At 42.3% G+C, this 60,948-nt stretch overlaps 3 protein-coding genes across 6 annotated transcripts; 2 read left to right on the top strand and 1 right to left on the bottom strand.

Moving 5' to 3' along the window:
* Positions 1-256: 256 nt before the first annotated feature.
* Positions 257-33,220, top strand: Mtrf1 (mitochondrial translation release factor 1). Of its 3 annotated transcripts, XM_052732654.1 has the most exons (11): positions 257-570; positions 1,899-2,010; positions 3,732-4,157; positions 5,665-5,756; positions 7,542-7,623; positions 7,806-7,913; positions 11,033-11,205; positions 12,422-12,539; positions 15,946-16,082; positions 19,045-19,143; positions 28,607-31,893. In XM_052732654.1, exons 3-11 carry the CDS (start codon positions 3,740-3,742, stop codon positions 28,718-28,720), a joined length of 1,341 nt encoding a protein of 446 aa, XP_052588614.1. In that variant the 5' UTR covers positions 257-570; positions 1,899-2,010; positions 3,732-3,739; the 3' UTR covers positions 28,721-31,893. The 3 variants fall into 3 exon arrangements, with proteins under 3 accessions (XP_052588614.1, XP_052588615.1, XP_052588613.1); XM_052732655.1 differs by lacking the exons at positions 1,899-2,010; positions 28,607-31,893 and adding an exon at positions 33,108-33,220; XM_052732653.1 differs by lacking the exon at positions 1,899-2,010 and having other exon boundaries at positions 28,607-31,892.
* LOC128107126 (40S ribosomal protein S27-like) lies at positions 19,150-26,827 on the bottom strand. 2 transcript variants are annotated; one of them, XR_008216972.1, is made up of 2 exons: positions 23,549-26,827; positions 19,150-19,928 (listed from the first exon to the last, which is right to left on the bottom strand). XR_008216972.1 is itself a non-coding variant. In XM_052732656.1 (1 exon), exon 1 carries the CDS (start codon positions 24,365-24,367, stop codon positions 24,206-24,208), a length of 162 nt encoding a protein of 53 aa, XP_052588616.1. In that variant the 5' UTR covers positions 24,368-26,827; the 3' UTR covers positions 20,030-24,205. The 2 variants fall into 2 exon arrangements, 1 of the variants encoding a protein (XP_052588616.1); XM_052732656.1 differs by lacking the exon at positions 19,150-19,928 and having other exon boundaries at positions 20,030-26,827.
* Positions 33,221-33,258: 38 nt separating the features above from the next.
* Positions 33,259-37,750, top strand: LOC128107124 (kelch repeat and BTB domain-containing protein 7). The gene has a single exon (XM_052732652.1). It carries the CDS (start codon positions 33,540-33,542, stop codon positions 35,616-35,618), a length of 2,079 nt encoding a protein of 692 aa, XP_052588612.1. The 5' UTR covers positions 33,259-33,539; the 3' UTR covers positions 35,619-37,750.
* Positions 37,751-60,948: the final 23,198 nt, after the last annotated feature.

Below are 60,948 nucleotides of genomic sequence, written 5' to 3'. Positions count from 1 at the left end.
ACGTAAATAAATTCCCGTGATCTCATCTATGATATATTGTAGAATTTATTGTTTACATTAGGATAAAGTCTCGCTTCTAGGTTTGCAAGTAACTGCTTATAGTGGAGGATGGAGCAAGGGGCTTGGGTGGGATCAAGGGGCCCTGGGGAAGTATAAACTACAACTCCCAGGATTCAAGGGGCTTGGGTGGGATCAAGGGGCCCTGGGGAAGTATAAACTACAACTCCCAGGATTCCTTGGTTAGGGAACAGGAGAGGGTGATCTGCTCCCTTCGCTCCTTCTGGCCATCACACCTCCTGGGCTACAGCTCCAAGTAAGTTCGGCGCGTGGGCTTTCCACAAGAATCTCCTTCTCGCTTCATCATTTCATTCTTGTTTACTGATACGGACACCTAAGAGCGACTATTCTGCAAGAAGCGTCAAAATGGAGGAGGAGCCAAGTACAAACGTAACCCGGAAGCAGTAGCCTGGAAATGAGCGTGTTTGCAGTACCTTGAGCTGAAATGTTGCGGACACAGAAGGTTCAATTATCAGTAAGAAACGAGAACGTCGTTTTTCTTCTTCTACTTAGGTATTCACAATTCTTCTTTAGCCTTAAGAGGACTTTATTCTTTTCCCACTGCCCACTGGGGCTACTTCCGTGTAGAATCGCTCCATAATACTGACGTATACAATATGATTTTCCCATCCCGCTCCTGGCTCCCGTCTAGTGTCACTTTTAACATGCCAGAAACGATGAGTATTATTGTGTTGTGTTGTGGGGATGATGTCGAAGCCTTGCTCTTTCTAGGTTTAGGTAACCTTAGAAAGTAACATTAAGGCTTCTGACCTTGACAGTTACTCATTCCATGGCTGCTCCCAAAGTGGAATTTTTTGTTTTGTTTTGTTTTGTTTTTCGAGACAGGGTTTCTCTGTGTAGCTTTGGGCCTTTCCTGGAACTCGCTTTGTAGACCAGGCTGGCCTCGAACTCACAGAGATCTGCCTGCCTCTGCCTCCCGAGTGCTGGGATTAAAGGCGTGCGCCACCACCGCCCGGCCTCCAAAGTGGAAATTTTAACCAGAACTGTTATTACAAAAATCTGCCATCCCTTTCTTCTTCTCACCGTCCAATGGACACTCCTGATGTATTCACCAGTTCCCGCTGTGACTAACTAATAATTTGTTAAATTTATTAGTAAAACCCAGCAAACGCTGAATATTCTGAATATTTAATTTTTTAAATGATAATGATGTTGGATTTAGTGAGATCAGGGGGGCTTATAAATAAATGGGTAGCCCAGCACAGCAACAACACTTGTAGTAAAGGCTGCTTATGGTAATTTTTTTTGTGCATGTTAGGCAAGTGGTCTACCACTGAACTACAGCCCCAGGCCATTCGGCTACGTTTCAGCCCTTATTTTCAGTTTTAATTTCAGGAGGCAAAACATTTTTCTTAGAAAACTTTGTGTCCCATCTCTTGCTCGATAAAGTCTTAGTATTCTTCTGTTAGCTCCTGATTATCTGAAGGAAGAGCACATAATTTATTGTACATAGCCAATTTCACCTAACCTGTCATTTAGAATAAAATATTTTTGTCTGTTTGAGTACCAGCATGTATGTATGTGCACCACATGCATGCTTGGTGCCCAGGCAGAAGCAAGAAGAGGGTGTCAGTCAGATCAATCTCCTGGAATAGGAGTTACAGGCAGTTGTGAGCCACTGTGCAGGTGCTGACCTTGGTCCTGTGCAAGAGGACAATTTTTTAATTGTCAAAAATCTCTCCAGCTTGGTAGTCTTATGTAACGCTTAAAATTATGAAAATACTGTGTACTGTGTAAAAGACTTGGGAAAGTAGGAAAACTTAAAAGGTACCTGTAAACCACAACCTGGCCTTTTAATATTTAAGGATCTCTTCCTTTAGGTTCTCAGCTAAAAGAGAAGCATCCTCAAGAAGCAATCGCAGGGTTGAGAATGAAAAACCCTGATCTTGGAATAAACAGCCTATGTTATAACACAGGCTCTGCTTCTGTCCAGTGAGTGAAGAGTTGTGATTAAGTTACCTGACTTTCTTTCCCATCTGAATGCCCTGAAATTAAACAGTTAAAACAAAGTGCTTGCCTAGCATGTGGAAGGTCCTGGGGCCCGTCATTATCTCTCTCCCTCCCTCCCCCTCCTCATTCATACACACACACACTTTCTATGATAAAAATAATAATAATAAATCAATTAATCGGTACAGTAAAATTGCCCATTTAAGTTTATCCAGACATGTTGATCTGCATTTGTGATCCAGCATTTGGGAAGCTGAAGCAGGAGGCCCCCAGTTTGAAGCCAGCCTGAGCAATATAGCAAAACCCTTTTATAAACAATTAAACTAGATAATAGTTGACATGTTAATATATTCCTCAAACTTGAGAAATCTATGACTATGAACCACCTAAAGACTGCATCATTATTTTATAACTTTTGTTTTGTTTTTTGAGACAGGGTTTCTCTGTGTAACCTTGGCTGTCCTGGAACTCACTCTGTAGACCAGACTGGCCTTGAACTCAAGTGCTGGCCTCTGCCTCCCAAGTGCTGGAATTTTTTTTTTTTTTTTTTAAGATTTATTTTATTTATCATGTATACGGTGTTTTGTCTGCATGTCAGAAGAGGGCACCAGATCTCATTATAGATGGTTGAGAGCCACCATGTGGTTGCTGGGAATTGACCTCTGGAAGAACAATCAATGTTCTTAACCTCTGAGACATCTCTCCAGTCCCCCAAGTGCCAAGATTAAAGACATGTGCCGCCACCGCCCAGCTATTTTATAGCTTTTATTTTTTATTATTTATTTATTTATTTATTTGGTTTTTCAAGACAGGGTTTCTCTGTATAGTTTTGTGCCTTCCCTGGATCTTGCTCTGTAGACCAGGCTGGCCTCGAACTCACAAAGATCCGCCTGGCTCTGCCTCTGAGTGCTGGGATTAAAGGCGTGCACCGCCGCCGCTGCCGCCGCCACCACCACCCGGCTATTTTATCGCTTTTAAATGTTTGTTTATATACTCATTTAAAGTTAAAACTGCCCTCACCCATTGTGGTGATGTGTTTGTTAGTTATATCCCTACTCGCTTGTCCTAGTGGATTGCATATGTAAGGTTACTCTTTTTGTGTGCATGTGCGCATGTGTGGGGTGTGCATGCCACAGCACAGGTATGCAGGTCAGCAACTTTCAGTAGTCAGGTCCCTCTCTCTGTCGTGTGTGTCCCAGGGATTGAATTCCGAGGCTGTCAGAATTGGCTCTCGGTACTATTCTTCTCTGGGCTATCTTACCATCCCTTCACTTGTTTTAACGTACTGTTATTTAGAGGTTTCAAGAGTTTTCTTTGTAGACTCAGCCTGGTGGCATTTCCCTTTAATCCCACCATTTGGGAGGCAGAGGCAGGCAGATCTCTGAGTTCAAGGCCAGTTTGGTCTACGGAGTGAGTTCTAGGGCAGCCAGAGCTACATAGTGAGACTCATTCTCAAAATGAATAAATAAATAAATAAGTAAAAAAATTTAAAACTATATATATTTATATACATATATACACACACGTACATTTATGCGTGCGTGCGTGTGTGTGTGTGTGTGTGTGTGTCTATCTTTCTGAGTTATTGACTGTCTTTGGAGCTAAATGAGGCCATGAACTAAAGGTTTCTCTGAAACTCCAAGTTTTATTATAGCATATATCTTTGGAGTTGCTCTTTTCAAACTGTACATCTTACATTACAGCTGCTGAGATGAGTCGTCACCTGTGTATGTGGCTTTTGCGGCATCCATCTCTTAATGTTTGCCCCCAGAGACGCATCTTCCTCTGTTGTCAGCCGTTTAGACAGGTCAGTCTTGATACAAGGCTGTGGAATTTCAGACAAAACAAGAGTCACGTTCTCCATCAGCTATTAAATAAGAGTTGGCCCAGGGGCTTCTGTCATCAAGATACAAAGATGCTTTGGAAACATAAAGCCCTACAGAAGTATATGGAAGACCTGAATAAAGAGTACCAAACCCTTGACCAGCGTTTGCAGGAGATCCCTGAGAGTGAAGGAGACCGAAGGGCGTTGCACAGAAGGCATGCTGAGTTGGCGCCACTGGCTGCTGTTTATCAAGAAATTCAGGAGGCCAAACAAGCCATTGAAGAGTTAGAGTCGATGTGTAAAAGTAGGTAAATGATGTCTGTGTGTGTAGAAGTGTGTAACTGAACTTTGAACTCTGTCTTTTAAAAAGCCTGCAGAGAATAAGCTCAAGACTTGGCAAGAGAAGGACTGTATCCTCACTCGGTGTTTGACACATTTCAGTTGCTCAGGATCTGGTAAGAGTCCAGGTTCTTTATGGTACTTAGCAAGAGGTTTAGAGTATGAGAGACTTGGTATCATCATCGTAAGTTAATTTACTGAGCACTGTTCTTCATACAGGAATACAGAATGATAGTTCCTCTCTCATTCAGGGCTTGTATGGTGTGATATGAGAGAATACATGTTATTGATGATGTGATCCCTAGTCTACTAAAGAAATACACAGGGATAGATGGAAGCTGCCTGTTGACACTACATATTGTAAGAACCTCAAAGAAAGCTTTGTATTTAGTTGTAATATCTACTTTCTGTTTTGTTTGGATATTGTTAATAACATGGTGACCTTTGCTATACTTAGGGCCAGGCCTCACCCAAATCCCCCAGAATGTTTATGCCACAGTCTCCCTCCCTAGACCTTTATCTTTAACTTTGTTTCTCAGTCAATAGAACCCATGATTAGAGGAGATACCACATGTACTTTATAGCCTGCTAACTCCTACGTTATCTGCATGATCACGTGATCGAGACCCTTAAGCTATAGAACCCATGTTATTTTGTAAGATGTACTTATGCGTGTTTTGCAAAAAGAGTATTGATATAGTCATGCCTTAAGCTTTATTGTCCACATGGGATTGGGATAATTGTTACCAGGAAACTTTTTTCCCAGAATTGTACTGTAGCTAGTGTTTTCCTCTCTGGGCTCCACCAAGCCTTGGCAGTCCCATAGCCCACTTATAAAGTAAACATACAGACGTTTATATTATTTAAACTGCTCGGCCATTAGCTCAGGCCTACCATTGTCTAGCTCTTACTCTTATACTCAGCCCATTTCTATTAATCTATACTTTGCCACGTATTCTGTGGCTTTACCTGCTGTCTTTACATGATGCTTCCTGGAAGGCAGGCTGGCGTTTCCTCCTCTTTGCCTTCCTGTTCTCTCAATTCTCCTCTCTGCTAGTCCCGCCTATACTTCCTGCCTGGCTACTGGCCAATCAGTGTTTTATTTATCAACCAATCATCCATAGCATTGTACTGTACTTAAATATGACTAAAATAAACTGGCCTGGTACCAGACTCCAGAAGTTGAACCAGCCTGGCTAACTTAGTCAAGCTGAACCAGGTTTCCTTCTTGCTTCTCTCAGTTTGTTTCTCCATCAGCTGTAGTATTCACAGGGACACCCCCTCACCTCCCCCATAGGGTTTTAGGAGGCTGAGGCAAGAAGACAAGGAGGTCAAGGCCAGCCTGAACTACATAATGAGACTCTATCTCAAGACAAACAAAAAACTTTGTAGATATTGGTGAGGTAGTTATTTAATACTTTCTCTGTAAGAATTTTTAAAGAATTTACTATTCTCCTTGTTGCTGGTTTTAGGTCTAAATAAACAAGATGAAAAGCAGTTGCAAGAACTTGTATCAGAAGAAAGGCAAATCATTGATCAGAAGATCAACACACTGTATAGTGAGGTATGTTTCAGGCAGCATACTAATCCTAATAGAGCTAATATGAAGGAATAGTATTTTTTCTAGATTATGTTTTGATGCTCAAAATAACTTCCCCTAACAGTGTTCTTTTAACACAGTGGGTAATTAAGCTATACTTAGTACAGTTTGCTGAAGGATAATTGGAAGAGAAATTGAGGTGTTAGTGAATGGGGTCTTCTGTAGGGAGAGAAAATTCATAGCAGAGTCTATTGACTTGTTAGACAGGAAAACGTAATACTGTGGTAAGGAAATTTAGGAGACCAATGAGATGGCTCAGCAGATGGTCTGTGTACACCTGACCTAACAACCTGAGTTCTAATGTATCAGACAAGACGACAGGAGAGAACTAACTCCCTTGAGTTGTCTTCTGACATCCATATGGAATGGATTTATCCACACAGATAAAAATATAAATGGGTAAAATCTTAAAAATAAATGTAGTCACCATGGGGAGAAGTCAGATGGTTTTAAGTGTTGGAAGTGAATAGGTAGGTTCATGGTGACGGTCAGATTGAAAACTTGCATGCTGAATATGATGGAGTGAATCTAAGTGTAGCACCAGCTAGTTAGCACAGGTCTTTAGTGGGGACTGTGGCATGCTGGGGACTCTCAGGCTTCATGATACTGTATCCGCTGTAGCTGATACTCTAGATTTTATAAAAGGGAAAATTCTGCAAAGTAGCCTCTTTTCTTCTAGTTCAGCAGGTGGTTTGTTTTTTTTTTCTGAGACAGGGGTTCTCTCTGTAGCTTTGCGCCTTTCCTGGAACTCGCTTTGTAGACCAGGCTGGCCTCGAACTCACAGAGATCCTCCCGGCTCTGCTGGGATGAAAGGCGTGCGCCACCACCGCCAGGCGGTGGCTTGTTTTTAAAGACAATGAAGACATAGTGCCGTGTACCATGTTTCCCTCGGTGGTAGCCATCATCATTGTCCCTCCAACTTTCTTACTGTGGATCCAGTTTCTGGGGACTTAGAGGGGTGTCTAGAGAGATCACCTAGTGAACTACAGGCAAAACATGTCTAACATTCTCTCCCACAGACTGTCATTTCTAGCAGAGATGGAGTGTTTCAGAAGTTGGCAGTAGGGAGGAGAGTCATAACGTGTAGGTACTTTTTTAGTTTGATTTGAAAGAACTTTTAATAACCAGGAGGTTGTTTTCCTATTCTTCCTAAGAGGAAAACTCTTTACTAGGAGGAAGTCAGGACCCCACCCCACCCCCACCCTTTTTTTCTTGTTACATGTGAGAAACTATTTGAATCTTATCTTGAGTCCTCTTAACATAGTCTTTAAACAAAATGACCCCACCAAGAATGCAAGGTGTGGCATGGTGCTGACCAGCATTTATGACAGGGGAGACTATGTAATTACTTGTTAAAAGTCTTCATTTGGAGTAAATGAAGATTTCAAAGCCTTGCTTCATTCATCAGATGAAAGATGCTACTGTTTAGAACTAATTTAAGAGGCAAAATTTGAACAAAGTTGAATGGAACACTCTGAACTTTGATCTTAATTAACTTCATTTTAGAAAATTAGGATAATCTGATAACATTGCAGAAAATACTCAGACAAGTAACTTCATTGTTATGTGAATTGATTATCTAATCAGGTTATTTAAGATCTGGTTTTATGACTTACCTTCTTGGGATATTACATGGTTTTGTTAATTATTGACTTCTAAAATATACTTTGAGGGCTTTGATTTAACTTGAAGTGATAATATACCAGGGAAAATAAACACATTAGTGATTGCATTTCCCATCTTTTCCAGCTTCTGGAGCATCTAGTGCCAAAGGAGAAACACGACAGAAGTGACGTTATTTTAGAAGTGACATCTGGGAGAACTACTGGAGGTCAGTAACATCAGCTTATTGTAGATGCATTTTAAAAACAGAATTTTACTTGGTTTGACATCACTGTACTTGAAAAGCCCATTGCATGTGTTTAGTTTTGGAAATATTTCCTGAGTGCTTTTATCTAAGGATGCGCCCTTTAATATTTGTGCTTACTGAATATTTTGTGTATTTTCTTTTAGGTGATATCTGTCAACAGTTTACTAGAGAAATATTTGATATGTACCAGAATTATTCATACTACAAACACTGGAAATTTGAGCTGCTGAATTACACACCAGCAGATTATGGTAAGCATAAATTGAAGACTTTGTCTATTAGAAGTGCTAAAACTTATTTTACTTGTAATGCTGGGACTAAAGGTGTGCGCTACCACATCTGGCCTACAGTAAAGTTCTTAACTAAATCGAAGAGATCAGGAAGGGAACTGTGCTCCTAAGAAGGAATATGTAAATTAAAGAAAAAACTCCTGTGGAAACTAGATTATCTACCTCTCCTAAACTAAAGCAAAGAACCAGGCATGCTGGTCCACATCTTTAATTCCAGTACCCAGGAGACAGAGAAAGGCAAATCTCTGTGAGTTTGAGGCTAGCCTGGTCTACATATCAAATTCTAGGTGAGGCAGAGCTATATAGTAAGACCATGTCTCAATAAGTAAAAGATTAAAAAAATAAAAATAAAAACTTTAAAAACTATTAAAAAAAACACCTTTATAAAATACAATTGAGGGGCTGGAGAGATGGCTCAGTTGTTAAGAGCACTTACTACTCTATAAAATACAGTGTGGGTGATGCTGGAGAGATAGTTCAGTAGTTAAGAGCACTAGTTGTCTTTCAGAGGACGGGGTTCAATTCTCAGCACCCACATGGAGATTCACAATTTACAACCATCTGTAACTCCAGTCCCAGAGGATCGACACCTTCTTCTGGCTTCTAAGAGCACCAGGCATGCACATAATACACAGACAGACATAAAGACAAAATACACAGGTACATAAGATTTTTAAATTTTAAAAATAATAGTACTAATAAAATACAATTGGAAGATGACCTTTAGAAAAGGATTAATTAAGGTAAACAGCAGAGGGAAATGGAAATTAATATGCTGCATTAGTAAACTGTGATTGGTACAGATTGGGAAGTCCAGCAATGTACCTTCATTACCTTACTCTAGACCAGTGGTTCTCAACCTTCCTAATGCTGTGACCCTTTAATACGGTTCCTCATGTTGTGGTGACCCCAACCATAAAATTATTTTCATTGCTACTTCATAACTGCAATTTTGCTACTGTTAAGAATTGTAAATATCTGTGTTTTCCAATGGTCTTAGGCGAAACCCATGAAACAGTTGTTTGATCCCCAAATGGGTTGTGACCCACAGGTTGAGACCTACCACTGTAGGGTGTATCAACTTTTCAGCCACCTTTTGAAATTTATGTAGCAGGAATCTTGTTAGCCTTTTCTTCCAGAAGATGGCATATTAGTCCAGGAGAGCCAGTGGATGATCTGTTTCACAGCTAAATGTCAGCATTTATTTAATGCTCTAAATATGCTTCTGTTTTCCCCTGCAAAAATCTCTTGATAAGTAGATTGAACTAAAAAATATGTCATATGCCTACACATTCCTTAAGACCCCTCAATGCTCAGGTAATCAGTTGAATAAATAGTTCCTCTATCTGTATAGCGCCATAGATGTAGATGATGGTGGTGGTGGTGATGATGATGATGGTGATGATTTACAAATAAGGGAACCGGTCTGGAGAGATGGCTCAGCCATTAAAGGCTAGGCTCACAACCAAAAATACAAATAAGAGAGCCAAAGCTTGGACTAGTTATGTAAGCTAGCTGACTGCATATGGCTAGGAAGAAAGGAATTTAATTGAAACTCAGTCAGCCTGATACTGGCTCTATTCATTTATACAGGAAAAGTTGTAGGAGTCTCCAGTTACATAAATTCAAGTGTTTGATTTAGGATAAAGTACAGGGTAGCTAGGGAATGGTGCTACCCACCTTCAGGCCAGGTCTCCCTACATCAGTTAAGGCAATCAAGATAATCACCTACACATATGCCTACAGTCCAGTCTGATCTGCACAGTCCTTCATTGAGACTCTCTTCCTAGTGATTCTAGGTTGTGTCAAGTTGACACTTTAATCATCACAGTGAGTTACCCATGGTCACTTTCTACTTTCTTCAATTTACACACACTAGTGGACAGATGATATCATATAAAAACGTGAACATTCCCATTCAGTGTGTTAAGGTTGTACTGTAAAAGATACCCAGGAACTGAAACAGAGTGAAGCCATGACAAATTTAAATTTCCTATCTCAAATTCACACTCTTAAAATTATTTCCCTTGCGAGGCATGGCGGCACACACCTTTAATCCCAGCACTCAGCAGGCACGAGCAGGTGAATTTCTGAGTTTGAGACCAGCCTGGTCTACATAGTAAGTTCCAGGATAACCATGTCTATGTAGTGAGACCTAAAGAGAAAGAAAAAAAAAAAGATAAAAAGAAAGAAATGAAAAAAGAAAAAAAAAGTCTTCTTATATCATAAAAAAAAATTAAAAACTGTTAGATAAGAAGCTAAAGCCAAAGCACTAAGATGTTTTGTATGTGTGAGAATATTTCCACATCACAGGTAAGTATTAACTTTTTTTTTTTTTTTGGTTTTTCGAGACAGGGTTTCTCTGTGTAGCTTTGCGCCTTTCCTGGAACTCACTTGGTAGTCCAGGCTGGCCTCGAACTCACAGAGATCCGCCTGGCTCTGCCTCCCGAGTGCTGGGATTAAAGGCGTGCGCCGTGCGCCACCACCGCCCGGCCCAAGTATTAACTTTTAATTCTTGAAACTTAGAAGGGCTAAAGATATTCAATAGTATGAAATTATGTTATGGAGCGTTTTCTAATGTATGGCACATATTTGCCTAAAAATTTACAGGTAACTGAATGCAGAAAATGTCCCAGTAGTCCATTTTTCTTAATGGTATTTTTCTTAATATTATAAAAGTAAAAGTTGCTCTTTATAGAAAAGTTTGAATCCAAAAAGTACAAGCCAGATGTAATCCCAGCATTCCAGAGGCTGAAGCAGTATTGTGAGTTTAAGGCCAGCCTGGGCTACATAGCAAAACCCTATCTCAAAAAAAAAAAAAAAAAAAAAAAAAAAAGGTACAAAGAGTAAAATATAAAATGCACTATTTATTATTCACCTCCCCAGAGATAACCACAAGTAATATCTTTTATGTTTTGTTTTACATATTAATATATTCTACATTGGACAGTATAGCTGATATCTATTTCAGGTTCCCACTTCAGGTGCTATATGCACAGTCAGGCCTTAGATTACGGATAGCTACAAGCCCAGTCTCTTTCCAAGTAGACTGCACTAGTATTTATGAACCTTTTCTCTAGGTGGACTGCATCATGCAGCTGCCCGCATTTCCGGTGACAGTGTCTATAAGCATTTGAAGTATGAAGGTGGAATCCACAGAGTTCAGCGAATCCCAGAGGTGGGCCTGTCATCAAGGATGCAGCGTATTCACACAGGAACGATGTCAGTTATTGTCCTTCCTCAGCCCGATGAGGTAACTTCACCAGGGCCCAGGGAAACTGGCTCCGTGGGATGTATATTGTGCTGAGAAACCCTAGAAGGAAAGTCTGTTTTCTTGGTTGACAATTGAACTTAATAGTCTTTATTGAGAATCTTTAACTCGGGCTGGAGAGATGGCCCAGCCATTAAAGGCTAGGCTCACAACCAAAAATATAAGAGAATCTTTAACTCTTCCCCAGGTAAATCAGCCTTATTATCCCTATAACGTTTTGTTTATTTTCTTTCATTTAAAAAAGAAGTCACAGGGACTGTCGAGATAACTTACTAGCTAAAAGTACTTGTTGCCAAGCCTGATGACCTGAGTTTAATCCCTGGAATCCACATGGTGGAAGGAGAGAATTAACTCCCACAAGTTGTCCTCTGACTTCCACAAGTATGCCATGGCACACACATGCTGTTGTGCACACACACACACACACACACACACACACACACACATAAATATAATAAATAAATAAACAAAAACAGCAACAATTTACTTTCACAATCATAGAGGCGTATGGTCCAATATCAAGGTGACAGCATAATCTTAATCGCTCTGAAGGGATAGTATCCTTTGTGCTTCCAGCTTTAAGAAGCTCCTGGTGTTCTTTTGGTTTGAAGATGGACAGCTCTAGCCTCTACTTTGAATTCATGTGGTCTTCTCTACACAGGGAACTCTGGGTCTTGTCAGGACACTTAGGATTGTATTTAGAATCTATCCAGATAATCTAGTATGGTCTTTTAAAAAAAAGTTTTTATTTACATTTACATATTTGTGTGTCTGTATGTGAGTGAGCACATGTGTCCCATAGCTTGCATATGGAGGTCAGAGGACAACTCATGGAGTCGATTCTCTCCTACTATGTGGGTCCCAGGAGTGGAGTTCAAGTCTTCGGCCTCAGCAGCAAATGCCTTTATCTGCGGAACCATCTCACCAGCCCTGTACTCTTCTTCTGAACTCAGTTATGTCTTCTCAGATCTGCTTTTCAAATAAAGTTCAAGGAATTAAAATGTGGCCCACCAGTAAACACACTCAAACAAAGGGGAAGGGACACACAGAGAGAAATAGGTCATTTATGGTTCTTTCTTTGGTATCATTTCTTTTTCTTTATGTTTTTAATTAATGGTTTCATAAATATTTAGTTTACTTGAAAAATCTCAGAATAAATTATCTGTGGAATTTAATGATGCTATATATTTTGTCCTAGGTAGATGTGAAAGTGGATCCCAGGGACCTACGAATAGACACATTTCGATCCAAAGGAGCAGGAGGGCAGCATGTTAACACAACAGACAGTGCTGTGAGGCTTGTCCACATCCCCACAGGTGAGCAAGTCCTTTGCTTTTGTCTTAGTTACTTTCTATTGCTGTGATAGGACACCATGACCAAGGCAACTTATAAAAGAAAGTGTTTGATTTAGGCTCATGGCATCAGAGGGTCAGAGTCCATGACCATCATGGCTGGGAGCATGGCAGCAGGCAGCAGGCAGCAGGCATGGCACTGGAGCAGTAGCTGGGAGCTCGTGTCTTGATCCACAAGCACAAGGCAGAGAGCTAACTGAATGGTGTGGGCTTTGAAACCTTAAAACCCACCCAGTGACACCCCTGCCCAATCAGGCCACACCTCCTAATCCTTTCCAAACAGTTCCACCAACTGAGAACAAGTATTATATATTAGAATAGATTTACAGGTCTTTGCACAAAACTTTTAAGGATAGCAATGGCATTGTGGCTCTGTTTTCTCCTTCCGTTTGGAAACAGTTCCTCCCTTGAAGGATGCAGGCGCAAGCATATCTGTCCAGGAAAGTGCTTGGGTATGCTGGACAGCCGTGCTCCATGAGCTGTGCTCCATGAGCCGTGCTCAGTTCTGAAGGGAACAGATATAGCATGGACATGCCATTGCTGTGGATCCTGTCTCATCTTGTAGATGAATTGCTAGTGCCATGAGGCTCTGCTGCCCTCAATATTGGCCACTTGGTCACCTTGATAAATTGTACGCTTTCTTTTTAATTTGTTAAGGTGATTTTAAATACATTGGTTCACAATAGGGATACATTCTGAGAAATGCATCATTACACAGTTTTACCACTGGGTGAAATTATAAATGATCACAAACTAAGATAACTCTTGCTGGTAATAAGATTTTATAGGACAACTATTGTATGTGCAGACTGTCATTGGCCAAGTTGTTATGTAGTGTATAAGCATCATTTTTGGGACTAAAACAATTTTTCTTTTTAAATTTTCATTTCTTTTTAAGTTACTAATGAAAGTAATAATTGTGTGTGTGTCTGTGTCTGTGTCTGTGTATGCAGGTATGCATGTCTCTTCATGCATGAAGGCCAGAAGGAGTCTGTCTGATCCTAAAGAGCTGGAATTACAGGTGTTTGCGGGACACCTGGCTCGTTATATGGGTGCTAGGATCCAAACTCTGGTCCTAACGCTTGATGAGCAAGCACTGAAGCGGGATTCTAATTAGTCTTGACAAAAAACCCGGAGTCGGATAGTGAGGGTGAAAGCTGAAAGATCAGAGAAGCAGAGCAGTCCTGCTCTGAGCCCTTACCTCTAAGGAATCTCAGAAGGAATGGGAGGGTGAACCTGTCTCGTCTCTACGAATCCTCAAACAGCATGGGCACCAAGATCCTGTCTCCATTTGCCTTATACTCCTGTCTCTACCTCCCTAGTGCTGGGATCAGAGGCAGGAGTGTTGTGCCCAGATCGTGACCCACAGAGAGGCCACCAAAGACGAGCATGCCGGAATGCAAAAGCAAGGTTTAATTCTGGGATATCCAAAAGCAATACAAGCCTAGGCAGGGACTTTGTCCAATGCACCCAACGGAGTGGAGGCTGGAGGAAGCGCCCACCTATCTGCAAGCTCAGTTTTTAAAGGGAAAAATCACAAGGTTACATCGTTTAGGGGTGCTAGTACGGGTACAATTCTGATTGGCTCGCTTCTAGGGGCTTTCTAGAAATCATGGTGTAATCTTACTTCTAAGGGAGTGGTTGCCCGCCACCATTTCTCATTGGCTGCCCTCAGGTGGGGGCATTTTTATGGTCAGTTACCCTGAAAACCAGGGAGAGGACATTCCATAGTCCGGCAGGTATTACCTTGTGATCATCTTGTGACTCTGTACTTTTACACTTCCTGGTTTCTGGAATCTGAACTGACTGGTTTCAGTAACTAATGGCCTATTCCCAAAAGGAGAAATCTTAGGCCTTAATTTTAGGGTGAAAGCATTTTGGTCTTATTTCTAAGATGGCTCATTTTGGTCTCACAGAGATCCCTAGTGCTGGGATCAGAAGCAGGAGATCCCAAGTGCTGGGATCAGAGGCAGGAGATCCCAAGTGCTGGGATCAGAGGCAGGAGATCCCAAGTGCTGGGATCAGAGGCAGGAGATCCCAAGTGCTGGGATCAGAGGCAGGAGATCCTAAGTGCTGGGATTAAAGGGATGAGATCCCAAGTGCTGGGATCAGAGGTGTGAGCCACCAGCCCTGTTTCTCTTTTAGACTGGTTCAATCTCATATAGCCCAGGGTGGCCTTGAACTCCTGATCTTCCTGCTTCCTCCTCCCAAGTGCTGGAATTAAAGGTGTGTGCCACTGCCTGGCCTCTATGGTTAACTAGTGGCTAGCTCCGCCCTCTGATCTCCAGGCAAGCTTTATTTGTCAGAACACACACAATTGGAGAGAGCACAAACTGTTCTTGCAGAGGACTGGAGTGCAGTTCTCAGCACCTCCATCAGGGGTCTCACATCTGCCACATCTGTTTTTGTTGGGGGCAGAGAGTGCAGTGGTGGTAGCTACACTCAGGAGTGAACCCCAGGCTTCACCCGCACCTGGCAAATGCCCTGTCATTGAGCTACGTCCCCAGATTGCATAAAGGTGTGTTTTCCACATCAGCCCTCTTTCTGTGCGTCTGTGATTGAACGAGGAAAGGCCAAGTGCTTCCTGGATAGGACAGGGTGGACAGCAGTCCCTGGAGGATGGCAGAAGTTTACTTGTGGAAGAGCAAACAAGGAGAGGAAATGCTCAGAGAAGAAAAGTAAACACGGTGCCTGCTGCCTCAGCGCTCTCATCTGCAGATCTCAGTCACACCTTTTAGCACACCCTGTGATCCCGGTACTCTGTAAACACAGGGCTGATGTCTGCTCACCAGCTTAAGGCTGCCTGGACTTCAGGGAGACCTTGTTTTTTTTAAAAAAAGGCAGGTATCGCGTGATATACATCTTTACTCCCAGCACTTAGTTGGGAGGCAGAGGCAGGCGGATCTCTGTGAGTTCAAGGCCAGCTTGGTCTACAGAGCCAGGGCTATACACAGAGAAACTGTCTTTAAAAAACAAACAAAAACAAAAAACCCAAAACCACAAACAAACAAGATTACATAGTGAGTACCTGTCTTGAAAACAGAAAAGAAATAAGAAAAAGGTGAAATATGTCATTTAGATATCAGAATCTAAGCAGGCCCATACAGTTATTACCAACAATTTCCAAAGTGTGCTAAATCTAAACTGTTGTTTACCTTTCGTCATATTTCCTGATTGACCTTTCCCCTTACAGTGTTCCTCAGCCAGGTGTGGTGGTCCACACCTTTATTCCAGAACTCCTGAGGTAGAGCCGGGGCTGCTCAGTGAGACCCTGTCACCAATAACAATCAATAAGATGTTCCTCGTTTCCGCTTTATTTGACCTGTGGGAAGGACAAGTGATACTTTACCTGATTCCTGTTGTTTTTCAGGACTGGTAGTAGAGTGCCAGCAAGAACGATCACAGCTAAAAAACAAAGAAATAGCTTTGCGTGTGTTGAGAGCTAGACTCTACCAACGGAGAGCTGAGAGAGTCAAGTGTCAGCAGCAGAGCGCTAGAAAACTGCAGGTAAGACCCGGTAACAGCTGCAACACTGTAGCAAAGTCATCTCACGGGAAAAATGCACTGTGTGTCCTGACGTGAATGGACGGGTCTTAGAATGTGGGGAAGTGTGCTTGTTTGTAAATGAGGAAGAGCTTAAATCCTCTAAATGTAGCCTGAGGTGTTGGGATTGCATTTAGTCATGGCCAGTTTTCTTTCCAAAGGAGTAAATGAATGAAGTATTTCCTAATGGTGTTTATGTTGTAATTGTCTTAAAAGGAAATTGGTGGCTGGGCCGTGGTGGCACAGGGCTTTAATCTCAGTGCTTGGGAGGCAGAGACAGGTGGATCTCTGAGTTCCAGGACAGCCAGGGCTGTTACACAAAGAAACTGTCTTGAAAAACAGAAATAAAAACAAACAAACAAAAAAAGAAAATTGGTGTTTGTTTTTTGAGACAGGGTTTTTCTATGTAGCCTTGGCTGCCCTAGAACTAGCTCTCTAGACCAGGCTGTCCTCAAAATCAAAGAGATCCACCTGCCTCTGCCTCCCAAGTGCTGAACTTAAAGGCGTGCACCACCATTGCCCTGCGGAAATTGATTTTAAGACACAATAATTCTCTGGAAAGATTAGAAGATTTTAAGATACTTAAAGGCCTGTTTTTTTTGGTTTTGTTTTTTATTAGAACTTTGTATAAATCAAACATAAATGGTACTTCAAGAAACAAGGAAGGAAGATTACTGCTGGAGTCTGGGGATAAATAAAAGGAAGATTGACTTTTCATTTCATGCCCTTTGATACTTCTTGAATTTTGTTTAATATATATTTAAAGTATTAAATATACTTTGCAAAGCTGGGCATGGTGGCATATGTCTTTAATCCCAGCACTCAGGAGACCAAGGCAGGAGGATTCTATAGTCTACTTAGTGACACCCTATTTCAAAAAAATGTTACATACAGAATGTGTTACGTATAAATGTAAGTTATATATTACAAATATGTAACTCAGTATGTTCTAAGCAATAAATTCCACTGCTTTAAGTAAACAAAGTATAAATTAAAAACAGTAAAGTTCCTCTTTGAGAGAGGCTAGAAGGAAAAGTAGAACTCAGAAAGAAGTATGCATAGGATTGGGTATGTAGATCAGTGGTAGAGCAATCACCTAATGTGCAGGGGCCTAGCTTTGACCTCAGTACTGCAGGAAGGAAGAAGTTTAAAAGAAAGAGAGAGAGGAAGAGAGAAGGCAGGCGGAAAGAAATGTGCTTTGATGTGTTATTTACATATAGACATGCTACAATAAATCAAACTTGGAAGACTTCTGTGGCCTTTCAGGAAAATGAATTGCATGAATAATCATTCTGCTCATCGTGATATATCATGATATGACCCTTTCCTTGTTTGTCTGTCTGGCTTTCTTTGCCCACGTTCCAGCTTGTAGCAGAAGTGAAAGGAGAGACAGTGTATTAGGTCTCGTTTGAGTGGCCAGAAAGAACTCTCCACTACCTTGTGTACCCATGAGCTGTTTTAGTAGCAATTTCTACTGTTTAGAACTTTTTCTTCAACCATACAGTGGTCATATGCAGTGCCCAGTGCTCAATCCTGGTCCCTCATCACCCAGGAAGTTATGCAGATGTGTCACCCCCAGCCTCCCACCTCCACTCCCCAGGATTCTGATCTAACTGATCTAGACTGGAGTCCTAGTATTTGTTTTCCAAACCCAGCTTGGCAGAAGGAACAGCTGAGGGACTGTTTCAGAACACACAGTCCCTGGTTCTGTATGTTTATGAGTGAGTGTAGAAATCTAACTTTTCAAAAATCTCCTGATGAGAAGTTTCATTTCATATTGTTTGCCTCAGGCTTGAAGAAAATGAGTCAGTATTTGGGAGGCTGAGGCAAGAAGATTGCCAGTTCCAGATCAGCCTGTGCTGTACAGTGAGAGTCTGTCTGAAGAAAGGACAAGAGAGCTGGGGCAGTGGGAGAGAATGAAGGAAAGATACAGAAATGTGCTTCTTTAATCTTAAGAAGTGAAAGCAATTGATAGTGCTGTGGAGCAGCACAGGAGCAGACTGAGCATACAGGGAACCATTGCCTGGGGTGATCTGTGGAGATGCCAAGCTGTAAATTTAAGGAGTCAGGGAACATATTCCAGTTTCTGGGTGGGGTAGGAGGGGAGTGGTAGGGAAGGGCATCCCTTAACATGATGAGCTAGACAACACTGAATACGACATGATATAACAAGTGGCATTGGAAAGGTTCACGTGATTCTCAGAAATAATGTTGGGAAGCCTGTCCATGTTAAGAGGTATCTTGAATGCTGAGTTCAAGTGTGTGCTCTTAGCAGACAAAAAGGATCCACAGGGGGCTGGAGAGATGGCTCAGCGGTTAAGAGCACTGGCTGTTCTTCCAGAGGACCCAGGATCAATTCCCAGCACCCACATGGCAGCTTACAACTGTCTGTAACTCCAGTTGTAGGGTACCCGACACCCTCATACAGATATACATACATGCAGGCAAAACACCAATGCACTGAGGTAAAAATTAAAACAAAAAAATAGCTGGGGTCTTTTTCTGGGTAAGCATGCATTCTCCCACTCAGCTGCTTCCCCAGCCCCAAACCCACAGTCTTAAGATTTTCTTCTGTCTGTTCTATGAATATAGGGTTTTTTTTTTTTTCTTTTTTTCTTTCTTTTTTTTTTTTTTTTTTTTTGGTTTTTCGAGACAGGGTTTCTCTGTGTAGCTTTGCGCCTGTCCTGGAACTCACTTGGTAGCCCAGGCTGGCCTCGAACTCACAGAGATCCGCCTGGCTCTGCCTCCCGAGTGCTGGGATTAAAGGCGTGCGCCACCACCGCCCGGCCGAATATAGGGGTTTTTAGTAAATACTTAAGCCCTTCAAACAGGAAAGTCATGTATAAGGAATTTATTAAGATTTAATAAATACTGTAATTTTTAATTCTAAAATTAAAACTATGAATTTCTTTTTGTCACGGGACAGGTGGGAACAAGAGCACAGTCAGAGAGAATCCGGACATATAATTTCACCCAGGACAGAGTCACTGACCACAGGATAGCGTTTGAAGTTCGGGACATTAAGGTAATATTGCTGACTGTGCTTTATGTACTTTGCTTTGTTAGGAAGTATAATCAGGCTGGAGGCATGGCTCACTGGCTAAGAGCACATTCGCAGGATTCATGTGGAAGGTGAGAACCAACTCATGCAAATTATCCTTTGATCACTCATGCACAGTGACACACATACACGAAAAACAAAGAACCATAATAAATTCTAAATCCTTTGTTATGCCATCACATTGTATTATTATAAAACAGATATACACATTTACATTATTATTAGTAATTGCCACAAAGTTAGCAGCTTAAAACAAAACCTTTTGTTATGAAGTTTTTGTGATGCTACAAGTTGAACCCAGGGTCCCACACATGCTGGATAAATGCTCCACCACTTGGTGAGACCCCCACCCTGTCAGATTTCTGTAGGTCAGAAGTCCAGGCACAGCTGAGCTGTTCTCTGCTTGGAGTCTCACAAGGCTGGAACAAAGGCAGTGTGGCTATCTACTCACTTTTCTGAACTTCTTCCTCTTCCATTGTCCCAAGCTGCAGGACTGGCATGCTTCTGCTCACAGCCACACGTAAACTGCTTATAGCCCTTAATGTTGCTGTAAGTTGCTTCCCAAGTGGCTCCCTCCAAACACCCTCTGCTCATTTTTAATCCTTTCTTACAGGAATGGGCAGGCCTTTTTACGGGTACATCTGATGAGGTGAAACCCACTAGGGTGACATTGTCTTTTATTATCTCAAGGTTACCTTATTGATTACCTGGTCACAGAAGTACTATTTCTTTATTGTCACAGGTTCCATCTGTAAGAGAGAATTATATATGGTAAATACACTAGGAACACCACAGAGTTAGACCTACTACAGTGTGTGTGTGTGTGTGTGTGTGTGTGTGTGTGTGTGTGTGTGTGTGTATTGGTTGATTTTTTTTTATTTGCTCTTATTTTGACACCAGTCTCACTATGTAGCCCTGGCTGGCCTAGAACTCACTATGTAGACCAAGCTAAGCCTCAAACAGATCCATCTGCCTCTGCCTCCAGGTGCTGGGAATAAAGGCATGCACCGTCACACCCAACTAATACATATTCTTTTGATGTAGGAGGTATAGCCAAGATGTTGGAGAAAACATCCTGTCAACATTTCTTGAGCGCCATTAGCTAAAATCCTTCTAGCTAGGACTACTAACATTAATGCATTAATAAAGAAGTATAGTAATTCTTTTCCTGTGCTGCCACTGAAGCAAAAATGAACCAGTTTCCATAAAGGACTATGTGAAAAAGCCAAGACCCTTTTCCCTGGTTCATGGGGTACCTAGCTTATTAATCCTGATCTGTCCACTTTGTACCTGTCTGAGTTAGGGTTTCTATTGCTGTGAAGAGACACCAAGACCATGGCAACTGTTATGAGGAAAACATTTAACTGAGGTGGCAGCTTACAGTGTCAGAGGTTCTGTCCATTATCATCATGGTGGGGCATGGCAGCGTGCAGGCAGACATGGTGCTGGAGAGGTAGCTAAGAGTCCTACATCTTACAAGCAACAGAAAGTGGTCTGGGACACTGGGCGTGGCTTGAGCATAGATGAGACCTCAAAGCCCACCCCCACAGTGACACACTTCCTCCAACAAGGCCATACCTATTGCAACAAAGCCATACCTCCTAATAGTGTCATTCCCTATGAGCTTGTGGGAACCAATTACATTCAAACTACCACAGTCCCCAAAACTAAATTGCTGTGGGATGGTCTGTATGTCAAGTGTGTTGCTGATTGGTCAATAAATAAATCACTGATTGGCCAGTGGCCAGGCAGGAAGTATAGGTGGGACAAGGAGGAGAATAAAGCTGGGAAGTGGAAGGCTGAGTCAGAGAGACACTGCCAGCTGCCACGATGACAAACAGTATGTGAAGATGCTGGTAAGCCACGAGCCACGTGGCAAGGTATAGATTAATGGAAATGGATTAATTTAAGCTGTAAGAACAGTTAGCAAAGAAGCCTGGTATGGCCATACAGTTTGTAAGCAATATAAGTCTCTGTGTTTACTTGGTTGGGTCTGAGCGGCTGTGGGACTGGCGGGTGATAGAGATTTGTCCTGACTGTGGGCCAGGCAGGAAAACTCTAGCTACACTAAATTCTTGATTTTACTAGAGAGACATCTGTTTTTGATATTTTAGAGTTTGTGTATCTTAGGCCTCTTCCTCTGTTATCTTGTAGCACACAGCTATCTCGCATATGACCATGGAATGAGAAAAAGTTTTGACTGTTGTTGTTTGTTTTAGATAGGGTCTCACTCTGTAGCCCAGGCTGGCCTTAGACTTCTGATTCCTTGAATTACAAGAGTGAGACACCATACCTGGTAGAGGGAGAGAATGCTAACTTCTCTTTCCTTAGATGAAAGACATAATATAATATAAAAGTGAACATATTTGACAATATGTTCAATTATGCCAAACTTTTTTAGTTGTTTTTTTAGTACTTAGGAGGCTGTGGGAAGAGAATCACAGTTAATTTTGAGGCCAGCTTGATAGCAAGGCCTTTCTCAAAACCAAAAAGTGAAAACCACACTGCCACCAGGTCAGAAGGAAAGATAGCAAGTAGACTAACAGGGGTGAGGAACTTAGAAATGATATAGAAGAGGCTGGAAAAGGCGGAAGGACCTTGGCTGCAGGGCAGCAGCTGGTGGACAGAGTAGAAAGGGTAGAAAGGAGGAGACAGAGCATCTAGGGACTCTTCTGCCCAGCTTTCCACCCCTTTCAAGAACTCAGGCTTCTTCTGACTCCATCCTCAGAACTCGTGATGGAGCAGCTGTGCCTGGGCATGATCATGACCCCGACAATAATTGATTTGTTTGGCTCAGGCACCTAAACAAGCCCCAGCCACCAGTGAGTGCCTCCCAGGAATTCTAAACTAGGGATAAAGAGAGCTGTGCTCTCTTCTTGGTGGCTAAACCTGAAATATAAAAAGCTTAGAAGAGGTCAAAAGGCACATTTCCCAGCTTTGCAAGTAGAAGATGGAGGCAAGACTACAAATGAGAAGAATGTATCCTAATGACGTAAATGCCCACATTCATTTATTGTAGGCCCGGTCTCAGTCCAGGGAAGCAGCAGCAAGCCCAGGTGCTCCAGTTCCTGGGTTCTGTGAGAACACCTGGTAATCTTAGTGTTCCTTTGTAGGTGGCTCTTCTGCAGACAGTATCTCACTGTACAGACCAGGCTAGGCTTGGAGTTCCTGATCTCCTGCCTCTGCCTCTTGAGTAGTTGGAATTAAGTTTGTCACCACACTCAACTCAATTTTATGGAAATTTATTTATGTAACAGTCTAACATGGAATATTTAGTTCTTAACGTTCTGTAGATTAATACCAATCTTATCTCCTACTTTGTATTTCAGTCAGTTTGAATGTTGCCCTTGCCCTGAGCTCTAGCTGTACTTCATTTCTTTGTCTCTCTTCATTTGAAATGCCTGCTGCTTGGGGAAGACCTATTTATTTTAAAGAGTAATTGAAACGTCTCCTTCCTAATCAGTCCTTTCCAGCTGCCTTCCTGTTCAATTAACAGGTCCTTTGAGTCTCTTCCTGCCTAGGTATTGGCCATTTAGCTCTTTATTAAACCAATCAAAAGGTACCTTGACAAAGACCCATCTTCACAGTGTAAACAAATATTCCACAACATTTCCCCCTTTTCGCCTAAATTAAAAGGAGAGGTTTTAACTCAAACATAGTAAAACTATATACAATAAGAACAATTATCAGCCGGGTGGTGGTGGTGCACACCTTTAATCCCAGCACTCGGGAGGCAGAGGCAGGCGGATCTCTGTGAGTTCGAGGCCAGCCTGGGCTATAGAGTGAGTTCCAGGAAAGGTGCAAAGCTACACCGAGAAACCCTGTCTCGAAAAACAAACAAACAAAAAGGAACAATTATCAGGTAAGAATTACATTTACAATGTCCAGTCCATTTGTATTTCACATATTGGGAGAAAATACTCTAATATCTATTCTATCTTGATGAATCTAAAGTTTTATACCTAAACCATTGTTATCATAACTTATATTAGCATCCTAAAAATATCTTTGTAGACTTCAAAACATTTTCTTAGATAAACAACTTATGTTTTTATGTCTTTTAACTCTATACACTTTACACCTCTTTTGTGAGTTTCTTTTCTGAATTTGGTAACAAGGAAAACTGTAACTATAACTATCTAGTCTTCAACCCTATCAAAGACCGGAGAAGGATATAATATTACCTGAGTAAGCAGGAAGTACAGAGCAAGCAACTTCCAAAACTATAGAAATGCCAGAAACATCTGGCTGTCAGGACAGTCATCCAAGGTTCTTCTGCAGTGTTGGGGCATCCATCTTTGGAAGCCTACAGGCCTAGAATATCTGAGAGACTTCACAGTCAAGAAGGAATGTTGAAGGACTGTCCTACCTTGTCTTGGCAAAGTTCAGCAGTCAATTTCTTTTGTGTTCTCTTGTCCAATTTAGACAGCAGCTGTTAGCAGTCAAGGCAAGGGCAGTTTCTTGCCCAAACGGCTAGCTTTGCCACATTGAGAGCAAACTCCAAATGGAGGTTCTTTGATGCGCATCATCCTTTTTTGAAGTAAATTGGTGCTGTCAGGAGCAGACGTATCTTACTGTCATGAAAAGCCTTATGTTATTATAACATTTTAAATTTAATATATACTAATAAAAATATAAATTAATAAATCTTATAACATTTTAAATGCCATATTCTGTAGTCCTCTGAAGTGTTTAAAGACCATCTATTTAAAATATATTTGTTTGACCTTAAAAACATACCTGCTGGGCGGTGGTGGTGCAAGCCTTTATTCCCAGCACTCAGGAGGCAGAGGCAGGTGGATCTCTGTGAGTTCGAGGCCAGCCAGGTCTACAAAGCGAGTTCTAGGAAAGTCGCAAAGCTGCACAGAAAAACTTGGTCTCATAAAAAACAAAACAAAACAAACAAAAAAACCTAACATGACTACAAGTTTGATTTATTATAGATGACTACTAACCTGTATTTTTTTTTAATATATCCAAAATGTGTTTATTGGGATGGTTCCCACTCATCTTGAATCAGGTGTTTTCAGTGATGCTTCCTCCTGAAGGAGCATCCTTCTGTCAGCCATGCTTTTCCAAAACCTGTAGGCTGATGGAGGACAGTGGAGCAGCCAACACACAAGACTACCAATTGTGCATGGCTAAAGACTGTGGTGATTTTATAGCATCCTGGGCATTTCACATCCATGAAGTAGGAATTGGGGCTCTGTACCAGATGCTTTTTCTTATGTTTCCTCTTTTCCTCTTCTGGAGAGTATGGGAGACCAGCCCCCACACTTATTTACCCCAGGAACTCTTGAGGATTGAGGGATAAGAGACTTAGTTAGAAATAGAGAATGGAGAGAAACAGAGAGAAAACACAGGATAGACTCGAGTGGGCCTGGATCCTTATCCACCGGCCCAGAACTTTATTCCAAAGGTCTATTTATAACAATGCCAAGGGGTGGAGCAAAAGACCTCCCCCTTGGCTAGTTAGACCCTTACAAACACCTGGTACCCAGGCCCGTGGTCCAATCAACCCCCAATGCAGTCCTGCTGGGTACAGCCACTAGGAAACCTAGTTGGCTCCAACAGGAGAGGGATGAAGGAGATCCTTTGCAAGAGGCATGTTCTCAAAGGGAGTATAACAAAAAGAAACTTAAATTTGTATCAATATATAAAAATACCTTAAGAGTAGGAACATATATAGAGTATGTTCTAAACACCAGAAAGGCTAACCTGTATTTCTTAATTATACATTACTTTTTTAAATGAGCTGTAATACCTTAAAAAAGAGTAGAAACATATATATAGTATAACAAAAAGAAACTTAAATTTGTATCAATATATAAAAATACTTTAAGAGTAGAAATATAGAGAGTGTGTTCTAACAATAATAACCTTAAATTTGTATCAATATATAAAAATCTATACCAATGTAAAATATTTGAGACTAATAATTACTTTTTAACTTTAAAAGTAGATTCAATATTCTACCCTTTTCCATATCATTTCTTTACTATATCCCCCCTTTTTCCCTTCAGAAAGAGATCCCTGATTCTAATCTCCTTCATTCAGTTTTCTCCCTGACCATGACCAACAACAACTTGCAACCAACCCCCTTCCCAAATGATGATAAACATCCATAATCCATTGAATGACCAAAAACACCACCTGTTGGGAATGTGGGCATCATGTTCTCTAGACTGCTTCCTGTTGTCTGTGAGTGACAGCATCTCTAGGGGACCCTGGGAAAACCGGGACAATGGTAAGATTCTGGGAGAGCTAGCTCTATTGTTTTTATTTAGTGTCTGTGTGATGGGAAAGTGCAGAGCTTGTCTGAAGTCCTGGCTGGAGTAGTGCATCAGGCTGGACCATCTCGGCTTGCAGCTTTGAAGTTGTTCTGGATACAGATTTTTGAGGAAACTGCAATAGAGGCATTTTGAGAGGCTGGATCACCTGGGCTACTTGTTTTCATTGGTTTTGGGTCCTATTTTCTGAAAACACACAACATTTTAGAGATAACATATATATCTGCATTAACCAAACAGGGAATGTGGGGTGTACATATGTGGGCCATATGAAAGAATGGCATGTAATAATAAGTCATGAGGACTGTGTAGCCAACAAGATTTATCATGTCTCATCCAGTCTCAGGGATGTTCCCATGTTGAGGGATCAGCTTATGCACTTGTCTTCTAGTCTTTTTTGGTTTTTCTTTCATGTCTGCAGCCAAGATCCTCAGGAGGTCTCCTTCAATCAAATCTTGTCTCTATTAATTTTAAAGTAATCCATTTCTTTTTGTTTCCCAAAAACCTCTCCCTCAATGCAACATATTTTGTGACTTCCATTCTGAAGTTAAGGCATTCTTAAAATACATAGGTTGGTTTAACTTAGCATTTTTCATAATCCAGTGTCTCTCAGCAGCTATTGTTTTTGTTTATTAGCATTTAAAAAATGCAGAATCAACAAGGCACCATATAGGATCCAGATGCCATGTGTATTTCCCATCCTTATGTGGCTTTTTTAAAATATTACTTTAATCTCTCTTTAAAGACTTTATTTTTAAATTATTTTTTATGACTGCCTATACCCTTTTCTTTCTTTTGCATCTAAGCACATTTTAAAGCATTTGTATATTTTTAGAGGTTTTTTTGTGTCTGCACTTGGCTTTTTGCTCATCTGTAGTATTCCTTGTGAGCCAAACTTTAAACTGCTAGGCTACTGCCCTGTGGCTCTGAAGGCTGGTTCCACCCCCTTCTGTTCCCTGAGAGCCTCACCTCATGCCGGTGGGTACAGTCCTGGAGCTGCATTTACCCGCTCTAGCTCTGGGAATTTGTTGTGTCTGCCTGTGGCAGGTGTTTGTACCCAGTATGCTGCTCAGGTGCTCAGCTGCACAGCAGAGCCTCATAAAAGAGCTGTGCCTCTGTATGCCTATCCTACCTGTGGTTGCCAGGAAGCTGCATACTCTGTGTTCAAAAAAAATTTTTTTAAGCTTTCTCAGGCCTTATGTGGATATATGTGGCCAGACATTGGGTACCATTTACAGTCGGACTTTTCTTTGGCTCGCCAGCTTACAACAACATGTAGACTTATTAATTATGAAAGCTTAGCCTAAGCTTAGACTTTTTTCTTTTTCTTTCTTTCTTTCTTTTTTTTTTTTTTTTTTTTTTTTTTTGGTTTTTCGAGACAGGGTTTCTCTGTGTAGCTTTAGAGCCTGTCCTAAAACTCGCTGTGTTGACCAGGCTGGCCTCAAACTCACAGAGATCCACCTGCCTCTGCCTCCTGAGTGCTGGGATTAAAGGTGCACACCACCACCGCCCAGCAACTTAGGCTTTTTTTCTAACTAGTTCTTATAACTAAATTAACCTGTTTCTATTAATCTATGTTCTGTCAAAAGGCTTGGTTAACTTTCCTCTGTTCCATATGTCCAACCTGTTCCATCTCCCCTGGTGTCTTCCTCAGCCTAGATTGATCCCTCTGACTTCCTCTCTCTCTGCCCAGAAGTCCCGCCTATTCTCTTCCTGCCTGGATATTGGCCATTTAGATCTTTATTAAACCAGTCAGAAGGTACCGTAACAAAGACATAGCTTCACAATGTAAACAAATATCCCACAACAGGGAGACGCTTTCTCAGAGCCACATAGGGAGTATTTGGCAGGGAGCAGTGCACACTAATGCAGCCACAGATTCTGGAAGGCCTGCCATTGTGGAAATAGTATAATATGAATGAAAAGGGTTAGTTTTCAGAACAAGAATATGACTTTTTTTTTTTTTTTTTTTTTTTTTTACGATGAGCACACTCTTTTTAACTAGTAGAAGGATCACAGGGAATGTTTCCTCTCAAAGACAGTGTGCTAACGGAGGCTGGTGTCATAAAAACTCAGCAAAGGGTCTTTAAAGACAGGCAGTTTGTCAGTTTCAAAAGCTCATTCAGCTTTCTTTGTCTATCTCTAGAGTCACTGGAAAGATTGGAGTCACAGAATATTGATTTCAAAGTAAAATGCTAACTTAAGCAATTAAAGGAAGTAGAATTCTATTTGTTCTTTTAGATCCACTTTTTACTTAAGACAAAAAAAGCACTGAACCTGGGATTCTCCATCTATTAGCAGTCTATTCAGCGTTGTTGCTGTGTAAAGACTATAAAGAAATAGACGATACCTTTCTTTATTTTTGATTATCAGGTGTGTCTGCCAGCTTTCCATCAATGTAACGGTTACCTGAGAAAACCAACTTAAAAATAGAAGAGATGATTTTAGCTCACAGTTTTAGAGGTTTCAGTTCATGTGTCTTAGTTACTGTTCGATCGCTGTGAAGAGACACCATGATGAAGGCAACTTTAGAAAAGCATTTAGTTGTGGGCGTCCTTACAGTTCCCAAGGAGAAGCCCATGACCACAGTAGTGGGGAGCATGGCAGCAGGCAGGCATTAGCTAAGAGCTTACTTCTTACCTGAGAGGTGGAAGCAAAGAGTGAGAGACTGGGCCTGGCTTAGGCGTTTGAAACCTCAAAGCCCATCCCTAGTGACACGCCTCCTCCACCAAGGCCACACCTCCTAGTCTCAACCAGCCCCCAACTGGGAACCAAACATTCAAATGTGCAAGCCTGTGGGGGCTGTTGTCACTCATAGTACCACACCAGGACTCCCTGGCCCCTTGTTTGGGCCTGTGACAGCACACAGTCAGTACATCGAGGCAGGAGCAGGAGGCAGAGGAAGCCATTCGCCTCATGTCCTAGACGTAAAACGGAGAGAACAGATTGGCATCCTTCATTTCCATTCAGGGCACACCTTCCGTTAGGCCCACCTCTTTTAACTTTTTACCACTTTCCAATAGCAACAGGCTGAGGGCCTAGCATTTACCATATGGGCCTTTGGGAAACACCCGAGATTCACACTATATCATCAGATTTCATAATAACTCCATCTTTTTTTTTTTTTTTTTAATCAGGAATTTTTACGTGGTGAGAAATGTCTGGATCAGCTAATTCAGAGACTGCTTCAATCAGCAGATGAAGAAGCCATAGCTGAATTTTTGGATGAAAGCCTTAAATCAGTGAAATAAATGCGGCTTATTATTTATTATTAAATAAATAGCCGGGCGGTGGTGGCGCACGCCTTTAATCCCAGCACTCGGGAGGCAGAGCCAGGCGGATCTCTGTGAGTTCGAGGCCAGCCTGGACTACCAAGTGAGTTCCAGGAAAGGCGCAAAGCTACACAAAGAAACCCTGTCTCAAAAAACAAAAAACAAAACAAAACAAAAAAAATAAATAAATGAAAGAGACTTTGATCAAGAAACAGGTGTGGGAATCTTAATGAATAGTCATAAAGTATAGATATACATACAGAGTTTTTATAGAAGTCATTTTAATGAATGAAAGTCACATTTTGGGGGGTTTTGTTTTCTGATTTTTATCTTTTCAAGACAGGGTTTCTCTGTGTAGTTTTGGAACCTGTCCTGGAACTCACTCTGTATACTAGGCTGGCCTTGAACTCAGAGAGATCTGCCTGCCTCTGCCTTCCAAGTGCTTGGGCTAAAGGCCTGCGCCACTGCTGTGCCTGCATCAGGAGACCCCCAAGCAAGACCACCTCAGAGCCGATATCTGATGCAAAACACACGGGTTGGTCTATGTCCAACACTCCGACACAGCGGGTGGAGGAGGACGGCCCTGAGCTGTCAGAGTGAGGAGTTTTTAAAGGCAAAAACTGCAAGCAGGATGGTACAAGCCTTTGCATGAGATGATTTGGGTGAGGGTGTGTAATCTTTGAATTTACTGGTTGGGGGTTACAGTTATCATTTTTGGGCAGGCCTGGACAGGTCCCAGGCTTTGTCCTTGAAGCTGCCATGGGGGCTGGCTGGCCTCGAACGTTCACATTGACCCACACACTTAGCTCTAAGTTGGTGAGGGGTCCCAGACAGTAAACAACTGGCTGAACCTTGAGCAGTCAGAGTACGTGCAGAAAGGGAGCTACTGCAAGGACTATGTCTTTTGTTCGTGGCCCTCCCAGAAACTGCTTGCTCAAGTCTCAGGAAACTGAAATTGAGGCCTGATCTCTGAGAGAAGACTGAGCAGCCTGTCATGGCGTAGACTTGGTCCTTTCACTACCGCCGCCCGGCACGTGATGTAAGCCTTTTAAAAACCATAAGCATTTTTCTTCCAAGTAAGGAGATTATAGGTGTGAGTCACCAGGCCTAGCTTATATAGAGTTACAGTCTTTAAAAACTACACAACAGGTCCAAGAGAAATTAGTATCGACTAAATACGTGAAACAGAAGGGATGCTTGCAGGCAGGTCCCGTCCAAGGCACTCTTCAACGAGGGGAGGGTGGCCTTATTTAAACCCTCATGGCAGTTAATGACTAAAAGGCAACGGAGAATCATCTTGAATATGAAAATGAACACTCTATAGAGGCGATCTGAATATCAGAGTGAAAACAGTCGAGATGAGCCAGGCTGTAGACACGGCAGCCTGGTGGTGCCGCTGACACTGAGTTGTTGGGAACAGGAGTGGAGTGGGTGTCAGATGGAGTTGGAGGAGGGGGTGTGGTGACTCACGTGTACACGGCACAGAAGCCTGAGTTCTGAGATGAGCAGGTACTGTGCTTTTTATGCAGCCTTTTAATGAAGTATATATATCCTGTCCCCTGCCTTAAAGGCCAAACAAGTAAGACATGCTATACATTAGAGTGCTTAGAATAAAAACTAGGAAAAGGAGTTGCAGAAAGCTGAGTCCAATGTGTAGAAGGAAGGGAGCCTAGGGAAGCCAATCAGGAACAAAATCATAGTGGAAGACAAAAGGGTCTGTCCCAGGAAAGACATCAGGAAGAGAGAAGGAATGAAGTCAACCAGCATGGAAATAGTGAAAATAAGAGACATTGGACCTCCTCAGGAGGGCCTTGGGTTGATCCTGCTGTTGAAAACATTCATGAACAGAAATGGATAAGGATTCTGTTATAGGTGATTATGTCAATTACAAGAAAATGTGAAGAATTGAAACTGAGGAAACGTGATAAGGAACGTGCTAGTGATAAAGTTGGGGCAGGAATGAAAGGATGCCATGTTAAGTGCCGTGTTGGCATTCTGCTACTTTGTTTTGCAAAATCCTAGTCTGCCGATCATTGAGAATCACCTCGGGATGCAGAGGACCACATTTGCAGCGATCATCTGTATGAGCTACAACAATGCTGATTTCTGAACTTCTAGTTAAAGAGAGCCTTGCTTTATGACTGAACTATGCTCCTGATGATTTCCTAGAAAAGAGTTTCACAACTGTTGTGGAATATTCCTTTACACTGTGTAAAGATGTGTCACTGTGATTGATTTAAAAAGCTAAATGGCCCATAGCTAGGCAGGAGGTATACATATGACTTCTGGGGACAGAGAGCTCTGGGAAGAAAAAAGGCAGCCTCTCCAGCCAAAGACAGAAGAAGTAGGATGGGCAGTACAGAGAGGAGGTAACAAGCATGTGGAAGAACGTGGATTAAAAATTATGGGTCAATTTAGGTTATAAGAACTAGTTAGAGCTGGGTGGTGGTGGCGCATGCCTTTAATCCCAGCACTTGGGAGGCAGAGGCAGGCCTGGTCTACAGAGTGAGTTCCAGGACAGCCAGGACTACACAGAGAAACCCTGACTTGGGAAAAAAAAAAGAAAGAAAGAACTAGTTAGAAACAAGCCTAAGTTAAGGCCAAGCTTTCATAATTAATAAGAAGTCTCCATGTCATTATTTGGGAGCTGGCTGGTGGGACAGAAAAAGACTCGTTACACACAACCTTGTTTAGTGCTAACAATTATGAGGAAACTCCTTACATTTGATATAATTTATTGTGCATGGAAAGCTCAAATATGAATATAGTTCATTGAGTTTGCCAGTTGCAGACACCTGTGCAAACACCTGCTCAAACAGAAGAAAACATTTTCCCCAACTCCCAAAGTTTCCTCATATTTCTTTCCAATCTAGCTATCCACCAGCTCTCCACCCTTCATCCAAGACTGGCAGCTGTCATGACTGTTGTTCACGGAAGTTTATTTTCACTGGGCTGGGAGTCCACCATTTGGATGGACAAGTCTTTATCTGCCTTCTTTTACTCTGTAAAAAATTTGAGATTTGCCAGGCAGTGGTGGTGCACATCTTTAATCCTAGTATGTGGGAGGCAGAGGCAGGAGATCTCTGAGTTCCAGGCCAGCATGGTCTACAGAGTGAGCTCCAGGACAGACAGGGCTACACAGTGAAACCATGTCTCAAAAAAAAAAAAAAAAAAAAAAAAATTAAAATTAAAAAAAAATTTAAAAATTGAGGCTTGTCTACATTATTTTAAACATTAAAAGACATTTCTTTTTTGATTTCTGAGTCGTGTTACACTGTATAAATATACTATTTATTCTGTTGATGATTGTTGGATTGTTTGCAGATTGCAGCTACTCTGGGTACAGTTATTATGAAAAGTTCTAACACAATTCTTTTTGTAGATGTTCCCATTTCCCTCGGGCCTAGCAGTGAAATTACCCGATGTTCAAAAGAAACTACCAAAGAGTTTTCTAGTGTAATAATCACTGTTGTATGATATTTTGTTTGTGTTCTGACAAATAAAGCTTGCCTGGCCATCAGAGGGCCAAGCTAGCCACTAGTTAACCATAGAGGCCAGGCAGTGGCGGCACACACCTTTAATTCCAGCACTTGGGAGGAGGAAGCAGGAAGATCAGGAGTTCAAGGCCACCCTGGGTTACATTACTAAGACTGAACCAATCTAAAAGAGAAACAGTCAGTGGTGGTGGCTCACACCTTTGATCCCTTGGGTTCACTACAAGGGATCCCTTTGATCACTTAGGATCTCATGCCTTTGATTCCAGCACATGGGAGGATCAATGCCTTTAATCCCAGCTCTAGGGAGGTGAAGACAGGAATATAAGGCGGGTGGAGACAGGCTCTCATGGCCCATTCAGTCTGAGGAGTCGTAGAGACAGGATCTCACCCATATGATCTGACTCCAGGTTTTTATTGTTAAGACTAATTAGGATCGTGCTTCAAGTCATAGCCGTTTCCATTTGTATTATTAGTATGTAAGATTCCAGTGGCATATATCCTCACCAATATTTAGCATTGTTTCCTCTTTTAATTTTAGATATTCCAGTGAGTGTGTGGTGAACCCTTATTGTGAATTGATTTGCATTCACCAGATGATAGATGGCATGGGCAATTTTGCAATTTTGCAAGCCTTTTTATTTTGTTTATTTAGGTTTTTGGTGGTTGTTGTTTCCCCCAACCCCCAGACAGGATTTCTCTGTGTAACAGCCCTAGCTATCCTGAAACTGACTATGTAGACCATGCTGGCCTCAAATTTACAGAGATCCGCCTGCCTCAGCCTCCTGAGTGAGGGATTAAAAGCGTGGGTCACTAGGCAAGGCTAAAACCTTTAGCAGCAAATTCAGGATACTGTTTTCCACCTGTGACAGGATTCAACAACAGAAAACACCCAAACTACAACTCCCAACATGCAAAGCCGCTGCTTCGACCCGTCTGTTTTGGCCCGCCAGCCTCGATGATCCCGTCATGCATCGAGGCGCGCGAAAGGCAACCTGGGAAGAGTAGTTCGTCCGGGCACCTACCGGTATCGCCAGCGCGGCAGAAGCTGTTCTCGCGGCTGGAGCCCGGGGTCGTGTAAGGGTGAGCGGAGAGGAGAAAGGGCGCGAAGGGAAACGGTGAGTCAGGCGCGGGCTACGCGATAAAGGGAGGCGGCGCCGCGGCGAAGGCCGGGTGGAGTCATTGCGGCCGCGAGCGTAGTCTGTTCTGGGACGCCTCTGCGTCGGCGTCGGCGAGGGAGGCGTGAAGAGGAGCCGGGCGTCTGCAGCCGTTCTCGCCCTCGGCGCCCCGCCGCCATCTCCACCATGCAGTCCCGGGAAGACGCCCCGCGCTCTCGCCGCCTCGCCAGTCCCCGCGGCGGGAGGCGGCCCAAGAGGATCTCCAAGCCCTCGGTGTCGGCCTTCTTCACGGGCCCGGAGGAGTTAAAGGACACGGCCCATTCCGCAGCCCTCCTGGCCCAGCTCAAGTCTTTCTACGACGCGCGGCTGCTGTGTGATGTGACCATCGAGGTGGTGACGCCCGGCAGCGGGCCTGGCACGGGGCGCCTCTTCTCGTGCAACCGCAACGTGCTGGCGGCGGCGTGCCCCTACTTCAAGAGCATGTTCACGGGCGGCATGTACGAGAGCCAGCAGGCCAGCGTGACCATTCACGATGTGGATGCCGAGTCCTTCGAGGTCTTGGTCGACTACTGCTACACCGGTCGCGTGTCCCTCAGCGAGGCCAACGTGCAGCGCCTGTACGCGGCCTCAGATATGCTCCAGCTGGAGTACGTGCGCGAAGCGTGTGCTTCCTTCCTGGCTCGGCGCCTTGACCTGACCAACTGCACTGCCATCCTCAAGTTTGCAGATGCCTTTGACCATCACAAGCTGCGCTCCCAGGCCCAGTCCTTTATCGCTCACAACTTCAAGCAGCTCAGCAGGATGGGTTCCATTCGGGAGGAGACGCTGGCAGATCTGACCCTGGCGCAGCTGCTGGCCGTCCTGCGTCTGGATAGTCTGGATGTGGAGAGTGAGAAGACAGTGTGCCATGTGGCCGTGCAGTGGCTCGAGGCTGCTCCCAAAGAGCGGGGCCCCAGCGCTGCAGAAGTCTTCAAGTGTGTTCGTTGGGCACACTTCCCCGCTGAAGATCAGGACTACCTGGGAGGGCTACTGACCAAGCCTATTGTGAAGAAGTACTGCCTGGACATTATTGAAGGGGCCCTCCTGCAGCTGCGTTTTGGTGATCGGTTGTACAAGTCAGTGGTATCCAAGCCAAATAGCAGCCACAGCAGCAGCAGCAGCGGCAGCAGCAATAGTAGCAGTAGCTCTGTTGTATCTGTAGCAGAAAATCCACCCCAAAGGTTGGGCATGTGTGCCAAAGAGATGGTAATCTTTTTCGGACACCCCAGAGATCCTTTTCTCTGCTATGACCCTTATTCAGGAGATATTTACACAATGCCATCTCCTTTGACCAGCTTGGCGCACACTAAGACCATTACCTCCTCAGCTGTTTGTGTCTCTCCAGACCATGACATCTATCTCGCTGCCCAGCCCAGGAAAGACCTATGGGTGTATAAACCAGCCCAAAATAGTTGGCATCAACTGGCAGACCGCTTGCTGTGTCGGGAGGGCATGGATGTGGCATACCTGAATGGCTACATCTACATTTTGGGTGGGCGAGACCCGATTACTGGAGTTAAATTGAAGGAAGTGGAATGTTACAGTGTTCAGAGGAACCAGTGGGCATTGGTGGCACCTGTACCCCATTCCTTTTATTCCTTTGAACTAATAGTGGTTCAGAACTATCTTTACGCTGTCAACAGTAAGCGCATGCTCTGCTATGATCCTAGCCATAATATGTGGCTGAATTGTGCATCTCTTAAACGAAGTGACTTTCAGGAAGCCTGTGTCTTCAAAGATGAAATCTATTGTATTTGTGACATCCCAGTCATGAAGGTCTACAACCCAGCTAGAGGAGAATGGAGGCGGATTAGTAATATTCCATTGGACTCAGAAACCCACAACTACCAGATCGTCAATCATGACCAAAAGTTGCTGCTCATCACTTCTACGACCCCACAGTGGAAAAAGAACCGTGTGACAGTATATGAATATGACACTAGGGAAGACCAATGGATTAATATTGGTACCATGTTAGGCCTTTTGCAGTTTGACTCTGGCTTTATTTGCTTGTGTGCTCGAGTTTATCCTTCCTGTCTTGAACCTGGGCAGAGCTTCATTACTGAGGAAGATGATGCAAGGAGTGAGTCTAGCACCGAGTGGGACTTAGATGGATTCAGTGAACTGGACTCCGAGTCAGGAAGTTCAAGTTCGTTTTCTGACGATGAAGTCTGGGTTCAGGTTGCACCTCAGCGCAATGCACCAGATCAGCAGGGTTCTTTGTAAATATTTTGAGACAGTAAGATGTTTCTACTGTATGGAATGTATCTTAAAGTGATGTCCCTTTTCCTGAAAAAGACAAAGTTGATTAGGACTGGAGATTTGGTTTAGAAAGGGTAGCAATTTGAAATATTAATACAATATACAACATTTATACATTTTGACCTGAAATCTACTTATTTCGATAATTTACTGTGGTGAAAGTCCATGATTAAAATATGCATAGTGAGCTGTTTAATGGATTTTGTTGCTGTTAATTAGTATGTTTATATTTTGATTTTCCTAATTTAGTTAAATTTTGCCTGGTGGTTCAAGATCTTAACTTGAAATTTATTACTAGGAAAACTAGACTGAGAATTTTTGGATTTTGAAGGCGTTTAAGTAAATTTTTAGTATCCTCAGCTATAGTTGTTAAAATTTAGTATGCTCTCCTTTCTGCAAAGAAAGAAATACTAAGGTTACTAAATAGTGATTTCATGTTGATAATGTGTTCAGTGGGCTTACACAGTCACAGAAAATTTTAAAAATCAGGATTCCACTGTTTTCATAGAATTTCAGTTTTTACTTTAAAATATTTCCTACCTAGTAGTGTCGTCAATTTAAGCACCCTTCTAAACCAAAAAATGAACAAGGTAACTTGCTTTATAAAGTCACAGTTTTGATCTGTACTTGTTAAATGCTTTGTTGACTCAGAGGAACAATCCTTTTCTTCACTGGACATGATTAAATAATGTAAATTTTTCTTCATTGGTCATGCACTGTCTTAAAAAGTTTGTTTGCTTCCCTAAAATATTTTGGCTATATAGTTTTAGTATTCATCTTAGAGGTTTTATCAGCAGAAAGTGATTTATTCTTTAATGTTTGTGAAGTAATATTGGTTTTGAAAATATGTATAAGCTAAAAGGCAGTATTTTATTGAGATCAGTAGTTAAACACTATAACTTTATCAACTCAAGTTAAGTGCCAGCAAAGAACTTTAAAACTTCAAGCTGTGTACAGAACTGTTTTGTGTAATATTGAAATATTGTCCATTTTTTAAGTTACTGTAAATGTTCTTGATTTTCAGCTTGAAGATATTTTTGTATTAAAAGTTAAGAGTTTAAGAACTTAAGTGGATGGTGGGTGGCATTTGGGGCCAGTAGTTAAAGTGTATTTCTTTAATTTTTTTCCCTAAACAGTGGTATACATGGCCATTTTATTATGGTGTCTGTATCTAGTTTGTATTTCTCTGTGAGCTGTACTGCAGTTTCTGTTTCAGTTACCATATGTAAGGGAAAGTCCAGAAATAGTAAACCACATAAAACTGGCATTGTTACATTATAGGTGCTTACCTTTTGAAGGCTTATTAATACATATGGTTGTCATAATACATATACATGACAAATGGTGTACGTGTACAAATGTTTTATGCTATATAAAGTTTTCTATACTCTTTTAGAATTATATTCCTGAATATTCAGTAACATACAAATTTCGCTTTGTTCTCTAGTGACAAAATGCTAATGGTTCTTACACTCTGGGTAGAGGACAAGAAGAATCTGGTCCAGGATGGGGAAGTGATTTTTTTTTTTGAATGAAAAATAAAATGGCAAAACAAAACAAAAGGCCACAGATAATGTACTAGTCATCATTTTGATTGTGTGAAGAGTCTGTAAAACACTCAGCTCAACAGTATTTCTGTGGAAGTGAGCTTCCTGACTCTTCAAAGTGTAGTTAGGCATTAGTGGCCTAAGTCTACATTCTGCTCCATGTGTATCGCGAATGTTCTAAGAACTACTCTTTACTTAGAAAGCTGTTTTTCCCTGTGTGGGGCCAACTTTTTCTTCCCCAGCAACTTCTGTTGATAGCTTTTGATTTGTAAGGTGGAAACTTGGTAATACGTATCTCAACCAGATTATTCATCTGCACAATTAAGATCTGCAATTGATGTATAGAAGGCAGATTCTCAAATTCGTCATTCTCAACTCTTGAGTTAAGGCTTAGGCTAAAAATTAGTAATATCTTGACTTACAGTCACATTTTCTTGGGAAGGATTTTGATTTTGTGAAACATTTGTGAATTAGGGAATAGATGCTATTATTTTATAGATAAATGATTTGTATGTTGCTAGTTACAAATAAAGCTGGTTTTAAACCGCAGGCCTCCTGGCTTTATGCTTTATTTAGTTGTCTGTTAAGTGTATAAAATCATTGCTTGTTCAATGACACAGCTAGCTTTTTAAGTGGAAGCTAGGGATGGTGGTAGGGCAGGTCTTACCCCAGCACTAGGAAGGCTAAGGCAGGAGGATTGCAAGTTTCCCATCACAGTAAGACCCTGTTTCAACCAAAAATGGGACAAAATAAAAAGTTATTGGTGTTTTCAAAATAATAGAAGGCTGAATGTTGTGTGATGTTTTGTGTTCTGACAAATAAAGCTCCTTTAATCCCAGTGTGTGGGAGGAGGAAGCAGGAAAATCAGGAGTTCAAGGCCATCCTGGGCTACACAAGATTGAACCAGTCTAAACGAGAAACAGAGCTGGTGGCTCACACCTTTGATCCCAGCATTTGGGAGACTCATGCCTTTAATCCCAACACGAGGGAGGTAGAGACAGGAGTATAAGGCAGGTGGAGACAGGATCTTGGCGCCTATTTGGTCTGAGGATTCATAAAGGTAAGAAATTCTGGTGTCTGGCTGCTCTGCTCTATTTAGTTACCTTCTATCTCATCTGGTTGGACAGCTTTCCCCCCCTATTTTGGACTTAAGTTGTATTTGAGACTATGTATGATAAGAGCTTTTGGGTCATTCACTAGGGAATTGCATATGTTTATCTTTTCACAATTTCAAGAGTATACTGACACCTACTTCTGGTGACATTCTACCTCTACAAAAAAGAGTTAGCATTTTCTACAGGACACACAGCTCAAATATTTGAGTAAAATGCATCATGATGTTATTCATAAAACATAATAAAGGAATAAAACCTTTAATTTCTGACAAAAGAAAAAATGATACGCAACCTCAGAACAAAGACAAACTTGACATCTGAAATTCTGATTTAGTTATCAAATATAAATGACTTGAAGAATTCAAATGAGCTAATATATATAAAGGCTTTGAGGTGTAAGCACTTTATAAATGTAAGAGATAGGATTATTGTCCAAGAAGGCCATGTATGCATTAGATCTTAAAGCAGAATACATGATTCAGGTGTTTCATATTGCTGAGGCTGTGACTGTATATTGTCACTTTGTGTTACTTAAATAGTAAAAGTTTCCATAATAATCAGGAAAACAAGTCGTTGGAAAAGGACACTTAATCAAAATTTATCTGTGTAAGATAACAGTAAAAAACTAGTTTGCTATGTATTGCTCATTAAACCAGGAGTCAGCGGTTTGCCTACTGTCGTTCTTATTTGAGACTGGCTCTCTCCGTGTAGCCCTGGCTGTCTGAAACTCACTGTGTAAGCAGCTGCTCTGGAACCCCAGAGCTCTGCCCTCCTCTCCAGAGTACTGGGATATATAAAGGCGTGTCCCACCACACCCAGCTCTAGTACCAGTTTGTATTGAGATGAATGAAGAAAACACAAAACAATGATTTGTAAAACTAAAATTGTTTAAATTAGTTTTTAAATTTTCAATGTCTAGGGCTGGAGAGATGGCTCAGAGGTTAAGAGCACCGGCTGCTGTTCCAGAGGTCCTGAGTTCAATTCCCAGCAACCACATAGTGGCTCACAACCATCTAGGATGAGATCTGGTGCCCTCTTCTGGCGTGTAGGCATACATGCCAGAACTCTTCATACATAATAAATAAACAAATAAATAAAAAAAGAGAGGAAAAAAAAAAACACCTTAAAAATTTTTTTTCGATGTCTAGTTTTTCTCATCCCTAAAAAGGTTAAAGAAAATTGACTAATTTTTTGAATTCTTAAGTCTGATAACAAACAGACCTCTGATTTGAATTTGAATTCCTAGGATTTCTTGCAAACTGATGGTATGTTATCTTTGTCCTCAAATCAGATTTCTTTTCCAGTGATAGCATGAACTTGCCTTGCATACTCAAGGCTCAGGGTTGGATCCTCAACACCACCAAGAAAAGGAAGAACAAAGAAAAAACATTTAAAAATCTGCTTCCTATATCTGTTCAAAAATTCAGTCTCTCTTTATCTTTGCAACTTAAAAAAATTTTTATTGAATTTATTTGTGTTGTGTATAGGGCTTGTGTGTGTGTGTGTGTGTTGTAGTAAGCACCTGGGGGTCAGAATGTGGCTTTGGGGAGTTGGTTTTCTCCTTCTACCATGGGGGGCTGGAGGATCAAACAGCCATCAGGCTTGGTAGCAAATGCTTTACCCTCGAGCCATGTGTCCAGCCCACTGCAACTGATTTTGAAAGACTGTTAGGACTCGTTGCACACCTGTTATTTCAGGGAGGAAAGGCACTCTTGAACTCATTCTCTCCATGTCTGGGATATATTTTCTCCTGCTCTGAAGTAACCACTCTCCAAGGTAATTTTAGATAGAAACACCACATCTTAATCAAGGATGTTCTTTTGGACACAACTGTGTATTAATTCTGGAGAAAACAACAAATAGGATGGCTATCACAGCCTGATTTAGGGTTTCAGTTGCTTTGAAAAACAAGACAGAGCCATGCTTTCTCTCCTGTTGGAAAAGAATTAGGGTCCAGGTGTGCTTGTATGGGCAGGAATTCTGTAGTTGTTTAAACAAGAAATTTCTTACCAGGTATGGTAGCATTTAATCAGCACTCAGAAGGCACATGCAGTCAGATGTCTGTGAATTTGAAGTCAACCTGGTCTATATAACAAGTTCCAGGGCAGCTGAGGTTACGTAGAGACAACCTGTCTCTAAAAAAAGGAAAGAAAGAAACTTCTCATATAAAAGTCTATTGTTATTTGGATACTAATCTACAAAGTCACCCAAAAGATTTTCAGTTTTCCTTCTCAATCCTTAGGTTGGTAAGTGGTTCTATGTGGCTCAAGAATGTTCATATCCTGGTCATCAGGAAAAAAGGGAATGGAATAGGAATGCATAAATTGTTCCTATAAGACATGCACATACTACTTTTGGTCACATAACATTGGCCATATCTAAATGGTATGGTTATCCATAGCTGTGAGGAAGCCTGGGAGAGGTAGTCTTTATTCTCTGAGTCAATTTGTACTTAGTTCAAACTCAGAGGTAAAATTCTGAGGACTAGTATTGAAAGATGAGTGCTGGGGATCCCTTTCTGTATGCTGTGAATGTGTTGCTCTGATTGATTGATAAATAAAACACTGATTGGTCAGTAGCCAGGCAGGAAGTATAGTGTAGGTGGGATAAGCAGAGAGGAGAATTCTGGGAAGTGGAAGACTGAGTCAGTCTCGGATGCTGCCGCCATGAGAAGTAAGATGTGAAGGCAGAACTGGGAAAAGGTACCAAGTCATGTGGCTAAACATAAATAAGAATTATGGGTTAATTTAAGTGTAAGATCTAGCTAGCAAGGAGCCTGAGCCATTAGGCCAAACAGTTTTAATTAATATAAGCATCTGTATGTTTATTTGGGTCTGAGAGGCTGCAAGCCGGGTGGGACCAGGAAAACTTTTGGCTACAGATAAGTAACAAGCTGCGCAGTGGTGGTGCATGCCTTTAATCCTAGCACTTGGAATGCAGAGGCAGGTGGATCTCTGTGAGTTCAAGGCCAGCCTGGTCTACGAGGTGAGTTCTAGGATAGCCAGAGCTGTTAAACAGAGAAATCCTGTCTTGAAAAAAAAAGAAGAAAGAAGGAAAAATATAAGTAACAATGTAACAAATCATCAGTCAGAATAGACTTACCAGAAGAGCATTTCAGACAATTCTAAGACTCCTAAGACCCACATTCCACCATCTCTCAGACTTCAGAGGAGAGAGCAGATTTTCTCTCTCTAGCAATAAGAAGCATCCTGGCTGCCTAGTACTTTTTTTTTTTCTCGAGACAGGGTTTCTCTGTGTAGTTTTGCACCTTTCCTGGAACTCGCTTTGTAGACCAGGCTGGCCTCAAACTCATAGAGATCCACCTGCTTCTGCCTCCCGAGTGCTGGGATTAAAGGCGTGCACCATCATTGCCGGGCTGCTGCCTAGTACTTTTAATAGTTAATTCTGATCACTCATAATGGATAAAGATAAGAAATGATAAGGGAGATGATAGATGAGAGATAACAATGAAGTTCCATCATTCCTTGCCCTAGAAGGTTGTGCAGAAACAGTAAAGTTCCAGAGGTAGGTTCAGAAGATCTGTGTAGCAACTTCCTAATTGAAATATTCCATCAGTGTGGTCGATATATTGTGCACCCCAATAAACTTATCTAGGGGTCAGAGAACAGAACAGCCACTATATTAAACATAGGTTTAGGCGGTGATAGCACACACCTTTAATCTTAGCATTTAGGAGGTAGAGATCTGTCTGGATCTCTGTGATTTCAAAGCCGCACTGGAAACAGCCAGGCGTGGTGACACATGCCTTTAATCCCAGGAAGTGATGGCAGGAAGCAGAAAGGTATATAAGGTGTGAGGACCTCCTGGCTAGAGCCTTTTTTAAGCTTTTAGCTTTCAGCAGCAGTTCAGCTGAGATCCATTCGGATGAGGACACAGAGGCTTCCAGATTGAGAAAACAAGATCAGCTGAGGAATTGGCAAGGTGAGGTTGGCTGTGGCTTGTTCTATTTCTCTGATCTTTCAGCGTTCACCCCAATACCTGGCTCTGGGTTTGTTTTTATTAATAAGACCTTTTAAGATTTGTGCTACACATCAGAGAAGCTGAATTTGGCTGGGCAGTGGTGGCACATGCCTTTAATCCCCGCACTGGAGAGGTAGAGGCTGGCAGATTTCTGTGAGTTCAAGGCCAGCCTGGTCTACAGAGCAAGTTCCAGGAAAGGCTCCAAAGCTACACAGAGAAACCCTGTCTCAAAAAAAAAACCAAAACCAAAACCCAAACAAAACAAACAAAAAAAGATTTGGGAATCTGGAGGCTTGAAAAATAACCCAGTGGCTAAACACTTGCTGCTCTTGCAAAGGACATGGGTTCAGTTCCCAGTGTGCAACCATTTGTAACTCCAGTTCCAGGTTATCTGATGCCTTCCTCAGTCACCAGGTATGCATGTGGTACACAGATATACATAACACTCATCCATAAAAAAATGAAAAACTCAGAAAGTTCCCAGATGGAGAGATGGCTCAGTAGTTAAGAATGTTGGCTGCTCTTGCAGAGGACCTTGATTCAGTTCCCAGCACCCACATAGCAGCTCACAACTATCACTAACACCAGTTCCAGGAGATCTGCTGGCTTCTGCTGGGCTGACCTCTGAGGCCATGTACACTACACAGAGATATACATGCAGGCAAAAAGTGTACAAACGTACTTGCAAGGCAAGACACCCATGCACATAAATAACTTTTAAGACTGGGAAGTTCTAAATCAGTGGTTCTCAACCTATGGGTCGTGACTCCTTGTGGAGGCGAAGAGCCCTTTCACGGGGGTTGCCTAAAACCATCAGAAAACACAGGTATTTACATTATGATGCTTAGCAAAATGACAGTGATGAAGTAGCAAATAATTTTAAGGTGGGGGGGGGTCACCACAACACGAGGAACTGTATTAGGGGGTCAGCCTTAGCAAGGCTGAGAACCATGGGTCTAAAGGGAGGCTCCTTGAGACTTGGAAAATAATATACAAGTCTCAAGACACAGAAACTTAACCAGATTCACAGGGCCCCTCACCTCCCAGGACCATATGAGCCGTAAAGACTGTTGAGGAGAGGAGACTGACCTGCCAGGCTGCCTGCAGACTGTGCAAAGGATACCAGACTCCAGGCTTTCAGCTTCTGGGAGTTGTCAACCGTACAGGGGTCGCAGCTGCCTTTGAGTCATCCATGATTCTGTAAGTCACCCCAATAAACTCAAGTTCATTACGTTGGAGGTTGGTCATTGCTTTGGTCTGTCATCAGTTTCCTTTCTGGGTTGAGTAGATGTAGGTACATGTCTCCCCAGGAAAACAAGGAGATAATATATATATAAATATATATATATATATATATATATATATATATATATATTAATCTTTAAGCCCACCCCCATTCCCTCCTACAAGAAGATAAGGCATCCCATGGGGAGTCAGCAGATCCTGGTACATTCAGTAGAGGCAGGTCCAAGCCCCTCCCCCTGCCCCAAGGCTGTGAGAGGTGTCCCATCATAGGTAATGGGCTCCAAAAAGCCAGCTCAGATAGCATATATTTTGATGTAGCTTGATCTTGGAAAGGAAGGGATGGATATCTTGGGATCTCTTGCTTGAGACCAAGCAAGAGAAGTTGAATGGCATCAGCTCTTGAAAGCTTATATACTGCTAAGGAGTCTGAAAATTTTTTTTTTCATACAGTGTAAATTCATTGAGGGTTTCTTGTTTGATTTTGTTTGTTTATTTGGATTTTTGAGACAGGGTCTTGTCCTGTGGCCCAGTCTGGCTTTGAACTCTGACCTTCCTGCCTTTGTCCCCAAATGCTAAGATTACAGATGTGTGTCACCACGGTTGATTCTCATTGAGACTTTGTGTATATGGGGAGTGCACTGGGACTTGAACCCAGGGTCTTGCACATGCCAAACAAGTGCTCTACCTCTGAGCTATATTCCCCTACTCATTAGAAAATTTTTTAAAAAAAATTATTCTGATAAAGGGTGATAGGCACACTTATCTGTGGGGATAAGGATAAGATTTAGAATGAGGTTAGTCATTTGCTGGTCTAGCAACGTGGTGATTATAGATTCTCTTCTAAGATGCATGACCTCACAAGCCCTGGGAAGTTGGCTAGGTTTCCCTCCTATTGAGTGGGCTTTCAGTCCAGTTAGGCAAGCTCTTGGTTACTACTGCCAACATGTGAGTGGCGCTGACTCCACCTTTGTGGGTAGCTTGCCATGCTTGTGTTTGTGCTTCACGGGTGTCATGGGTGCATAGGACTGTTAATTACTCCCTTCCCTGGGCAGCTTGCACAGTACCTCTGGCATCATGGGAGCTAGACCACCAGAATGAGGCTTTCAGGGTAGACCTAGCTCCAACAATCCCAGCCCTGTATCCCGTGTGTGGTATCTTCAGCAATAGGGGCTTACCGTCAACCTCCAAGAGGCAGCCAAGGACAACAGCCATGGTGCCTGGCACTGGGCTTTTTGTTAGCCTCTAGTTCTTGTGGGGAGCATTGTCAGCCTTCATGGCCTATGTACATCTGTGCACACACACTTTATGTATTGTGTATGATTTTAGGTAAATATAAAGTAAATGGAGACTGTCATAGAAAACCACAACTGAACACTGCAGAGATTAATGGATCATGGGGAGGCCAGCCCCAATGGATAGATACATCTACATCACAGCTCCTGCATCTATGGCTCAGGGAATATCACAGAAGAGGAAGCAGAAAGATTTTGCTTTGTTTTGTTTTGTTTTTCGAGACAGGGTTTCTCTGTGTAGCTTTGTGCTTTTCCTGGAACTCACTCTGTAGCTCAGGTTGGCCTCGAACTCACAGAGATCCGCCTGCCTCTGCCTCCCAAGTGCTGGGATTGGAAGCAGAAAGATTTAAAAGAACCAGAATAATGAGAAGTTCAGCTGGGAAACAGTCTCTCCTAGAAGTGGCTGCACAAACAAGATCTGAACAATGGCAGTGGATATGCAAACATAGAAAGGGGTGAAATCTCATGGGGTCACACTCTTGGATAAGGAACTACAGGCAACTGATGACTGCTGAGAGGGAGAGTTAGCATTTCCCAGGAATTAACCCCCCAATTTGTTGTCCAATATGAAGTGGTCAGCCCTGAAACCATATACACACCAATAGAAAGATTTAGCAGGTTTTATTTATATATTTGTGTGTGTGTGTGTGTGTGTGTGTGTGTGTGTGTGTGTGTGTGTGTGTTACAATAAATAATAATTAGGGAAGAAGTTTCTTCAGTTTGAGATTAGGCAGCATGGAAGGAATTGGAGGGAGGAAAGGGAAGAGAGAAAGGGATATAATTAAATTTTAATTAAAAATGTATAAAACTTTTATTTTGTATATGAATATTGTGCCTGTATGTATATATGTGCACCATGTTTGTGTTCGATGCCCTTGCAGGCCAGAAGAGGATGTTGGGTCTTTTGGAACTGGAGCTACAGGTGTTTGTGAGCTGCCATGTGGGTGCTGGAAACCAAACCCAGGTCCTCTGCAAGAGCAGCAAGTACTCTTAATCACTGAGCCATCTCTCCAACCCTTCCTTGAAAATTTTAAGTATGGATTTGACACTGTTTGATTTTATTAGCAATCCCTCTCCTGAATGTATTGACAGTGTATAAATTAATAGTTTGGGTTAAAGGGATGTTAACTGTTGTAGCTGAACTTTTCCTGGTCCCACCCAGCTCCCGTAGTCCCTCAGTCCCACAGCCGCTCAGACCCAAATGAACACACAGAGGCTTAATAGTAGTTAAAACTGCTCAGCCATTAGCTCAGGCTAACTACCGACTAGCTCTTACACTTAAACTCAGCCCATTTCTGTTAATCTATATGTCACCACGTTTTCTATGGCTTTACCTGTGTCATTACATACTGCTCCCTGGATGGCAGGCTGGCGTCTCCTCCTCAGTTCTGTTTTTCCTTCCCAGAATTCTCCTTGTCTGCTTATTCTGCCCATACTTCCTGCCTGGCTATGGGCCAATCAGTGTTTTATTTATCAACCAATCAGAGCAACACATTCACAGCATTCAGAGCATCCCACAGCAGACTGTGGTGCTTTGAATGATAAATATTTCCTATTTGAGATAATCTCAGGTATTTCAATACTTGGTTTGTAGCTAGAGTTTTTCTAGTCCTGCTTGGCCCACAGTCAGGACAAATCTCTCTAACCTGCCATTCCAGCAGCAGCTCAGACCCAACCAAGTAAACACACAGAGACTTATATTGCTTACAAACTGTATCGCCGTGGCAGGCTTCTTGCTAACTGTTCTTATATCTTAAATTAATCTATTTCTATAAATCTATACCTTGCCACGTGGCTCATGGCTTACCGGCGTTTTCACATGCAACTTGTCATGGCGGCGGCTAGCAGTGTCTCTCTCCGCCTTCCTGCTCTCTCAATTCTCCTCTCTGTTAGTCCCGCCTATATTTCCTGCCTGGCTGCTGGCCAATCAGTGTTTTATTTATTGACCAATCAGAGCACACATTTGACATGCAGACCATCCCTCAGCATTGGTCCCTAGTTGGTGGTGCTGTTTGGGTAGGTTTAGAAGGTGTGGCTTTGCTGGAGAAAGTATGTCATTGGGGGTTGGGGGATCGGTTTTGAGAGTTCATAACCTCATCCTGCTCACAGTTTTCTCTTTCTGCTTCATATTTGCCACTGAAGACGTGAAGTCAACCTGATGCTCTAGCCACCATGCCTGCCTGCTGCCATGCTTCCCAGCCATGATGGACCCTTATCCCTCTGGAACCATCAGCCCAAAAATAAACTCTTCCTCCTCTAAGTTGCTTCTGGTCATGGTGTTGTATCACAGCACCAGAAGAGTAACTAAAATTCTGTTGTTGACCAGACAGTGACATGATATCCCCCTCAGTAGTTGCAGTAGTTGTGGGTTTAATGAGACAGGAGCAGATCTGTGAGCTGAACTTAACCTGGACCTCTAATTGTGTATTTTGAAATGAGGTATTATGAGAAAGGAAGGACCAAGTTTCTTGCACAAATGTTGTTATTAAGACATAGGCCAGCATTTCATACCAAAGAACCCTTAAAATAGGAAAGAAACCCTTCTCTCTGCGTTCAGGCCAGAACGAACCGTAAGGGATTAGCAGAGTGGGTGTCCCTGTGAGATTGTTCATCCCCATGAGATTGTTCGTGAGCCCAGGTTTTGCATTTTCATTGGCAAAGCACCTTCTCTGGAATTGTATCTCTGTTTCAGTCTAGAGAAAAGAGAGAGGAGGAAGTGCAAATTTTTTACCCGTTTAAAAGGACTGTTACGATGCTGAAGATATAACCCATTTGCAGTTATGCAGGAAACCCTGGGTTTGATCCACTACCTTAAACAAAGCGTGGTGGTGCATGCCTGTAATCCCAGCACTCAGGAGGTAGAGGTAAGAGGATCAGAAGTGTAAGGTCGTCCTTAGCTACATAGTGAGTTCAAGACCAGCTTTGGATGCATCCCAGTGGAAAACTTAATCATATCACCATGTGTGTTACAGGGCGTGTTGTATGCTTCACGCCTCCACATCTGAGACACGCTTCCTCTGACTCCAAAGTAACGTCTCTCCAGTGGAGTTTTAGCTCTTTGGAACTTCCATACCTTAAACAGGAATAGTCTTTTGGAGGCAGGCTAGTAACTGGGAAATTTTGTCATTAGATGAGTAACTGTGTGCCTACCTGGGGGACTCTAGTTCTAAACAGAAGGTAAACGTATTTTAATAGAAATATTTTCTTGTATAGCAGTACAGGCAATTTACACTACAATGCAGGCATTATTATTGTGACGATCATTTCAAATTTCCCTGTGATCCCTTGCAATCAACTCACAGCCCTAAATTCAGCTCCATACCACACCAATGATACTTTAACAAACTAACACACCCCTGTACCTTTGTCTACCTTTATCACAGATAGGCACATATATATGCTGATGAACACTCTTCATTATTAAGTCTATATTTTATTATTACTCATCATTAAGGTTAAGTATTCTAGAAATAGCAGAAATCAAGCCCTATGAGTGCCAGAGTCCCCTCCCTAACTCCTTACACTGTCTCCCAATCCCTCAATTTTGCCTCTGGACAGCTACTAGCTTGGCCATATCCCCAAGGTCTGCTATTGCTAGAAGGAAGTAGGGGCCTATAGACTGGGCACTGAGCAGGATCTTTTGGCCCAGCTGACTAAGTGGATAGTGCTGCCCCTCGGTGAGTTTGGGAATATGGGAGTCAGACCAGATTTGGGGACATCACTCAATGCACATGGCGTCTCAACTCACTTTTGCCCACAGCCGCTGTACCAGGCCTGACCCTACCATCCTCAGAAGCCACTTTCAAAAGCTTCTTTAGAGGAAGCTACACTCTCTTAAGCAATGGTCCTACAAAAAAAAAAAAAAAAAAAAAAAAAAACAAAGCAAAAAAAAAAACCAAAGGAAGTTACTGCTTCCGGGGTAGTGCTTAAGCAATGAAGGATAAGAATTGCAGACAAACCTTCTGGCTTAAGAAGGTGACAATTGGGGCCTGGAGAGATGGCTCAGAGGTTAAGAGCACTGACTGCTCTTCCAGAGGTCCTGAGTTCAATTCCCAGCACCCACATGGTGGCTCACAACCATCTGTAATAAGATCTGGCACCCTCTTCTGTATACATAATAAATAAATAAAAAAAAAAGTTTAAAAAAAAAAAAGAAGGTGACAATTGGCAGGCAATGGTGGCACATGCCTTTAATCCCAGCACTCGGGAGGCAGAGTCAGGTGGATCTCTGTGAGTTCAAGGCCAGCCTGGGCTACAGAGTGAGATCCAGGACAGGCACCAAAACTACACAGAGAAACCCTGTCTCAGGAAAAAAAAAATCTGAGATCCTCACAGAACAAAGCTTCCCTTCCCTGTCTCACTTTTGGGGAGTAGCACCACAAGGAATTTAGCTCGGTAGGCAGAACATCATTTTGGTGGTATTTTGTAAAGTTCTGATTTGGACAAATGCTCGTAAGAGGGAATTAGAACAAGTGAGATGACATTCGCCACATGCCAAACACAGGTTACCCCAACTCCCAACGCACAGGCCTCATGGCCTCTCTTAGGTCTGAATAACGAAAAAGAACTCATGTTCTTGTGTTATATTTTCAAAATCTTTACTAGTATTATTACAAAAAATTATTTCTATAAGTAATTGCTATTGAGCTACTAGTAAAAAAAATCTCCAATTTTTAGGGAAATTAGCAGACAGAAAAATGAATTTCAAAGCACCATGACAGTCAGTAAAATGGCTCAGTAGGTAAAAGCAGTGCATGTAAGCCCAACATGAATATTCCATCCTTGAACTCCAGGAGGGAAGGAAAGAACTGACTCCTGAAAGCTGTCCTCTGACCGCACAGCTGCTGTGCCCGCTGTCCCTCACATGATAGGACTAGCAATAATAAACACCATAATGGAGCAATCAGCTAACTTCATAGTTGTTGACAGCCACAATTTCAAAACTACTTTGTTGCCACAAGTTTGAGATGTGAGGATGCGGAAAGGGTAGTAGTAGTTGAGGGCATTCCTAAGTTATATATATTTTTCTAAATGATGGAAAATGTATATTTCAGATTAGCAGCTGGGCTCCATTTAGGTGAGCCTAATTTTTTGTTTTTTTGTTTTGTTTTGTTGTTCGAGACAGGGTTTCTCTGTGTAGTTTTGGTGCCTGTCCTGGATCTCGCTCTGTAGACCAGGCTGGCCTTGAACTCACAGAGATCCTCCTGAGACGAGCCTGATTTTGTTGGCAACATTTAACTCATCCTCATCAGTAAGGTAGTCAAATATGTGCCTTCTCTTGTTTGGGCCTGATCATGATGTTGACTTTGGTCACATCAACGTCATGGTTTGACAGCCTGTTTGGCCTGGTGCTCATGAGCCTTGAGAGCAACAATAAATACAACTTGTTGTCTTCTGTCTTCCTCATGTTGAGTCAGTGATGGGGTGAACTTGCTGACAGTAGTGATGCTTGTTTTTTGTGGGGGTGCTCCTGTGAGACACGGGTGACATGAATATCTGTGTGTGTGTGTGTGTGTGTGTGTGTGTGTGTGTGTGTGTGTGTGTGTGCCTGTGAACACCTTTCAACACAACTGTCTTGGATTTTAAGGCCTTCATTTTTGCTTTGACTCTGGCAGGGGATAGACCTCCTTTGCTTGCGGTACTATTTTGGTGTAAAGGCCTAAGTTGTATTTATTGGCATTATTCTAAAATGCTCTCTCTCTCTCTCTCTCTCTCTCTCTCTCTTTTAATTAGAGTTTCACTATGTAGCCTTGGCTGACCTAGAACTCTATGTAAACCAAGCTAGCCTCAAACTCAGAGAGATCCACCTGCCTCTGCATCCCAGGTGCTGGTATTAAAGGTGTGCTCTGCCATACCTTGCTGATTTTTTTAAGAGATTTTTTTTTAAATGTGTGAGCAAAGGGGGTACATATGTGGGTTTCTGTACATTTATGCATGCAGGAACCCTCAGATGTCTGAAGAGAAGAGGGTGTCAGAGTTCCTGGAACAGAAAGTGACAGGCAGCTGTGAGTCACCATGTGGGTGCTGGGAACCGAACCCAGGTTGTCTGCAAGAGCAGTAAGCCAAAAGATGATATTCTTGAATACTAAGTCCTAGCAATAAGCCACTGGAATAAAGACAGTCTGCTATGGTGTTGGTGAGATCATCAACACTCACAGTAAGCACACTAGTATTTTAATTACTTGATAGTTACTACTTTGGGGTAGTAACGGGACATGGAACCAGGTGAGACGTTTGAAGAGTTCTTTAAGCTCTGCCTTTGTGAGTAGATTAATCCGTTCCTATGTCTAGAAGGCTGATCAGCTAATGGGTTATTTGCAGAGTGGGTCTGTTACCAAAGCCAGTCTGGCTGTCTTTCACGTGTGCCTCTCTCACCTCATGATACCATGACTGTGATAGACTATGGGGACTTTTGAAGTTGGACAAATGCATTCTGCATTATGATATTGTTACAAGCTTATGGGGGCCAGGGAGTGGAATGTGGTGCCTTTGAAGTACCTTTGAAGGCAGGCTGTATGACACACGACTGTATGTACTGAATTAAGCAGTCCATCTCTGCTTAGCCAGCAACAAGGCACATTGTTTTCTTCTAGGTGGGGCTTCTGTTGCATGCTGAAATTATTTATCTTTTTCTTTTTGTTTATTACCTGTCTCCTCTGCTACAACATGCTTCATCAGGGGAGGGACTACCCTTTGTCTTTTTCACCAGTCCATAGATCAGCAGTTCTCAACCTGTGGGTCAAGACCCCCCTGCACAGGGATCGCCTAAGACTATCTGAAAACGCATATTTACATTACGGTTCATAACAGAAGCAAGATTACAGTTATGAAATAGCAAGGAAAATAGTTTTATGGTTGGGGTCACCACAACATGAGGAACTGCATTAAAGGGTCACAGCACTAGGAAGGTTGAAAACCACTGGGCCCTAGATGGTGCCAAGCACAAAGAGTCAGGGCTCATGAAAGAGGAAACGAATGTGTGGTGCTTGTTTGCATTTATAGGACAAAAAACCTGCATTTACAGATCACGTCATTCACTGAGTTCTCCAGAGCTGAAGGAAAATAATTATACATTTTTCCCCCCTGGTTTGGGTTGTCATAGAAACCCACCAGCCTCTAGAGCTACAAGTTAATTCTGATGTACTCATTCTCCCAGAAGACCAAACAGTGCTTTCAATTCTGAAATAACGAGGCCATTATAAGTCACATTTCTTGCACCATGGGGGGACACCGAGAGGTTATTTTTTATGAAAATGGCAGAGAGTTAGGCTGAAACTCACGGCATGAGCCGCCCAGCTGCACTCCTACATGCTGGAGTGCATTCTTACAGGCGCTCCGAGCTCTCCAGCCTTTCCACAGGCAGCCACGGTTTCTGTGGCTTTACTGTCCAAGTTGTTGGGGAGGTTTCGAAAGGTAACTACTGCAGAGCAAGGAATGTGGGGAGCTTTGCTATGGCCTCTGATTTCCTCCTCGGCTCTTAACCACAGCTCAAAATCCACGATTCACAAATCATTACAGCCTCACAAAAATGGAGACTTTCCTCTGAAAAGGGCTGACATGACCTATTTCCCCATCCCTTCCTGCCTCCCACAGCCTCACGTCATGGTAGGGACTAGAACTGAGAATAGTTTCATTAAACGGGATGAGTCATTGTGGAAAACGCGTTATTAATTGAACAAAACAAGGTTTATCTGAATCACTCAAGCAGCCGCGACTCTAGTTTTTAAATATTTGTCTAATTCCTGTGTATTTGTGCATCTGGGGTGTGTGTGTGTGTGTGTGTGTGTGTGTGTGTGTGTGTGTGTGTGTGTGTTTAATTTGTTTATTATTTATTTCCAGACAAGGTCTCTCTCTGGATGGCCTGGAAGTCACTACCTAGTTCAGGCCAGCCCTGAAATCACAGAGCTCTATCTTCCTTTGCCTGGAGTGCTGTGATTAACAATGTCAAAGTTTAGGTTTTGTTGTCTGTTTTGTTTTTTGAGACAGAGGTTCTCAGTGTTGTCCTAGCTGTCCTCAGCTCACTCTGTAGACCAGGCTGGCCTCGTACTCACAGAGATCTGTCTACCTCTGCCTCCCAAGTGCCAGAATTAAAGGTGTGTGCCACCATGCTCGGCTCAAAATTTAGTTTTTAAAAGGTACTATTTCCTAATGTTAAGTAGTCTAAGGAAATTTTTTTTGTAAATAATGTTGCATTTTCTCTTCTGAAGCCTTTGGTCAGGTGTAGTTGAGTCAGGAAGCATGGGCAGTTCCATGGTATACTCTGAACTACACATTTCATTATTCCTTCCTCAGCAGATCTGAATGCAAACAATTACAGTATCAACCAAAACACAGCCCATGACCTTATCTAGAAGAAATTATATTGTGATTAGCTCACTTTCTGGTTTTTTATAGCATTGTAACAGTGGTATCCAGTTTATTAATTGATTGACCTATTTTTTAAAAATGTGAATGTTGTTAAAGAAGCAGAGTGAAATCTAAGGAAAGGCAGTGTAGAAAATCCTGTCAGAGCTGGGAGGTGTCAGATCTTGGGAGGCAGAAGCAGGCAGATCTCTGTGAGTTCCAGGCCAACCTGGTCTATAGAGCAAATTCCAGTACAGCCAGGGCTACAGAGAAAAACCCTCTCTTGAAAAAAACAAACAACAAAAAAAAGAAAGAAAGAAAGAAAAGAAAAAAAAAAAGAAAGAAATTCCTGTCAGGATCATAGAACCTGTTTTAAAAACAAAGAAACAAAAATCTTGTTGTGTTATAAATACTTGACTGTCTTAGCCAGGGTTTCTATTGCTGTGTAAAGACACCATGACCATGACAACTCTTATAAAGAAAACATTTAATTAGATGGCTTATAGTTTCAGAGGTTTTAGTCCATTATCATTATGGTGGGACATGGTGGCATACAGGCAGATATGGTGATGGAGAAGGAGCTGAGAGTTCTAAATCTTGATCCATAGGCAACAGGAAGTGAACTGAGACACTGGGTATAGCTTGAGCATATGAGACCTTAACGCCTGCCTCCACAGTGGCACACTTCCTCCAACAAGACCACACCTGTTGTAGAATATTATTTTAAGGTATGTTACTTTTGTTTATGTTGCATTTGTTTAACTCTATGATGCTGTGTTACTGTGCCTGTCTAAAACACCTGATGGTCTAATAAAGAACTGAACAACAGCCAATAGTGAGGCAGGAGAAAGGATAGGCGGGGCTAGCAAGCAGAGAGAATATTTAGAGGGGGAATCTGGGAGAAAGAAGAAGTAGTAGCCAGAGAAGGAGGAGAACTCCAGGGGCCCGCCACCCAGCTGTACAGCAAGCCACAGAGTAAGAGTGAAAGTAAGATTTACAGAAGTAAGAAAAAGGTAAAAGCATAGAGGCAAAAGGTAGAGGGGATGATTTAAGTCAAGAAAAGCTGGCAAGAAACAAGACAAGCTAAGGCCAAGTATTCATAATTAAGAATAAGCCTCCGAGTATAATTTATTTGGGAGCTGGGTGGTGGGCCCCTTGAAAGAGTAAGGAAACATACAAAAACACACATCTACTCCAACAAAACCACACCCCCTAATAGTGCCATTCCCTATGACTTTATGGGGGCCAATTACATTCAAACTACCACACTGGCAAAAGCAAATTTTGTGAAAAAGGGTCTACTTTGTCTTACAGGTCCAGAAGGGTATAGTCTATCCTGTCAGCAAAGGCTTGGCTGACATGCCCTCAGCAGTCAAGAGATCTGAGAAGGATGATTTCCAGTGCTTTCTCCACTTTACAGTCTAGGATCCCAGCCCAGGGAATGGTGCCACCCACAGTGAGTGTGTGGGTCTTACCACCTCAATTAACCTAATCAAGATAATTCCCTGAAGGCATGTCCACATTCCTATCTCCAGGTGACTTTATATCTCATCCAATGAAACATCAAACAATTGAGATTAACCATCACACCTGCAGCCCAAACACTTCATTTTTAAATCATGACTTCCCACCCATGTCCCCAAAGTCTCCTGTTCACATTGTTGGAAGAAAAGTGTAAGCAGAATTGTTCTCTCTGAAGAACTGTAGTAGCTGAGCAAATATTAACAAAATTTATCATCGGCTGTCTTAGTTTCCAACCAGGTGTGGTAGCACACACCTGTAATTCTACTTAGACTGCTGACGGGAGGAAGATGGGTAGACCAAAAATATGAGGCCAGTCTGGCTACACAGCAGAATTTTCATTTAGAGAAAAAGCAACAGCAATAAAACAGACAACTTAGTTTCCTTATATAAAATAAAACATAATAGCATATAAAATGAATGTTTAGCATGAACCAAGTGATCTATACATATTAATGTTTTCTAATATTATATAGAAAGGGTTCAAAATACAATGAGTAGTGTACCCAGCTGGTAAGAATGTTCAGTGGTTAAAAGTGCTGGTTAGGCAAGCCTGATGACCTGAGTTCCAGCATGGGAACCATGTAAAGGGAGGAAGAACAGACTCCACAAAATTGTTCTCTAGTCTCCACATGTGTACTGTGGTAGAGGTACATCCCACATCATCCACACACATACACAATAATACAAAATAAAACAAATGGCTTCGCTGTAGAATTCTGCCATTCATATAAGAAGAATTAATATCGGTTATGAAAACTTTCAGAAGAGATGCAATCACTTTCCAACTCAATTTGTGAGAGGCCAGTACCTCCGGAGTGTCAAATCCATGCAGAACAGGCACAAACAATAATCTGCAATTCAGTATCTCTCATTATTATACATGCAAAGGTATTTAACCATATGCTTACAAACTGAACACAGCAGTATATATTTTTATAAAGATGTGCTCACTGGTTGTCTTATATTGGGATGCTGTAGCCAAGTTCCAAAAATTGACTGGCATAAAAATCAAACATTTGCTAGATATGATGGTGTATGCTTATAAACCCAGCCCTTCGGAGGCTCTGGCAGGTGAATCGCCACAAGTTTGAGGCTGGTCAGGAATATACAGCAAGACTGTGTCTCAAAAATAAAACAAAATGAACATTGATTTCTCACAGTTCTGGGAACTAGGAAGTCCAAGATCTAACTTGGATTGGCATATTCAGTATCTGGTGAGTTCTCCACACTTCCTGGTTTACAGATTACCATCTTTTCACTGAATCCTTCCATGGCTAAAGCAGAGATCATCTCCCATGACTTTCTTATGAAGGTGCTAATGCCATTTGTGAGAGCTCCAGCCTCCTGAACAACTCTCTGGCAAAGGCTTTACCTCTGTCAGGAACAACAGTGAAACCACTTTTGTGTCATCCGGAAACTATGTCGAAAACATACCACATTGTTTTGAACTAAGAATTTGTTTTGACAAAGTGAATGTAAAACATGGTTTAACTTAAAGGATGGTACTGTTGTAGAAGGAGAAAAATATTTACAAACAGTATGAACATAACAAGTATTGACTGAACAAAACCAGAAAAATATTCATGTTAAAATGTGCAAAATATTGCCGGGCGGTGGTGGCGCACGCCTTTAATCCCAGCACTCGGGAGGCAGAGGCAGGTGGATCTCTGTGAGTTCGAGGCCAGCCTGGGCTACCAAGTGAGTTCCAGGAAAAGGCGCAAAGCTACACAGAGAAACCCTGTCTCGAAAAACCAAAAAAAAAAAAAAATGTGCAAAATATTAACCCTAAAGTCAAACATTTGGAGTATCAACTCCATGCGCTGGCACACCCAAGAGTTTAAGAACTGAAACTCGACAGTGGCCCCTAGGATCAAATGACTGGTTCCCAAGACACGGCATCTCAAGATTTTGCACTGGCAGCTATCAGCAAGAGGACTTTGGGGCTAACCTCCGTGGCTCTGGATGAGTCTCTGGTACCATGCTGGGTTCACACATGTCCTCTTTCCTGTCAGTACTATTTGCTGGCTGATGCTCTCAAGGACCTGCTGGGGCCTCCAACAGTGCCACCCTCCTGGCCTGACACATCTGAAGTACTTAATGGTAGGTAAGAATTGGAGCTTGTGAGTTCCTCTAACCAGAGAACATTCCTTGGTGTAACCACGCAGCAGCATTATCTTCTCTGACCAGCCATTTCCTGACCTTTATATTAGCATGGTATTGTAAAGATGTTTGTGTGTGGGTAAACTGAGCATATTTGCAAGGCAGTTTTCATGTGGGCATCTGTGTTGGCTAGTCTTATGGCAACTTGACCCACACTAGAGTTATCTGAAAAGAAAGAACCTCAAATGAAAAAAATGTCCCTATAAGATCAGGCTGTAAGGCATTTTTCTCAATCAGTGATTGATTGGGGAGGACCCAGCCCATTGTGGACGGTGCCATCTCTGGGCTGGCAGTCCTGGGTTCTATGAGAAAGCAGGCTGAGCAAGCCGAGGAGCAAGCCAGTAAGCAGCACTCCTCCACAGCCTCTGTATCAATTCCTGCCTCCAAGTTCCTGCCCTGTTTGAGTTCTGTCCTGACTTCCTTCAGTGATGAACAGTGCTGTGGAAGCTTAAACTGAATAAATCCTTTGCTCCCAAACTTGCTTTTTGGTATAGTGTTTTGTTGCAGCAATAAAAACCTCAACTAAGACAACATCTTAATTGCCAAGTGCCTCACAGCCTACTGGCTATGCTCTCCAAAACCTCCTAATACTGTTGCCACTTTGAGGAATTAAGATTTCAATGTCTAGAAGAGACAGAAATAGTCAAGCCATCCTGAACAACTGGGGCTTATTCCAGGCCAGGCATATATGGCTGCTTTGAACTACCTGCTTTCTGCTGAGGCAGAAATAGATCAATGCCTGAGAACCCTTGCGATCTAGGAAGGACAAGGTTATGCAGGAAGACCCTCTGAGGAATGGGAGTCTTGAAAGGTTATGGTTTAGAGTGTGTGGAGTTCAGTACACATGCCTAGGGCCATGAGCTCATCCAGAAAAGACCTGAGACTATGTTAGGTGATAAGCCACAGGATCTATTAACTCAGAAACTGCATTGACAAGCGGATAGATATTCATTGTTGAGCTCTTGGAGGAAAATCTTAAATCAGTGAAACAAAGCAAAGGGAATGGGTGGATAGCAGGAAGACTGAGACCTGGGAAGGCCTTGAGAGTATTTATACAGTGAATTAAAAGTATGTAAGATTAGGGCCTTTGATCTCAGCAATCAAGAGGCAGAGACAGGGGAATCTCTGTGAATTCCAGTCCAGACTGGTCTACATAGAATGTTCCAGGTAATCCAGGGGAGGTCTCAAAAATAACAACAAAATATTTATAGATGGTATGGTAGCACACACACGTAACCTTAGCACTTGGGAGGTGAAGAAAGAGATATTACTAGGACCTCTTTCTGTAGCCCAGGCTAGCTCAGTAGTTGAGAGCACATACTGCTCTTCCAGAGAACCTGAGTTCAGTTCCATCACCCACATTAGGTGGCTCGAAACTATCTGTAGCTTCAGCTCCAAGGAATCTGATGCCCTTTTCTGGCCTCCAAGGGCATCTGCACCCATGTGCCCATTCCCTCTCACAACACACATATATTTCATTAAAAATAAAATCTTAAAAGTAAGAGTGACCATCACATATCCCTTGTTTAAGAGCGAAGTTTTGGGACCAGTGAAATGGCTAGTAGGTAAAGGTACTTGCCCCCAAGCCCAGCAACCCAAATTTGCCTCAGGAACCCACATGGTGGGAAGAGAAAATTCAATGCTCACAAATGTCCTCTGACCTCCATATTCAAATTGTGGCACATGTACTTACACATATCACACACACACACACACACACACACACACACACACACACACACACACACACACACCCTTTAATTAAATAAATAAGTAAATAAATGTAGAAAAAAAAGCAAAGTTTTTTTTTTGTTTTTTTTTTTTTTAAACATTTTCCTGTAGCTAAAGTTTTCCTGCCTGGCCCACAGTCAGGACAAATCTCTCTCACCTGCCAGTCCCACAGCCGCTCAAACCCGACCAAGTAAACACAGAGACTTATATTGGTTACAAACTGTATGGCCGTGGCAGGCTTCTTGCTAACTGTTCTTACAGCTTAAATTAATCCATTTCCATTAATCTATACCTTGCCACATGGCTCGTGGCTTACCGGCATCTTCACATGCTGTTTGTCATCGTGGCGGCTGGCAGTGTCTCTCTGACTCAGCCTTCCACTTCCCAGCTTTATTCTCCTCCTTGTCCCGCCTACACTTCCTGCCTAGCCAATGGCCAATCAGTGTTTTATTTATTGACTAATCAGCAACACATTTGCCATACAGAACATCCCACAGCAGGTTCCCATGTATCCTAGACTGGCCTTGAACTCACAAATAGCTGAGGATAGCTTTGAACTTTTTTCTCTCTCTCTCTTTTTTGGTTTTTTGAGACAGGGTTTCTCTGTGTAACAGCCCTGGCTGTCCTGGAACTCATTCTATAGACCAGGCTGGCCTTGAACCCACAGAGATCCACCTGCCTCTGCCTCCCGAACGCTGGGATTAAAGTCATGCACCACTAGGGAAGTTGCCAGGAATCCTGAAGGATGACTCCAGCCTGGACTACCAGCAAAAGTGGAGTGGGTGCCTGAACTGAACTGGCTTGCCCCAGTGATAAGATCGGTGAATACCCTAGCTGTCATTACAGAACTTTTCTCCAATGACTGATGGAAGCAGATGCAGAGATCCACAGGCAAACACCAGACAGAGCTCCAGGAGTCCAGTCAAAGAGAGAGGAGGGATTCTATGAGCAAGTGCATCAGGATCATGATGGGGAAACATGCAGGGGGGATCACCAAACCAAACTAGAGGAAACTCATGAAAGTTGAGCCTGCATGGGACTGGACTAGTCCCTGGCATGGCCAGACAGTTGTGTAGTTTGATCTGTTTGGGAGGCCCGCTAGCAGTAGGATCAGAATCCATCCCTGGTGCATGAGCCGGCTTTGTTGAACCCACTACCTATAATGGGACACCTCATGCAACCTTGAGGGGGCGGCTACTTGGACTTGCCTCTACTGAATGTACCTCCTCATGGGAGGCCTTGTCTTCTTGTGGGTGGGAGTGGGGGTTGGGTTGAGAGGGGGAGGCTGGGGGGTGGGAGGAGGAAAGAGGGGCATCTTTGATTGGTGTGTAAAATGAATGAATAAATTTTCTTAATAAAAAAAAGTTGTGCACCACCACTGCCCAGCAGCTTTGAACTTTGATCCTTCAACCTCCACCTCCTAAGTGCTAGGATCACAGTCTGCACTACCAGACCTAATTGATGCAGTGCTGGGGATCAAATCCAGGCCTCCTGTATGAGAAGCAAGCACTTGACCAAGTAGCTACATCCCCAGCCCAGAACGAGGTTTTGTTGTTGTTTTTTTTACATTTATTTATTTGTGTGTGTGTGTATATATCTATATCTATCTATCTATCTATCTATCTATCTATCTATCTATCTATCTATGGTATTTAAAAATTAATTTGATGTTGGGTAAGGGCAATAGGATCAATAATTTATAGGTAGTCAACAACAATGAAAGGAACTTATAAGAAATTATTCCAGGGCTGGAGAGATGGCTCAGAGGTTAAGAGCACTGACTGCTCTACCAGAGGTCCTGAGTTCAATTCCCAGCAACCACATTACGGCTCACAACCACCTGTAATGAGATCTGGTGCCCTCTTCTGGCCTGCAGCCATACTTGCTGTATACATAATAAATAAAAAAAATCTTTAAGGGCATGAGAGATGGCTCAGTAGTTAAGAACACTGGCTGCTTTTCCAGAGGACCTGGGTTCAATTCTCGGCACCCACATGACAGCTCCCAACTGTCTGTAGCTCCAGTTGCAGGGCATCAGACACCCTTACAGACTTACAAGGAAAACACCAATGCAATCAAAATAAAAATGTAAGTCATTTAAAAAAAAAGAAATTATTCCTATGCAGGAATAAAAAGTTATTTCTATCCAGGTATTCTTCTCTTAGACCCTCTCTCACTCTCAGTTATATATAAAATAAAACGAATAAGTCTAATAAAACTTTTAAGGCAATACTAACTCTTGTGTGAGGGGGACCCCTGTGGGTATCATGGCTGGCAGGGAAATGAACATCATGAAAACCAGATTCAGGCTGACTTCATCAACCTGGTTCAAACTTTGGGGGGTCTGATGCCAAGG

The sequence above is a fragment of the Peromyscus californicus genome, unplaced genomic scaffold (genome assembly GCF_007827085.1).
Source record: "Peromyscus californicus insignis strain IS unplaced genomic scaffold, ASM782708v3 Scaffold_12__1_contigs__length_115047231, whole genome shotgun sequence".
NCBI classification, from domain to species: domain Eukaryota; kingdom Metazoa; phylum Chordata; class Mammalia; order Rodentia; family Cricetidae; genus Peromyscus; species Peromyscus californicus.
The sequence above is the reverse complement of the archived record's forward strand: the minus strand, read 5'-3'. Positions and strand labels throughout refer to the sequence as shown.

Coding starts and splice junctions, on each gene's coding strand:
- LOC128107124 (XM_052732652.1), top strand. CDS start 33,540: ATGCAGTCCCGGGAAGACGCCCCGCGCTCTCGCCGCCTCGCCAGTCCC.
- LOC128107126 (XM_052732656.1), bottom strand. CDS start 24,367: ATGGATGTGAAATGCCCAGGATGCTATAAAATCACCACAGTCTTTAGC.
- Mtrf1 (XM_052732654.1), top strand. CDS start 3,740: ATGAGTCGTCACCTGTGTATGTGGCTTTTGCGGCATCCATCTCTTAAT. Junction 5,757..7,541: donor TCAACACACTGTATAGTGAG/GTATGTTTCAGG, acceptor CATCTTTTCCAG/CTTCTGGAGCATCTAGTGCC. Junction 16,083..19,044: donor AGAGCGCTAGAAAACTGCAG/GTAAGACCCGGT, acceptor GTCACGGGACAG/GTGGGAACAAGAGCACAGTC.